Raw genomic sequence first — 72,089 nt, forward strand, 5'->3', positions numbered from 1 at the left:
GTTCTGCGGTCTAATTCTTTATGTGTGAAGGGGTCTAAGTGCGTTTTTGGGGTCCAGAAAATTTCCTTTTTGGGGTATATTTTTTCTCCCTCTTCCATTGAGATGGATCCCGTCAAGGTGCAAGCTATTTGTGACTGGACTCAGCCCTCCTCTCTTAGGGGTCTTCAGAGATTTTTGGGCTTTGCCAACTTTTACCGCCGATTTATTGCTGGTTTTTCGGATGTCGTTAAACCACTGACTGATTTGACCAGACATGGCGCTGATGTTGCTAATTGGTCCCCTCATGCTGTAGAGGCCTTTCAGGAGCTTAAGCACCGTTTTGCCTCTGCCCCTGTGTTACGTCAGCCTGATGTGAATCTGCCTTTTCAGGTTGAGGTTGACGCTTCGGAGATCGGAGCTGGGGCAGTGTTGTCGCAGAAAGGTTCCGACTGCTCCGTCATTAGGCCTTGTGCTTTCTTTTCTCGCAAATTTTCGCCCGCAGAGCGGAATTATGATGTTGGGAATAGGGAGCTTTTGGCCATGAAGTGGGCGTTTGAGGAGTGGCGCCATTGGCTAGAGGGGGCTAAGCATCAGGTGGTGGTATTGACTGACCACAAAAATTTGATTTATCTTGAGACTGCCAGGCGCCTGAATCCTAGACAGGCGCGCTGGTCTTTATTTTTTTCTCGCTTTAATTTTGTGGTGTCATACCTACCGGGTTCTAAGAATGTTAAGGCAGATGCCCTTTCTAGGAGTTTTGACCCGGACTCTCCTGGTAATGCTGAACCCACAGGTATCCTTAGGGAGGGAGTAATTTTGTCGGCCGTTTCTCCTGATCTGCGGCGGTCCTTGCAAGAGTTTCAGGCGGATAGACCGGATCGTTGTCCGCCTGATAGACTGTTTGTTCCGGATGATTGGACCAGTAGAGTCATCTCTGAGGTACATTCTTCTGCATTGGCAGGTCATCCCGGAATTTTTGGTACCAGGGATTTGGTGGCAAGATCCTTCTGGTGGCCTTCCCTGTCGCGAGATGTGCGAGTCTTTGTGCAGTCATGTGACATTTGTGCTCGGGCCAAGTCTTGTAGTTCTCGGGCTAGCGGACTGCTGTTGCCCTTGCCTATTCCTAAGAGGCCTTGGACACACATCTCGATGGATTTTATTTCAGATCTGCCTGTTTCCCAGAAGATGTCTGTCATCTGGGTGGTCTGTGACCGTTTCTCTAAAATGGTCCATTTGGTTCCTCTGCCCAAGTTGCCTTCTTCTTCTGAGTTGGTTCCTCTGTTTTTTCAGAATGTTGTCCGATTGCACGGTATTCCTGAGAATATTGTTTCTGACAGAGGTACCCAATTTGTGTCTAGATTTTGGCGGGCATTCTGTGCTAGGATGGGCATAGATTTGTCTTTTTCATCTGCTTTTCACCCTCAGACTAATGGCCAGACCGAGCGGACTAATCAGACCCTGGAGACATATCTGAGGTGTTTTGTCTCTGCTGACCAGGATGATTGGGTTGCTTTTTTGCCATTGGCAGAGTTCGCCCTCAATAATCGGGCCAGCTCTTCCACCTTGGTGTCCCCGTTTTTCTGTAATTCGGGGTTTCACCCTCGATTTTCCTCCGGTCAGGTGGAATCCTCGGATTGTCCTGGAGTGGATGCGGTGGTGGAGAGATTGCATCACATCTGGGGGCAGGTTATGGACAATTTGAAGTTGTCCCAGGAGAAGACTCAGCGTTTTGCCAACCGTCATCGTCGTGTTGGTTCTCGGCTTTGTGTTGGAGATTTGGTGTGGTTGTCTTCTCGTTTTGTCCCTATGAGGGTCTCTTCTCCTAAGTTTAAACCTCGGTTCATCGGCCCTTATAGAATATTGGAGATTCTTAATCCTGTTTCTTTCCGTTTGGACCTCCCTGCGTCCTTTTCCATTCATAACGTTTTTCATCGGTCGTTATTGCGCAGGTATGAGGTACCTGTTGTACCTTCAGTTGAGCCTCCTGCTCCGGTGTTGGTTGAGGGTGAGTTGGAGTACGTTGTGGAGAAAATTTTGGACTCTCGTGTTTCCAGACGGAGACTCCAGTATCTGGTCAACTGGAAGGGTTACGGCCAGGAGGATAATTCTTGGGTCAATGCATCTGATGTTCATGCTTCTGATCTTGTTCGTGCCTTCCATAGGGCTCATCCTGGTCGCCCTGGTGGATCTGGTGAGGGTTCGGTGCCCCCTCCTTGAGGGGGGGGTACTGTTGTGAATTTGGATTCTGGGCTCCCCCGGTGGCCGCTTGTGGAATTGGACTTGTCATCCTCTTTCCTGTTTCACCTGGTTCCATCAGTAGTGGGTGTCGCTATTTAAGCTCATTTCTCTGGTGGTTTCTTGCCGGTCAACAATGTTATCTGATGCCTCTCAGTGCTTGTTCCTGCTTCTGACAACTACTAGATAAGTTGGACTTTTGTCCATGTTTCGTTTTGCCTATTTGTTCCAGTTCACAGCTGAAGTTTTGTTACTGTGTCTGGAAAGCTCTCGTTGATCAGGGATTGCTACTCTGGCGTTATGAGTTAATGCCAGAGTTTAAGGTAATCTCTGGATGGTGTTTTGTTAGTGTTTTTCTGCTGACCATGAAAGTATACTATCTGTCTTCTGCTATCTAGTAAGCGGACCTCAAATTTGCTAAGACTATTTTCCTGCTGCGTTTGTTGTTTCATCTGAACTCACTGTCATTATATGTGGGGGGCTACTGTCTTCTTTGGAATATTTCTCTAGAGGTGAGCCAGGTCTTATATTTCCCTCTGCTAGCTATTTAGGTCTTAGGCCAGAGCTGGGCATCTAGCAATAAATAGGAAATGCTACCTGGCTATTTCTAGTTGCGCGGCAGGCTTAGTTCATGGTCAGTATAGTTCCATCTTCCGAGAGCTTGTCCCTCTATAGGCTTGCTATGATCTCTGCCTGCAGAGATCATGACAGTGTACCTAATAAAGTGGCCGGTGAGTGTATATATATATATATCACTGGAAATAGCTACCGATTGGTGGGGGTCTGGGTCCCGAGTCCCCACTTGTTGCATAAATCATCGCTCTCATTTGTACAGTTCTTGCAAGCAGTGCTCACACAGAGTGATGTAAAGGCCCAATAGCATGGGCTCAATATTAAGTCTGTAATCATCCATCATTCTCTAAAATAGAGTGCAAACCCATACAATTTCTATTGAGCACGTACACCGCTCTTTGTGCCCACAGCATGCAAGAGCCGTACACTTTAGAGTGGTATTCTGTGTGACTGGAGGGAGTCTCAGGACCTGGATCCCCCACCCATAGGCAGTAGGGATGAGCAAACATGCTCGATGATGCTCTGATATCACTTGAGTATCTGGGTGCAGTGATATGTTTGGCACTTAACTAGCATTGGCTGGTGCTTGGATATGAAGCTACACTTGATATTTCATTGGATAAGTGACTTTTCTACCTTACCAACCCACCAATGTCTGTGTACTTTGGATTCTTTTCCTTTTACTATTGTCTTGTATAGGTGACCGTACAAACCATACTCTTGTTGGACAGTACTAGGTTCCTCCCTACTGGGCACTCTGTAACTATTTATTTTGTGCTGTTTTATTTTTCTATTTTGGTTTTATATAATAAAAATCTTTTTTTTTTATCTTTAGCGAATATAAAACACGTAGAATAGGACTGCCCCATTATGAGAATGCCTTGACGGGGCAGGGTGGCTCACAGAATTGATCAATTGTTTGCTAAATGTCTCATTTTGAAATACAGTTAGAATATCAATATGTGCACTTCATGTATTGCATTCTGACCATAAGCAGCGCTGGCTTCTCCCCTTTTTAATGTTAAATTCTGATGGTTTAACATTTTCAAAAACTGCTTGGCCTGCTGAAGTTGACCACATTTTTTGGTTCATTAAAATTTTTTTAGTTTCGATTAATACAAGAAATTTGTTTTCCAGAGACCTAGCAATTAGAAAATGCATAATGCATGTGATTAAGCATCGGGAAGTGCTGATGATGGTGCACGCAGATGTCAAGAACATGGAGCAAGTGTGACTAAGCCTGTTTCTGGAGCACAAAAAACACACTCATCCATAATACATAGCTTTCTATCTTACTTTACAAGGAGGTACAGGACACAGCTTCTGAAGCCACACCAGTTCAAACAGGTAGTCAGTTGGATAGCAGATAATTAGCGTTGAGCGAAACGGATCGGTCATTTTCATAAATCGCCGACTTTTAGGCAAAGTCGGGTTTCATGAAACCCGAACCGATCCTAGTGTGGGATCGGCCATGTGGTCAGCGATCAGAGCGCCAAAGTCGCGTTTCGTATGACGCTGTTACCGCCGTTTTTCATCCAATGAAGGAGGACGCAGAGTGTGGGCAGCGTGATGACATAGGTCTCTGTCCCCACCATCTTAGACAAGGGCATGGCAGTGATTGGCTTGCTGTCTGCGGCATCACAGGGGGTATAAAGGGGCGTGCACGCCGACCGCCATCTTACTTCTGCCGATCTGAGCATAGGGAGAGGTTGCTGCAGTTAGTCAGAAGCAGGGACAGAGTTAGGGAGGAAATATAAACCCCCAAACCGCTTGTGCTGGAGCGATTTTCACTGTCCCACACCACCTTTTTGTGCAGGGACAGTGGAGGTCGTATTTTAGTGCAGCAGCTGCATAGCTGTGTGCATGGTGCTGTGCAAACCAACTGCTTTTTTCAAAGAAAAAATCCTATTGCTGCTTTCTGCACAGTTACCTGTCTTGTTTATTTGTCTACCAATTTTTTTGTTCAGCAGTCCTTTTTATTGCTGCCATACTTGTCCTGAGATCATTGTAGGAAGCTTGTTATTGCAGTAATTTATTTATTTTTTTTATAATAATTACAGCCACTTTCTGCCACGTTCATAGTGTTGTGTTATACCACTGGGCCAGAGTTGTGGTTCAGTGTCTCCCCCCAAAAGTGAGATAGTAATTCTCACACAGTTTACATTCTGCTGTACTGCTAGTGTGTCGTATATCAGGCAGCCACTTTCTGCCACGTTCATAGTGTTGTGTTATACCACTGGGACAGAGTTGTGGTTCAGTGTCTCCCCCCAAAAGTGAGATAGTATTTCTCACACAGTTTATATTCTGCTGTACTGCTAGTGTGTCATATATCAGGCAGCCACTTTCTGCCACGTTCATAGTGTTGTGTTATACCACTGGGCCAGAGTTGTGGTTCAGTGTCTCCCCCAAAAGTGAGATAGTAATTCTCACACAGTTTATACAGGTCCTTCTCAAAAAATTAGCATATAGTGTTAAATTTCATTATTTACCATAATGTAATGATTACAATTAAACTTTCATATACTATAGATTCATTATCCACCAACTGAAATTTGTCAGGTCTTTTATTGTTTTAATACTGATGATTTTGGCATACAACTCCTGATAACCCAAAAAACCTGTCTCAATAAATTAGCATATTTCACCCGACCAATCAAATAAAAGTGTTTTTTAATACCAAACAAAAAAACCATCAAATAATAATGCTCAGTTATGCACTCAATACTTGGTTGGGAATCCTTTGGCAGAAATGACTGCTTCAATGCGGCGTGGCATGGAGGCAATCAGCCTGTGACACTGCTGAGATGTTATGGAGGCCCAGGATGCTTCAATAGCGGCCTTAAGCTCATCCAGAGTGTTGGGTCTTGCGTCTCTCAACTTTCTCTTCACAATATCCCACAGATTCTCTATGGGGTTCAGGTCAGGAGAGTTGGCAGGCCAATTGAGCACAGTAATACCATGGTCAGTAAACCATTTACCAGTGGTTTTGGCACTGTGAGCAGGTGCCAGGTCGTGCTGAAAAATGAAATCTTCATCTCCATAAAGCATTTCAGCCGATGGAAGCATGAAGTGCTCCAAAATCTCCTGATAGCTAGCTGCATTGACCCTGCCCTTGATGAAACACAGTGGACCAACACCAGCAGCTGACATGGCACCCCACACCATCACTGACTGTGGGTACTTGACACTGGACTTCAGGCATTTTGGCATTTCCTTCTCCCCAGTCTTCCTCCAGACTCTGGCACCTTGATTTCCGAATGACATGCAAAATTTGCTTTCATCAGAAAAAAGTACTTGGGACCACTTAGCAACAGTCCAGTGCTGCTTCTCTGTAGCCCAGGTCAGGCGCTTCTGCCGCTGTTTATGGTTCAAAAGTGGCTTTACCTGGGGAATGCGGCACCTGTAGCCCATTTCCTGCACACGCCTGTGCACGGTGGCTCTGGATGTTTCCACACCAGACTCAGTCCACTGCTTCCTCAGGTTCCCCAAGGTCTGGAATCGGTCCTTCTCCACAATCTTCCTCAGGGTCCGGTCACCTCTTCTCGTTGTACAGCGTTTTCTGCCACATTGTTTCCTTCCAACAGACTTACCATTGAGGTGCCTTGATACAGCACTCTGGGAACAGCCTATTTGTTGAGAAATTTCTTTCTGGGTCTTACCCTCTTGCTTGAGGGTGTCAATGATGGCCTTCTTGACATCTGTTAGGTCGCTAGTCTTACCCATGATGGGGGTTTTGAGTAATGAACCAGGCAGGGAGTTTTTAAAAGCCTCAGGTATCTTTTGCATGTGTTTAGAGTTAATTAGTTGATTCAGAAGATTAGGGTAATAGGTCATTTAGAGAACCTTTTCTTGATATGCTAATTTATTGAGACAGGTTTTTTGGGTTATCAGGAGTTGTATGCCAAAATCATCAGTATTAAAACAATAAAAGACCTGACAAATTTCAGTTGGTGGATAATGAATCTATAATATATGAAAGTTTAATTGTAATCATTACATTATGGTAAATAATGAAATTTAACACTATATGCTAATTTTTTGAGAAGGACCTGTATTCTGCTGTACTGCTAGTGTGTCGTATATCAGGCAGCTACTTTCTGCCACGTTCATAGTGTTGTGTTATACCACTGGGACAGAGTTGTGGTGCGGGGGTTGCCAGCTAGCACTGATGGTGGTGGTGGTGCTGCATCTGGTGGTAGTGGCAAAAGCACAGTAGCACCTAAGGCTGGAGGTGTTGAGCCAGCCTCATCGTCTGGCTACACAAGGCCTCGAAGGCTCCCTTATCTGGGAGTAGGAAAACAGCTTTTAAAGCCGGAGCAGCAGGAAAAAGTTTTGTCTCTCCTTGCTGACTCAGCCTCTAGCTCTTTCGCCTCCTCTTCCCAAAGTTCAAAATCTAAGAGCAGCCAGTCGTCAGTGGATGCTTCCGGTCCGGAAAAAGACGTTTCCTTGTGTCCTTCTCCCAAACCAAAAATGAAGGATGCGTCAGGCGACACTACAGGTTACTCCATGGAGCTCTTTACCCATACCGTGCCAGGGTTAGAAAGGGAAATTGTACACTGCCCATTGCAAGAAAAATCGGACATGTAGTGCACTGATGCACAGCCACAGCTAGATTATGATGCTGTTCCATTGACTCAGATCACTACATTGACCTCGCAGTTTCCTGAGCCAGAATCTGACCCTGATGAGACTACGGTGCCCTGTCCCGAACGCTATAGCACCGGCTTACACGGTGACACTGAGGAAGGTGCACATGACATTGTGGAGGAGGAGGTGATAGATGACCCAGTTCTTGACCCAGATTGACAGCCATTGGGGGAAGAGGGTGCCGCTGGCACTAGCTCACAAGCGGAGGAGGGTTATCCTCAGCAACACCAATCTACATCGCAACAGCTGTCATCAGCCAGGCCCGTATCAGGCCCAAAACGTGTGACAAAAACAGTTTTAGGACAGCATGGCCAACCGCTGAAAGTTGCACAGCGTGCAATGCCTGAAAAGGAATTCCATAGTAGGAAGAGTGCAGTGTGGCATTTTTTTGACCAAGATCCCAATGATCAGTCTAAAGTGATCTGTAAGAAATGCTCAAAGACCTTTAGCAGAGGGAAGAATCTTCTAAATTTAAATACAATGTGCATGCGTAGACATTTAACCAGCATGCACTTGCAAGCCTGGACTAATTACCAAACGTCCTGTACCGTTGGTGCACCTGGTCAGAATGAAGGTAGTCAGCAACGCTACATTGCTTCCCTCACTGTAAGCCCACCGGTTCGGACACCACCAGCAGCAAATGTGGAGGGATCGTCGCAAGGCCAAAGCAGGCAGGGAATCAGAAGGTTATTGGTAGGAAGCACTGTGTGTAGGCCAACATCACCAATTGTCTCTCAATCCGCCATGTCCACCACCACCACCGCTAGTTCCACCATCTGCAGGTCTCCTGTCCAGCTCACCCTAGAAGAGACTCTCGTGAGGAAAAGAAAGTACTCATTCTCTCATCAGCGTACACAGGGTTTGAACGCCCACATTGCCAGATTAATCTCGTTAGAGATGATGCCCTACCGGTTGGTCGAAAGCAAAGCTTTCAAAGACCTGATGGCCTATGCAGTACCACGCTATGACCTACCCAGTCGCCACTTCTTTGCGAGAAAAGCCATCCCAGCCCTCCACCAGCATGTCAAAGACCGCAGTGTCCATGCACTGAGGCAGTCTGTCAGTGGAAAGGTGCACCTCACCACAGATGCATGGACCAGTAGACATGGCCAGGGACGTTATGTGTCCATCACGGTGCACTGGGTTAATGTGGTGGATGCAGGGTCCACAGGGGACAGCCATAGTGGGACAGTTCTGCCTAGCCCTCAGTCTAGGAAACAGTTGGCAGTAGGCGTTCGACACCCCTCCTCCTCCTCCTCCAGAAGCGACAGCTCGTCCACAGAGCGCAGTCGCCTGGCAACTCCATCCGCAGCTGCCAGTGTTGCACATGAGGTGTCCCTGTTGTGAATTGGGTTTCTAGGCTCCCCCGGTGGTCACTGGTGGTACTGAACTTGTGTGCTTCATCTCCTCTGTTCACCTGTTTCCATCAGGATGTGGGAGTTTTCTATTTAACCTTGCTCCTCAGTCATTTCTATGCCGGCCAACAATGTTACCAGAAGCCTTTCTGTTGCATGTTCCTGCTCCTAGACTACTATCAGCTAAGTTGGACTTGTAGTCCTAAGTTTGTTTTGCATTTTTGTTCCAGTTCTCTGTGTTTGAATATTTCTGAGGCTGGAAGCTCTTGTGAGCTGAAATTGCCACTCTAGTGTCATGAGTTGATATTAGAGTCTTAAAGTAATTTCAGGATGGTGTTTTGAAAAGGGTTTTCAGCTGACTGTGAAGTTCCCTTTTCTGTCTTCCTACTATCTAGTAAGCGGACCTCAATTTGCTAAACCTATCTTCATACTTCGTATGTCAATTTCCTCTAAAATCACCGACAATATATGTGGGGGCTACTGTCTGCCTTTTGGGGAAAATTTCTCTAGAGGTAAGCCAGGTCTGTATTTTCCTCTGCTAGGGTCAGGCAGTCCTCCGGCTGGCGCTGGGCGTCTAGGGATAAAACGTAGGCACGCTACCCGGCCACTGTTAGTTGTGCGGTAGGTTTAGCTCACAGTCAGCTCGAGTTCCCATCTTCCAAGAGCTAGTCCTTTTGTATGCTTTACTACGGTCTCTTGCCATTGAGAACCATGACATGTCCCATTATGGAACAGCTAGTGGTAAGCGTCAGCAGGCTGTGTTGGAAATGAAGTGTTTGGGCGACAACAGACACACCGCGGAAGTACTGGCCGAGTTCTTGAGGCAAGAAAGTGAGTCATGGCTGGGCAGTGTACATCTTGAGGCAGGCAAGTTAGTTTGTGATAACGGAAGGAATTTTATGGCTGCCATAGCCCTTTCAGAACTTAAACACATACCTTGCTTGGCTCACACTTTGAACCTGGTGGTGCAGTGCTTCCTGAAAAATTATCCGGAGTTACCAGCCCTGCTCCTGAAGGTGCGAAAACTTTGTTCGCACATCCGCCGGTCGCCCGTACACTCCAGCCGTATGCTGAACCATCAGCGATCGCTAAATCTTCCCCAGCACCACCTAATTATAGATGTTGCAACAAGGTGGAACTCCACACTGCACATGGTTCAAAGGCTGTGTGAACAGAGGCATGCTGTCATTTATTTGTGGGAGGATACGCATACACGGGCAGGCAGTTGGATGGCAGACATGGAGTTGTCTGGTGTGCAGTGGGTCAAAGCTACAAGACCTCTGTCAAGTCCTTCAGTGTTTTGAGGAATGCACATGGCTGGTAAGTGCAGACGACGCCATCATAAGCATGAGCATCCCACTTATGCATCTGCTGATGCAAAGTTTGATGCACATTAAGGAGCAGGCGTCTGCAGCCGAGGAGGAGGGAAGCCTTGATGACAGTCAGCCATTGTCTGGTCAGGGAACTGTCCAGGACGAGGTGGTGGATGAAGAGGATGAGGAGGAGGATGATGGGGATGAATATTTATGGGAGGAGGGAGCTTCTCAGGGGGAAATAGAAACTGGTGCCGTTGCAAGTTGTCTGGTACAGGTTTCTTGCAGGACACTTGTGATGTAGATTTGCAAGAAATTGCTCCTCAACCCAGCAGAAGCAGTGAATTGACACCTGGATCATTGGCCCACATGGCTTAGTATGCCTTGCGTATCCTAAAAAGGGACCCCCGCATTGTCAAAATGATGACCGATGACGATTACTGGTTGGCCTGCCTACTGGATCCACGCTACAAAGGGAAATTGCAAAATATCATGCCACATGAGAACCTAGAGAAAATATTGGCTACCAAACAAGCAACTCTTGTAGACCGTTTGGTTCAGGCATTCCCAGCACACAGCGGCGGTGATGGTTCTCACACGAGCCGTAGGGGGCAACATGGCAGAGGTGCTAGCGGTGCAGAAAACCGAAGTGGCGTTGGACAGAGGGGTTTTATGACAAGGTTGTGGAGTGATTTTTCAATGACCGCTGACACGATAGGGACAGCTGCATTGATTCAAAGTGACAGGAGACAGCATTTGACCAGTATGGTTACAAACTACTTTTCCTCCCTTATCGATGTTCTCCCTCACAGGTCATTCCCCTTTTATTACTGGTAGTGTTGAGCGATACCGTCCGATACTTGAAAGTATCGGTATCGGAAAGTATCGGCCGATACCGGCAAAGTATCGGATCCAATCCGATACCGATACCCGATACCAATACAAGTCAATGGGACTCATGTATCGGACGGTATTCCTGATGGTTCCCAGGGTCTGAAGGAGAGGAAACTCTCCTTCAGGCCCTGGGAACCATATTAATGTGTAAAAGAAAGAATTAAAATAAAAAATATTGCTATACTCACCTCTCCGACGCAGCCTGCACCTTACCGAGGGAAGCGGCAGCGTTCTTTGTTTAAAATTCGCGCTTTTCTTTCCTTTACTGAAGTCCCGGCTTGTGATTGGTCGCGTGCCGACCATGTGGCCGGGACGCAACCAATCACAGCAAGCCGTGACGTAATTTCAGGTCCTTCAGGATTTTAAAATTACGTTCCGGCGTTGTGATTGGTTGCGTCGCAGTCACATGGGCAACGCAACCAATCACAGCAAGCCGTGACGTAATTTCAGGTCCTTAAGGATTTTAAAATTACGTCCCGGCTTTGTGATTGGTTGCGTCGCAGTCACATGGGAGACGCAACCAATCACAAGCCGGGACGTCACGGGAGGCTGGACACGCGCCCATTTTAAAATGCGCGCGTGTCCAGCCTCCCGTGACGTCACGGCTTGTGATTGGTTGCGTCTCCCATGTGACTGCGACGCAACCAATCACAAAGCCGGGACGTAATTTTAAAATCCTTAAGGACCTGAAATTACGTCACGGCTTGCTGTGATTGGTTGCGTTGCCCATGTGACTGCGACGCAACCAATCACAACGCCGGAACGTAATTTTAAAATCCTGAAGGACCTGAAATTACGTCACGGCTTGCTGTGATTGGTTGCGTCCCGGCCACATGGTCGGCACGCGACCAATCACAAGCCGGGACTTCAGTAAAGGAAAGAAAAGCGCGAATTTTAAACAAAGAACGCTGCCGCTTCCCTCGGTAAGGTGCAGGCTGCGTCGGAGAGGTGAGTATAGCAATATTTTTTATTTTAATTCTTTCTTTTACACATTTTTACATTAATGTTGTTTCGATACCGATACCCGATACCACAAAAATATCGGATCTCGGTATCGGAATTCCGATACAGCAAGTATTGGCCGATACCCGATACTTGCAGTATCGGAATGCTCAACACTAATTACTGGGCATCTAAACTAGACACCTGGCCTGAATTGGCAGAATATGCATTACAGGAGCTCGCTTGCCCTGCTGCCAGTGTGCTATCCGAAAGAGTCTTCAGTGCTGCTGGTTCAATACTGACCGAAAAAAGGACACGTCTGGCTACCCAAAATGTTGATGATCTAACCTTCATTAAAATGAACCAATCATGGATTTCAAATTCTTTTGCCCCACCTTCCCCTGCTGGCACGTAGCTTTCCTTTAAAAAGGTCTTGCTTTTGGACTCCTCTTACTGACTGCTCCAATTCCTCCATTTGCTGCTGCTGAATCTCCACCATAGGCCATTTTTAACACCTCCCTAAATGGGCTGACTCCCCCCATGGGCCCGTGGTCACCACTTGGCGCAAGCACCCGTGCGAGTGCCATTTGCCTGGACAGGTGGGTGTGCCCACTTTTGGCCGACGGCACTGGCACAAGGTCCCTCATAGTACAATTAAGTGTCTCTGGCGGTGGGGGTGCACACCCAATGTCAGACACACCGTCGTAATATGAGGGGCCCTGGGCCAGTACCACCGCCCACGAGAGAGTGTTCCCCCCCAGCTCAAACAGTGCTCCACCGCTGTTTAGTCGGTGCTGTTAAATCCTTCAATGGCACTGCCAATACAAATTGCGAGATGATAGTAAATATATACAGGGACCATGCCCTCCATTTTGACCTGTGAATACTGTGCGCGAAGTACCAATATCTGGTACTCAGCAGAGGAACCCACCCCTGTACGTTGCTTTGCCACCTGTTTATTTACGAACATTTTTTTTGCAGACATGTAGCCCGCTTTACTATTTAGGCCAACGTACTGTGTCAGCCACTTATTCCAGTTGTCCTCCACCGAACAAAGCAGTGCCACCAGTTTACTCCTGTTACCAGTTTAGAACTGCATTGAGCCAACTTTTTTATTTTAGGCCTAGTAAGTCTGTCTGCGCCACTCCTAGCAATCGTCCTCCGCTGACCAAACCAATGCTGCCTGTGTACCCCTGTTACCCATTTTAAACTGCATTGAGCCAACTTTTTTATTTTAGGCCTAGTAAGTCTGTCTGTGCCACTCCTACTAATCGTCCTCCGCTGACCAAAACAATGCTGCCTGTGTACCCGTTACCCATTTTGAACTGCATTGAGCCTACTTTTTTATTTTAGGCCTAGTAAGTCTGTCTGCACCACTCCTAGCAATCGTCCTCCGCTGACCAAACCAGTGCTGCCTGTGTACCCCTGTTACCCATTTTAAACTGCATTGAGCCAACTTTTTTATTTTAGGCCTAGTAAGTCTGTCTGCGCCACTCCTAGCAATCGTTCTCCGCCTAACAAAACAATGCTGCCTGTGTACCCCTGTTACCCATTTTTAACTGCATTGCGCCTACTTTTTTATTTTAGGCCTACTAAGTCTGTCTGGGCCACTCCAGTCCTGACAATCGTCCTCCGCTTAACAACGCTCTGCCGCCTGTGTACCCCTGTAACCAATTTTAAACTGCATTGAGCCAACTTTTTTAATTTAGGCCTACTAACTGTGTCTGTCTGCGCCACTCAATACAGCTGTCCTTCACTGCACAAAGCAGAGCCTCAATTTGCAGCCGATATCACATATTAAAGTGCCCTTGGCCTACTAGTTTGGTTGGGCCTACCAACTGTGTCTGCCGCTCCTTGGTATTCTCCTGTGTTTTTCTCCTGAGCTTCAATCTTCAGGCTTTCGGCCTATAGGAATTTTAAAACTGCATTTGGCCTACTGGTTTGGTTGGGCCTACTAATGGTGTCTGCCGCTCCTTGCTGTTCTCCTCCACTGAACAAAGCAGTGCTGCCTGTTTACTCCTGTTACCAATTTTGAACTGCATTTAGCCTACTTTATTCTTTGGGCCTATATCTGTGTTTCCTCCTCATCCTGCCCATTGCCCAGCCACTGCTAGATGAGTCTGCCGGTACATTGACCCAGACCACTACATTCCCCTTGCATTCTACATAGCCAGTATCTGACCCTGCAGAAAGTCTGGTTCCCCTTCCCGCATACTATACCACCTTACACGGGGACAAAGAGGAAGGTGCAGATGAAAGTGCAGGTTCCTTCAACAGGTGGGGGGGCATACTCATTGGCGACGTCACTGGCACAGGGCCCCTCATAGTAGGCAAAAGTGTCTCTGCCGGTGGGAGGCGCCCCCGCCATCAATCACAATGCCGTACTGTGAGGGGCCCTGTGCCAGTGGCAATGCGAATGAATTTGCCCCCCCCTGCTTGCTCAGGATCACAGCACTTGCAAAGTTTAAATACTTACCTCTCCCTGCTCCACTGCCGTGACATAGTCCGTGTTTCCTGGGCCCACAAAAAACTTGAGCCAGCCCTACTCCCCCCACAACTGTTGCCAAATGACCCCCACATTTTCAATGGCTAACTATTATTATAAGGTAAATTAAGATTGACAAGCTTAAGTAACAAGAATTGATGTTTTTGGCATTAAAATGGGCTCTGTTGGTGTTTTCCTGTCCTCCACTCACTGCCGACTTTGATTCTCCATTGACTTGCATTGGGTTTCGTGTTTCGCTCGGATCCCCGACTTTTCCAAATAATCGGCTGATTTCACCCGACCCGACTTTTGACAAAGTCGGGTTTCGCGAAACCCGACTCGATCCTGAAAAAGTAAAAGTCGCTCAACCCTACAGATAATGCTTCCAGCATGCTTGCCAGCACCACGCTGTCTTCTGCGCAGTCCAGTCTCACCAGCCAACAGTCTGAATCACTGAATGCTAACCCTGATCCTCCTGCCTCCCAACATGTTGAGTTCCAAGATACTAATGATCCCACACTAGGTCAGTCCGAGTGTGATCAGGCACATGTCATCTAAGCACATGACTCAGTGGACCAAATGCCTGGGTCCATGATTGGTGCCAGTGGGTGACATCACTGCCTCTTCCCCTGTGCTAGGTGCTTCCCAATGCCCTGTCCATGACACTCCCACAGATTACTCCTACCATGCACCTGTATTTGCACATTCTGAGGACCAATCATCAGGCACTTCGAAAACATAGTTCCAGCACAGCATTCAGCTGTACCTACCCCAGGCCTTGGAATGAAAAAAAAGTTCCCAGCCAGCCACCCAAAAGCTCAAAACGTTAAACAGGTGCATTTCCAGGCTGCTTGCCATGGGCAAATTTTTTGTTGGTCTACCTGACCATGGTTTTGTTTTTACAGAGCCCCTGATTTTCCATTTGTTAATTACCGTTTGAACGCTGCTGACTGGCATTATCAATTCCTTGGATATCTTTTTGTATCCCTTTCCTGTTTCATACAGTTCAACTACATTTCCCCTAGATCCATTGACAATTCTTCTGCTTTCCACATTTCTCACAATCCAGAAACGTCAGTGGCTGGATGAAAGATACAAGAGTCTGTCTGGATCCCAGACATTCACTCAGCTTTTATGCACACACACTGATTACAAGCAAACAGGTCAGAGGTGAGGATGTTACCTTTAATAGCCATTCACACCAATTTTTGTCAACTTCTGTGCATGTTATTAGGCCAAAATCACCGGGGTATGTGAACTTTTGATCAGGGTCATTTGGATGTTTTGGGTTATCATTATGATTTAAAAAGAGAAAACACAGTAGTTTGACAATAAATGGCTTCAACCAACCACTAACCATGAGCGGAGAAAAAGTTTTGGTGTTATCATTAGTGTTGAGCGATACCATCCGATACTTGAAAGTATCGGTATCGGAAAGTATCGGCCGATACCGGCAAAGTATCGGATCCAATCCGATACCGATACCCGATACCAATACAAGTCAATGGGACTCAAGTATCGGACGGTATTCCTGATGGTTCCCAGGGTCTGAAGGAGAGGAAACTCTCCTTCAGGCCCTGGGAACCATATTAATGTGTAAAAGAAAGAATTAAAATAAAAAATATTGCTATACTCACCTGTCCGACGCAGCCGGGACCTCAGCGAGGGAACCGGCAGCGTTGTTTGTTTAAAATTTGCGCTTTTACTTGGTTACGTGAGGTCCCGGCTTGTGATTGGTCAGGGCGGCCATGTTGCCGGGACGCGGACCAATCACAGCAAGCCGTGACGAAATTACGTCACGGCTTGCTGTGATTGGTCCGCGTCCCGGCAACATGGCCGCCATTAACCAATCACAAGCCGTGACGTCACGGGAGGCTGGACATGCGCGTATTTTGAAAAGCGCGCGTGTCCAGCCTCCAGTGACGTCCCGGCTTATGATTGGTCACGGCGCCATGTTGCCGGGACGCGGACCAAACACAGCAAGCCGTGACGAAATTACGTCACGGCTTGCTGTGATTGGTCCGCGTCCCGGCAACATGGCCGCCATTAACCAATCACAAGCCGTGACGTCACGGGAGGCTGGACACGCGCGTATTTTAAAAAGCGCGCGTGTCCAGCCTCCAGTGACGTCCCGGCTTGTGATTGGTTAATGGCGGCCATGTTGCCGGGACGTCACTGGAGGCTGGACACGCGCGCTTTTCAAAATGCGCGCATGTCCAGCCTCCCGTGACGTCCCGGCTTGTGATTGGTTAATGGCGGCCATGTTGCCGGGACGTCACTGGAGGCTGGACACGCGCGCTTTTCAAAATACGCGCATGTCCAGCCTCCCGTGACGTCCCGGCTTGTGATTGGTTAATGGCGGCCATGTTGCCGGGACGTCACTGGAGGCTGGACACGCGCGCTTTTCAAAATACGCGCATGTCCAGCCTCCCGTGACGTCCCGGCTTGTGATTGGTTAATGGCGGCCATGTTGCCGGGACGTCACTGGAGGCTGGACACGCGCGCTTTTCAAAATACGCGCATGTCCAGCCTCCCGTGACGTCACGGCTTGTGATTGGTTAATGGCGGCCATGTTGCCGGGACGCGGACCAATCACAGCAAGCCGTGACGTAATTTCGTCACGGCTTGCTGTGATTGGTCCGCGTCCCGGCAACATGGCCGCCCTGACCAATCACAAGCCGGGACTTCACGTAACCAAGTAAAAGCGCGAAATTTAAACAAACAACGCTGCCGGTTCCCTCGCTGAGGTCCCGGCTGCGTCGGACAGGTGAGTATAGCGATATTTTTTATTTTAATTCTCTTTTTTACACATTATTACATTAATGTTGTTGCGATACCCGATACCCGATACCACAAAAGTATCGGATCTCGGTATCGGAAATTCCGATACAGCAAGTATCGGCCGATACCCGATACTTGCAGTATCGGAATGCTCAACACTAGTTATCATTCATATTCTCTAAAAAAGGCCAAGAAAGCAAAAATTCTGCCAGGGTATGTAAACTTTTAAGCACAACTGTTTATGGGTGAGAGTATTGACAGGTATAAATTTGCTATTAGTATTAGTGAGAACGGAGAGACAAATTTGCTGATATCCCATGGTTCTTACAATTTTTGTAGGATCAGAGAGGAAAGAAACATAATAAAGGAAACATTTCTAATATACTTATAGGAATTTTGGCGATATGATGTTCATGAATGAGTATCCTTGTTTGTTTTGATGGGAAATCATCTATTACATATGACACCTGCTTAAACTATGTTTCACTTACTGTATGGTATTACAGACTAGTGTTAGTAAAAGTTTATTTAAACATCTCTTTCAATCCATAGATCTATAGTATATATATACTAACAGTATACAACAAGTGACTTCCATTTTCCTACCCTGAATTTTGCATATATTATGCCAGGCAGATTTTCAAGCACAAATGTAAGTGAATATTATGTTGAGAAGCAACAAATGTAACTCGGTTGTTCCACATGGTTCTGCAATACCTGACCATTTATCAGAAGCTTTTGTAACTGTTTCAAAAATATTGCTAATGGTGTTACTTTGGCTCGTTGACGGTTTCCTTGTTTACAATCAATTCCATTTTATATCTACAGGTGATTGCTGAATTGGACAATTTTGTTTTTCTAGCAGGTGTTTTACTATGACAATGACAGTTTTGCAGCAAGCAATAAGGAGCATTCCCATCCAAAATGTAAATGTATGTTTCATGTAGCGATAAATCTAATTCTAGTGCAATTGACAATTGTTGCTCCTTATGTTTCATACAGTTATATTGACATGGTTCTACTTTGTCATGAGGCCAAATTCCAAATTTTGAAAAAATAAAGCCATTTTAACAGTTTCTTTTTTATTTTATTATTTACGTTATTTCTTGTTTTACCCAAAACCTTTAATTATTTGTAATCTTTTAAGTAAGCCAACTTTGGCCTTTATCTCTAAGTCCAAAATAACTAGGACGAGAACTCAGTGGGTCAAAAGAATCAAGGAAATCATAAACATGGTGTTAGGTGTCGAGTTCCTGCCACTGCACAGGGGGAATTTTAAACCATGTCCGCTGCGGTCTCCCATTCTCCATACGCAGTGGAACCTGCTCAGCAGAGATGTCGGTCCCTGTGCCTGGCTCAGACAGATACTGCACATTTGGTTACTGCTGCTCTTCCAGGTTCAGCCATTATAGCCAATACTGTTCGGCGGCAAGCAGTCGCTCCTGGGACTAAGTCCTGCTTTTCTCCTTCTGAGCATGCCCAAGGGAAGACCTCTCATTGGAGGTTGGGGGTCACACGCTCAGGTCCTGTAGCAGCTCCTATTGGTCCACTATGAAGATCCTGGAGAACTACAACTATAAAAGGTTTGCATGGCCGCATGGCCATGCACTAGTATCATTTGTGTTTGGCTGTTGCCAGTGGATACTCTAACACTCAGTTCATATGTGGTATAAGTCTGTTTAGGTTTGGGGCTGTACACTCAAGGAGGCAGCTAGCGTCAGTGGGGGCAATTAGCCTTGGCTTAGCATCTGGTTCCTTCATGTGTGCAGTTAGCACAGAAGAGTTCCAGAGCAAGCACAACCCTACTTAGGGTATTATTCCATGTGTACAGCGCTACTCTGTGAGGCAACAGAGCTCGCTTTCATTTCACACAGGGTGAAGTTAAACCCACGTGTGAGCTCAGAGTCCATCTGCCATTACTTTGCAGTAGGTATCTCTGCACGGTGGACCCCGGGCTGCGAACGCACCTCGTATCAATCTCTCTATTACTTAGTGCACTCCGCTAGCCCTAACAGTATACTAGTGCCAGGGTCTTGCTAGTAATGATGGACGAACAGCAACTGCTGCAGTACATCCAGCAGCAGAAGGGCAGGTTGGTGGCTCTCGAGCACACAACCTCAGCTGTGGATGTTACCACCATAGCTGTTCAGGCTGCTAGCGTGGCTGCAGCATGTTTGTCCACTTCCACCCTAGTTCTGACCCTATCTCGCGTCCCGCTGCCAGATTAATACTCTGGTGATAGTAAATCTTGTAGGAGTTTCGTGAGCCAGTGCGCAATACACCTCAAGCTCCTGGCTGCACGTTTTCCCACAGAGCGGGCAAAAGTGGGATTCATTATATATCTCCTGTCAGACAGGGCATTGAAGTGGGCTACGTTGCTGTGGGAGCATGGCGATCATGTGGTGCAGAGTGCTCTGCTGTTCTTGAGCACTCTGAGACAGGTCTTTTTGGGACCTCGAGTCACCCATGATACGGCACTCCAACTGTTGGCATTGACTTAGGGCTCGTCCATGGTCAGCCATTTTGCCATCCGCTTCCGGACATTAGCATCTGAGCTAGAGTTGTCGGATAAAGCCCTCATCCCTGTATTTTGGAGGGGGCGGCTGGCTGACCTTTGGCCACTAGTGAGATTCCCGCCACACTGGGGGCGCTAATAACTGTATCCACTCACATTGACCTCCGTTTTAACGAGTGGAGGTTAGAGCGAGCCCAGTGTAGACAGAGGTTTCGGCTGGCTCCCACCTTCACCAAACCTTTGGAATCTCCAGTCCAAGCACCTGAGTCACATGAGGCCATGGAGGTGTCATAAGCGGGATGTAAGTCCCGGACAGCTTGTGCACTCATGGTCTGTCATGTCTGCCGGCAGTCAGGACATCTTGCCACCAGATGTCCCCAGCGGTCGGCAAAACGTCAGCGTCTAGTGGTAGCAGGTGAAGGTACACTAGACATGGCGACGTTTGCCTCCAAACTGTCCTTTAAGGGGACAATTACCATAGGCTCATCCACTCATTCGGTAGAGCTTTGCGTGGATTCCGGGGCGGAGGGCAATTTTATGTCATCTGCCTTTGCTCAATGACACGTAATACCCCTGGTAATGCTCGCCAACCCAGTGACTGTATGAGTGGTGAATGGGTCGACACTGCCCTCACAGATAACACACCAGACCATCCCATTTACTCTATCTATGTCGCCATCTCATCAGGAGATTATATCTCTGCTCGCCATTCCTGAGGGAATTGATGAGGTCCTGTAAGGGATACCTTGGCTACGGTACCACTCCCCTCATATTGAGTGGTCCACAGGCAGAATTTTGGGATAAAGTGAATCTTGTGGGGGTAGATGTAAGAGGGAATGCGTTCAGGTTGCTACTACTGAGGTACCCGCAGATCTTTCCTTTCTCCCCAAGCAATATTGGCCCTATGAGGATGTGTTCTCCAAAAGGGCTGCGGAGACCCTTCCGCCTCACCGCTCCTATGACTGTCCTATTGACCTCTTGCCTGGTGCTGAGCCTCATTGGGATCGAGTATACCCTTTGTCTCTCCCAGAGACGGAGGCAATGTCTCAGTACATCCAGGAGAATCTGGCAAGAGGTTTCATTAGAAAGTCAGTGTCACCTGCAGGGGCTGGGTTCTTCTTCGTGCAGAAGAAGAATGGAGAATTACGTCCATGCATAGATTATAGGGGTGTCAACTCCATCACCGTTACGAACAAGTACCCATTGCCCCTGATATCTGAGCTTTATGATAGGCTTCGGGGAGCAAGGGTGTTTACTAAACTAGATCTGCGGGGTGCTTACAACCTGATTCGCCTCCGTGAGGGGGACGAATGGAAGACGGCTGGTGATGCCCTTTGGGCTCTGTAATGCCCCAACTGTTTTCCAAGACTTTGTGAAAGATATCTTCCAAGATATGCTCTCCACCTCAGTTGTAGTCTACCTGGATGATATTCTTATATACTCTCCAGATATAGACTCCCACTGGAGAGATGTTTGCAAAGTCTTCGACCTCCTACGGGCAAATTCCCTCTATGCCAAGTTGGAGAAGTGTGTGTTTGAGCAGGAGAATTTGCCTTTCCTGGGCTATATCATCTTGGCCCAAGGAATGGCTATGGATCCCGCCAAGCTACAGGCTGTGATGGACTGGCAGGAACCCCATTCTCTCAAAGCGGTGGAGCGCTTTATGGGGTTCATCAACTATTACCGCCTGTTCATTCCCCACTTCTTAACTTTGGTAGCTTCTCTGGTTGCCCTCACCAAGAAGGAAGCTAATCCCAAATTGTGGTCGGAGGAGGTCTCCAAGGCCTTCCTCTCTATCAAGTCACACTTCACTGGCGCTCCTATTTTACATCGCCCCGATGTTGATAAACCATTTATCATGGAGGTGGTTGCCTCTTCCGTCGGTGCTGGAGCAGTCCTCTTCCAGAATGATGCTCAAGGTCGTAAGCATCCTGCTTCTTCTTCTCCAAGACCTTCACACCGGCAGAGAGGAATTATTCCATCGGGGATAGGGAGTTGCTAGCCATGAAGTTGGCCTTTTTGGAGTGCAGACACCTCCTAGAGGGGGCTCATTTTCCCTTCCAAGTTTTCATTGACCACAAAAATGTGGTGCATTTGCAAACCGCCCAGCGGCTAAACTCTCGCCAGGCCAGATGGTCCCTGTTCTTCTCCCGGTTCCATTTTACCCTCCATTTTCTCTCTGGGGAGAAGAACACTTGTGCCTATGCTCTGTTCTGCTCCTTAGTGTCATCAGAGGAGGAGGAGCCTCAGCTTATTGTCGTTTCAGAGAGCCTGAGAACTGTGGCTCCGGTTTCCCTAGAGTATGTGCCCCCAGGCAAGCCTTTCATTCCATCTAATTTGCAACCAGAGGTTTTCTCTTGGGCTCACTCGTCCAGGGTGGGTGGACATTTTGGAACCAAGAGGACATCTGAGCTTTTGGTGAGGACGTACTGGTGGAAGCATATGGCCTGTGACGTCGGGGACTATATTCGAGCATGTGTCTCCTGCACCAAGAATCGGTCTCCTCGGCAACGGCCTGCTGGGCTACTTTACCCCCTTCCGGTGGCAGACAGGCCCTCGGAGATGGTCGGGATGGACTTCTTGGTAGGCTTACCGAAGTCTCGCAGCTGCACAGTTATCTGGGTAGTCACTGACCATTTTTCTAAAATGGTGCACTTGGCTCCGCTTCCACGGTTACCTTCTGCACGGGCCTTAGCGGCATTGTTCATTAGACATGTTTTCCGTCTACATGGCATACCTGACAAAATTGTCAGTGACCGAGGTCCTCAGTTTCCATCTCAGTTCTGGAGAGAGCTCTGTCTTTTACTCAGCATTGAGCTGAATCTCTCTTCTGCATACCATCCCGAGACTAATGGGTTGGTAGAGAGGGCCAACCAGACTCTGGCCAACCAGACATACTTGTGACATTTTTTCTCTGCCAGGCAGGATGACTGTGCATCTTTGTTACCTTGGGCAGAATTTGCTTTGAACAATGCCGTAGCCTACTCTAACGGCAGACTCCATTTCTCCTTAATTATGGCCAGCATCTGCGTGTCCCTGTGCCCAGGCCCGTGTCATCCACCGATTCTAGGGTGGCAGACTGGGTGGTGGAGGGATGTGACATTTGGGACTGCACACAGGATGCCATCCAGGCCTCCAAGGAGAGAATGAGGGTTTCTGCTGATGCACACTGGTGCCCCGCTCCAACCTTTGCTCCTGGCGACTTAGTGTGGCTCTCTGCCCGTAACATCAGGCTGTGAGTTGAGTCCACTAAGTTTGCGCCTCGCTACATAGGCTCTTTCATGGTTCTGGAACAGGTCAACCCTGTGGTCTACTGTTCGGCTGTTCCTCCGCGCCTAGGTATCACCGACACTTTTCATGTATCCCTCTTAAAGCCCGTCTACATGTCCCGGTTTTCTGAGTCACCTGCCGGGACATCGGGTTCATCCATGGATGAGTACGAGTTGAATTCTATCTTCTGGTGCAATGTGGTACGTGGCAAAAAATACTATTTGGTGGACTGGAAGGGCTATGGCCCAGAGGATAGTACCTGGGAGCCTGTGGAGCACATTCGGGCTCCGCTGCTCATTGCAACCTCTGAGCATAGCGAGGCCCAAGGAGGGGTGCCCTAGGGGGGGTAATGTTAGGCATCGAGTTCCTGCCACTGCACAGGGGGAATCTCGAGCCATGTCCACTGTGGTCTCCCATTCTTCTCCAGCCACAGTGGAGCCTGCTCAGCGGAGACGTCGGTCCCAGCGCCTGGCCAGTACAGATACTGCATGTTTGGTTACTGCTGCCCTTCCAGGTTCAGCCATTATAACTAATGCTGTTCGGCGGTGAGCAGGCGCTCCTGGGACTAAGTCCTGCTTTTCCCCTCCTGAGCATGCCCAGGGGAAGACCTCTCATTGGAGATCGGGGGTCACATGCTCAGGTCCTGTAGCAGCTCCTATTGGTCCACTAGGAAGGTCCTGAACTGCTACAGCTATAAAAGGTTTGCATGGCTGCACGACCATGCGCTAGTATCATTTGTTTTTGGTAGTTGCCAGTGGATACTCTGCCACACTGTACTGTATATAAGTGGTGTGAGTCTGTTAAGCCTTGGGGCTGTACACTCAGCCTTGGCTTAGCATCTGGTTCCTTCATGTGTGCGGTTAGCACAGAAGAGTTCCAGATCAAGCACAACTTTTAGTTAGGGTTTTAGTCCCTGTGTACAGTGAGACTCTGTGAGGCAACAGAGCTCGATTTCATTTCACACGGGGTGAAGTTTAACCCACGTGTGAGCTCAGCGTCCATCCGCCATTACTTGCAGCAGGTATCTCTGCACGGTGGACCCCGGGCTGCGAACGCACCTCGTATCTATCACCCTATTATTTGGTGCGTTCCGCTAGCCCTAACACACGGGGTGAAGTTTAACCGAAGTGTGAGCTCAGTGTCCATCCGCCATTACTTTGCAGCAGGTATCTCTGCATGGTGGACCCCGGGCTATGAACGCACCTCATATCAATCTCTCTATTACTTGATGCATTCCGCTAGCCCTAACACATGGCATGTCAAACCATTGAAGACCTCAAGTGAAAATTAATTGTGCCAAATATAGGATAGCTCAAAAAATATACTGTCAAAAGGGTGTAGTTAATGTGTACTTAGATATTCTCCAGTTCTCCTGGTGTTAAAACCTAAAAGAAACAAAAAGTAATATACCAGTTCTCAAGAAATATTACAAAGTATGTTAAAAGACAAAAAAGTAATTTTGGTGCATAATTATTATTATTATTTTGGTAAATATTACTTGCACCTTGAAGGGACAGCGATGGGCACCAGATTCGCTCCCACTTATGACAATTAACTTATGGCCAATTGGGAGGAAACCATCATTGCTCCCTGGTTATGAGTGGGCCTGGTGCACAGCCATAGATATATTATATTTCATTTGGGATTGCTCCAATGTGGAACTGCATAAATTCATTCATTCAATACATATTAATTAATTTATTTAGCAATTTATTCCTCATATTAGTTAGGAATCAGTCTACTTTTTAGATGTTTTAATATCTATTTCTAATTAATCTGTAGTACATTTCAAATACCTACAGCTTGCAATTCTTTTATTCTAAGTTCTAGTACATGTGGGAGTTGCTTGGTTGCTAGGGAATCCCCACTTGTACTTATGCTGGCTAACAGATGTAAATCATTCAGCTGCGGCAATAAAAAATACATTTCCGAGCACTAAAAAATACTCGGAGAACACCTGAGCGTGCTCGGGAAATCTCGAGTAACGAGTATATTCGCTCATCACTAGTTAATTGTAAAACCACTCATTTTCCCAAGAAGACCACATCGGGGAGATCCATGGTCAATTAGTTTGTATGGAATATTAAAGATCTAACATGACTTAACGAGTGGAGGAAGATATGTAAATTTGTCACACTAATTTTCAATGTTTAGTATGCTGACATGGAACTCTTCCTTGTTTTGGAAGATTGGGAATGGTGGGTGGTTCTCCCTCATTTTTTTGTCAGGTAGTCTTCCTGAAGACCTGAGCGACTCAGAGGGGTGCTTCCTCACTGTTCATCTTCCTCCTTTTAGTTTTATGATATTGCTGCTTGTTTTTTTTTTTAATTGTTTTTTTATTTTTTAGTGTGTATCTTGTTTTGATTAAAAAATGTAACATTTTTGTAATAATTTTAAGTCATAGTTTCAATGAAAACATAACAAATAGTATGTAACTATTAATCCATAGATAGGCTTAGAGTAATTTCAGTCTAGTCAACATCTTGTATCTATCTGTGGAACCACAAAATGTATTAAAGGATTTCCAAGAAGTTTGTCATAGTCATGAGTCATAAATGCGTATAGCTGTATATTTGCTGACTTTAAGTATTTTATTTCTATTGTTGCATTTTATGATTCAAATCTTATCTATTGAATGGATCTACCTAATTGACCATGGACATGCATGCACAGGCAATCAATAACCCCTGCACCACCACTTGTGTTTAGAGGCTTAGCTTTTTCATTGAAGCTCACTCCTGTACAGTCTTGCCAACGCCAGTATGATTGATCATCATTAAGTGACCTGTGTACAGAAGTTCAGTTGTCCTCTTGAAACTGTCCTTTGTAGAGTTTCGCCAACTCTACTATGTTTGATCTCCACCCAGTTTGCAAACAGATCATCTGATGTGCCATCAACGGAAGTTACAACACTAACAAAATGAGGTGGATATACAAGTGTTGTTAAAATCCAAGTGAGATCATTTTGCTTTTTACATCAAGGAATTGTTGGCATCACTGGATAGTCATAGCCAAGCCAGTGGCATAATGAATGACTTGTCAGCATCATTTGTTTTATGATTTTACCATCAAATTATGTGACTCTACAAACCTTTTACCTCTATTAGTCATGAGTAGTGTTGAGCATTCCGATACCGCAAGTATCGGGTATCGGCCGATACTTGCGGTATCGGAATTCCGATACCGGGATTCCGATACTTGCCGCGTATCGGATACCGGAATCGGAAGTTCACAGATTCAAACTGCACAAATTCATCCAATGAGAATGATTCCAAGTGTGGGCACATCCTGTTCAGCATGGAGGGCATGAAACTACTGGCATGGCTGTGATTGGCTGCTGAAATGATGTCATGATGCAGTTTAAAAGTCGCTGGCGCCATTTTGCGCTCACTCTGCTGTGAATTCAGTTAGTGACAGGACGCTGTTTGCTGACTGAGGGCCAGTTTAGAGATAGCGATTTGCTTCTTTGTGCTTTCCAAAGGCTAATTTAGCAACCGCTGTGTTCACCTACTATTCACCTTGCTTTTGCCTTGTAGCGCTGTTTTCACAGCGATCTGCAAGGTCTGTGTGTGTGTGTGTGTGTGTGTGTGAGTGCAGCCCACTCTCTAGTCTGAGTGCAGCCACATAGGCCATCCATAGCTGGTTGTATTCAGTTCAGGGAGGGTGGTTCATTGCCTCATACTGTTCTTTTTTTTTTTTTTTCCAAGTAGTGTAGTCTGCTGCTAATTTTTTAAAAAAAATCCTATTAGTGTCTTTCCACCCGTCTCCAGCTAATTTGTGGAAAAACACTACATAGGATAACGTAGAGGAGGGTTTTTGGGCCTTGCAGTGCCATTTACGGCTGTCTGCACGGTCTCCGTGTGACTGCAGCTCGCCCTGTAGTCTGTGAGCAGCCATAGCCTGGTTGTCTCCAGCTCAGGGTTCTTCACTGCGTCATACCGCAAAATCAATTTTCATTTTGTTTTAAGTAGTGCAGGCTGCTGCACATTTTTTCAAAAAATTCCTATTAGTGTCTTTCCACCCGTCTCCAGCTAATTTGTGGAAAAACACTACATAGGATAACGTAGAGGAGGGTTTTTGGGCCTTGCAGCGCCGTTTACGGCTGTCTGCATGGTCTCCGTGTGACTGCAGCTCGCCCTGTAGTCTGTGAGCAGCCATAGCCTGGTTGTCTCCAGCTCAGGGTTCTTCACTGCGTCATAACGCAAAATCAATTTTCATTTTGTTTTAAGTAGTGCAGGCTGCTGCACATTTTTTCAAAAAATTCCTATTAGTGTCTTTCCACCCGTCTCCAGCTAACTTGTGGAAAAACACTACATAGGATAACGTAGAGGAGGGTTTTTGGGCCTTGCAGCGCCGTTTACGGCTGTCTGCACGGTCTCCGTGTGACTGCAGCTTTATCTGTTGTCAGTTCAGCCCCCAAAAAATAAATAAATAATAAAGTTCACCAAACACACCAGTGACACCACTTTACATTTGTGTAGGCCACATTAGCTCATATTAAAGTCTAGTCCACACTTTAGAAAATTAGTGTTTCTTATACCTGTTAGGAGGAGTTGTTCAGGAATAAGCACACAAATCCGTTAGTACTTTTCTGCTTATCTTTATCAGTCAACCAAGATGAAGAAGGCAGTGAGTAAGGCACGTGGGCGTGGGCGTGGGCGCGGAGCAGGGAGGGGACGTGGGGATTCTGTGCCTGCTGCGGGCACCGGTGACTCATCAGCACCCACTTTCACCAGGGAACAGTCATTCATGCGCAGCTTTGTCGCAGAGCGCCGTACACCGCTGCTGTGTGAAGAACAAATTGAAGCCGTTGTCGGATGGATGGCAGCTAATGCATCAACTTCAATTAGTGCCACATCCTCTCAGACACAGAGCACTGGAGAGCAGCCATCTGTCTCTTCACCACCTGCCAAATTGCCCAGGCAGACAGAGAGCCCAGGACAGGAGCCGTCTCTACTTCTGTTCTCTGAATCTCTTGGCTTGGAAACAGGGGGCCAGCCAAGCAGCATTGGAGAAATGGAAGAAGAGGCAGGGTGCAGTGATGCCCAACAGCTTTTTCTCTCTTCCTCTGAAGAGGCGGGTGGGCCAGTGGCTCCATTCACCACATCGCAGGCCGCATCAGCTGATGATGACACTCAGGTGCCACTTACTGGTGCGTGCTCTGCTGCTGAGACTACCCAGGAGGAGCAGTTGGGGGCAGAGGGTAGTGTAGATGATGAGGTCATTGACCCATCTTGTCGTGAGGGACAGGAAGGTGGTGGGAGCAGCTCTGAGGAAGAGATTCCCCATACGGCCCAAAGAGGGAGAGGGAGGGGGAAGACTGCGGATCCTGCAGCCTCCGCTTTGGCACCCGTTAGGAGCATGTCTCTTCCAAAAGCCAAAAAGGGCGCTCCCAAGACTTGCAGTGCCTGGTCCTTTTTTGACACAGTTGCAGATGACATTTGCTATGTCAAATGCAAGGTGTGTCATCACAAAGTCAAAAGAGGGAAAAATGTCAGCAACCTCAATACCTCCAACATGTGGAAACATGTGCGCACCAGGCACCCGGCGGAGTTAGAAAAACACACTGAAGAGCTAGGCCAACCAACAGCGGCAGCTACCACCTCTTCAGCTCGTGTTGCCTCTTCCTCCAGCTCACACGCAGCTGGTTCGGCTTCCTCCCAGGATCGCCGTGGAAGAACCTCTGGCCCTGTTGTCCAGAGACCCGCTGTAATTCCACCCGCAGCACCACTTTCCCAGTCATCCACACACTCCCAGCCCAGTCTACAGCCATCGGTAGTACAGGCATGGGAGAAAAGGCGGCCTTTCTCGTCAAACCACCCACGAGCACAGGCTCTGACTGCAGGCATTGCCAAACTTCTGTCACTGGAAATGCTGTCATTCAGGCTGGTGGAGACTGACAGCTTCCGTGACTTGATGTCATTGGCAGTCCCACAGTACAATGTGCCCAGCCGCTTTTACTTCAGCAGGCAAGCCGTCCCTGCCCTGCACAAGCATGTGGAGGGACACATAAAACACGCGCTACTGAACGCCGTCAGTAGCAAGGTCCACCTCACCACCGATGCGTGGACCAGTCAACATGGACAGGGGCGATACCTTTCCCTCACTGCCCATTGGGTTAATGTCGTTGAGCCGGGTACAGACCGTGCGAGTGGCGCAGGACGTGTCCTGCTCTCTCCAAGGATTGCAGGAATCCATTCTGTACGCATTGACTCCTCCTCTTACACCAGTTCCTCAGAATCATCGCTGCAGGAGCCGTCACAGTCCACCTCCACATGGACCCGTGATGAACGTTTACCTGTTACGACCGACATGAGCACAGCCGTGGCCAAACGTCAACAGGCCGTCTTGAAATTAATTTATTTGGGGAATCGAAGCCACACAGCGCAGGAGCTCTGGAATGCCATCAAGCAGGAGAGCGATGTGTGGTTTGTGCCAGCGAATCTCCAGCCAGGCATGGTAGTGTGTGATAATGGCCGAAATCTGGTGGCAGCTCTGGGCCTCGGCAACCTCACTCACATCCCATGTCTGGCACATGTGCTCAATTTGGTCGTGCAGAGTTTTTTGAGGGACTATCCGGATCTTGATGCACTGCTGCACAAGGTCCGCCTAGAGTGTGCTCACTTGCGGCGTTCCAGCACGGCAAAAGCGCGCATTGCGGCTCTGCAGCGCCGACACCGCCTGCCGGAACATCGCATCATATGTGACCTACCTACCAGGTGGAATTCCACGTTACATATGTTGGAGCGGTTGTGTGAGCAGCAGCAAGCTGTAATGGAGTACCAGCTGCTTCAGGCGCAAAGAAGTCGCAGTCAGCGCCGTACAGACTTCACAACCACAGAGTGGGCCACTATGAATGACGTCTGCCAGGTTTTGCGTCCCTTTGATTATTCCACGCGGATGGCGAGTGCAGATGATGCACTAGTCAGCATGACTGTCCCCCTTATCTGCCTGCTTGAAAAATCACTGCAAGCGCTAAGGGATGATGTTGTGGAAGAGGTGGAGGATGAGGATTCAGCATTTCCATCATCTTCTGGACAGTCAGCGCCACGTGGTTCCTCACAAACGCGTAGGCAGGGGACAGTTTGTGAGGAGGATGAGGAGGAGTCAATGGAGGAGGAAGACATCCGTCCAGAGGAGGGAGTTACACAATTGTCCAGTACTCAGTGTGTACAGCGAGGGTGGGGTGATGACGAGCGGGCAGAGATCACGCCTCCAGCAGGGGACAGCGTTTCTTGGGCAGTTGGCAGTCTGCAGCACATGGTGGATTACATGCTGCAGTGCCTGAGAAACGACCGCCGCATCGCCCACATTCTCAACATGTCTGATTATTGGGTGTTCACCCTCCTCGATCCTTGCTACCGGGACAACGTAGAAAGCCTCATCACACCGTTGAACCGGGAGCGAAAAATGCGGGAGTACCAAGACACACTGGTGAATTCCATCATCTTCTCCATTCCAACTGAGAGAAGTGCTGCTAGTGCATTCCAAAGCAGCTCAGTGCGTCCAGGCAGTGGTGGAGGCTCTGCACAAAGAGGGAGCAGAAGCAGTGCCTCTGCCCAAGGCAAGACCAGTATGGCCCAACTGTGGCACAGTTTTCTGTGCCCGCCACAAAAGTCTACACCATCACAGACGGCTCCAGTCAGCAGGAGGCAACGGTTCCGTCAGATGGTGACAGACTACATGTCTTGCCCTCTTGCTGTACTCCCAGATGGCTCTTCACCTTTCAAGTTTTGGGTCTCAAAGCTGGATACATGGCCAGAGCTAAGCCAGTATGCATTGGAGGTGCTGTCTTGCCCTGCAGCCAGTGTATTATCGGAACGTGTCTTTAGTGCTGCAGGTGGTGTACTAACTGACCGTCGCATGCGACTATCCTCCGATAACGTTGACCGGCTTACTTTCCTGAAAATGAACAAGGCCTGGATCTCGCAGGAATTTGCCACTCCTCTTCCTGATTAAATAATTAGGTCACTGTCTACGTTATCCAGGTCTCCTGTTGTGTTCATCTTTCTACCACCTGAACTTTAATTCCTGGGCTCCAACACCGCCAGTTGAGGCTCAGAAGTGCCGTCTGCACAGTCAAAACATACGACCCAGTGTTATTGGGTTTCAGTAACGTCAGCTGATCCCCAGCTGTGTAGCCGGCAATGTGTCCTGCGACCGCCACGCTGACACAACAACTGAAATGTAAGGGAATCTGTCCCCCACCCCAAGGCGTTTGTTACTGAAAGAGCCACCTTGTGCAGCAGTAATGCTGCACAAGGAAAAGGTAGCTATTTTTGTTTAGCTCCTTGCACACGCAGAACTTAACACTTATAAAATGTGTCCACTGATACCGTAAAACCGTCCCGGAGGTGGGACTTTCCTTCGTAATATGACGCAGCACAGCCGTCATTCCTACCCCCTTGGCGCCGTGCCCCGGCTCCTCAGCGCTGTTTGATTCCGTCCCGGAGCCTGCGCTGTTATGTTATCCCGTGGCCAGGCACACTTAGCGCTGCCCGTCTTCTGACATCATTTGGTGTCAGGATGGCTGCGCCTGTGCGGCCGCGCTGGCCGAGAGCCCGCCTCGTAGTGTCTTCTGATTTAATCCCACTGGGGGCCTGAGATCCATGGACATGCGCAGTGCATATCTGAACCTCCACCTCTCACTCATCTCCCTACGGCTTCTTCAGACTGTGCGGTGTCAGCTGGTCCCTAATAGCATGCCACGGCCGTGACACCGCACAGTCTTAAGAAGCCGTAGGGAGGGGAGTGAGAGGCGAGGATATGCACTGCGCATGGCCATGGATCCCAGGCCCGCGGTGGGATTACATTAAACGACACTGCGAGGCGGGCTCTCGGCCAGCGCATCCGCACAGGCGCAGCCAGCCTGACACCAAATGATGTCAGAAGACGGGCAGCGCTAAGTGTGCCTGGCCAAGGGATAACATAACAGCGCAGGCTCCGGGACGGAATCAAACAACGCTGAGGAGCCGTGGCACGGCGCCGGGGGGGTAAGAATGACGGCTGTGCTGCGTCATATTACGAAGGAAAGTCCCACCTCCGGGACGGTCTCACGGTTTCAGGGGACACATTTTATAAGTGTTTAGTTCTGTATTTGCAAGGAGCATCATGAAAAGAGCCACCTTTTCCTTTTGCATCTTTTGTGCTGCACAAGCTGGCTCTTTCAGCTACAAACGCCTTGGGGGGGGTTAAAGGTTCCCTTTCGACTTTCTCCAATCAGGCTTCGGCCTACATTGTGTTCCTCTGCTTTTCCACCTGTCCCTGGGCTCCAACACCGTTAGTTGCCGTCCAGAAGTGCTGTCCGCACAGTCCCAACAGTCGCTCCTCTGTTATTGGGGTTCAGTAACGTCAGCTGTTCCCCTGCTGTGTGTGTGGCAATCCCTCCTACCTCCTCCTACCTCCTCCACCTCCTCCTCCTCCACCTGTCCCTGGGCTCCAACACCGCTAGTTGCCGTCAAGAAGTGCTGTCCGCACAGTCCCAACAGTCCCTCCTCTGTTATTGGGGTTCAGTAACGTCAGCTGTTCCCCTGCTGTGTGTGTGGCAATCCCTCCTACCTCCTCCACCTCCTCCTCCTCCACCTGTCCCTGGGCTCCAACACCGCTAGTTGCTGTCCAGAAGTGCTGTCAGCACAGTCCCAACAGTCGCTCCTCTGTTATTGGGGTTCAGTAACGTCAGCTGTTCCCCAGCTGTGTGTGTGGCAATCCCTCCTATCTCCTCCACCTCCACCTCCCCCTCCTGTCCCTGGGCTCCAACACCGCTAGTTGTTGCCTGGTAGTGCTGTACGCACAGTCAACAGTCCCTCCTCTGTTATTGGGGTTCAGTAACGTCAGCTGTTCCCCAGCTGTGTGTGTGGCTATCCCTCCTATCTCCTCCACCTCTTCCTCCTCCTCCTGTCCCTGGGCTCCAACACCGCTAGTTGTTGCCTGGTAGTGCTGTACGCACAGTCAACAGTCCCTCCTCTGTTATTGGGGTTCAGTAACGTCAGCTGTTCCCCAGCTGTGTGTGTGGCAATCCCTCCTATCTCCTCCACCTCCTCCTCCTCCTCCTGTCCCTGGGCTCCAACACCGCTAGTTGTTGCCTGGTAGTGCTGTACGCACAGTCAACAGTCCCTCCTCTGTTATTGGGGTTCAGTAACGTCAGCTGTTCCCCAGCTGTGTGTGTGGCAATCCCTCCTACCTCCTCCACCTCCTCCTCCTCCACCTGTCCCTGGGCTCCAACACCGCTAGTTGCTGTCCAGAAGTGCTGTCAGCACAGTCCCAACAGTCGCTCCTCTGTTATTGGGGTTCAGTAACGTCAGCTGTTCCCCAGCTGTGTGTGTGGCAATCCCTCCTATCTCCTCCACCTCCACCTCCCCCTCCTGTCCCTGGGCTCCAACACCGCTAGTTGTTGCCTGGTAGTGCTGTACGCACAGTCAACAGTCCCTCCTCTGTTATTGGGGTTCAGTAACGTCAGCTGTTCCCCAGCTGTGTGTGTGGCAATCCCTCCTATCTCCTCCACCTCTTCCTCCTCCTCCTGTCCCTGGGCTCCAACACCGCTAGTTGTTGCCTGGTAGTGCTGTACGCACAGTCAACAGTCCCTCCTCTGTTATTGGGGTTCAGTAACGTCAGCTGTTCCCCAGCTGTGTGTGTGGCAATCCCTCCTATCTCCTCCACCTCCTCCTCCTCCTCCTGTCCCTGGGCTCCAACACCGCTAGTTGTTGCCTGGTAGTGCTGTACGCACAGTCAACAGTCCCTCCTCTGTTATTGGGGTTCAGTAACGTCAGCTGTTCCCCAGCTGTGTGTGTGGCAATCCCTCCTATCTCCTCCACCTCCTCCTCCTCCACCTGTTTCTGGGCTCCAACACCGCTAGTTGTTTCCTGGTAGTGCTGTACGCACAGTTAACAGTCCCTCCTCTGTTATTGGGGTTCAGTAACGTCAGCTGTTCCCCTGCTGTGTGTGAGGCAATCCCTCCTACCTCCTCCACCTCCTCCTCCTCCACCTGTCCCTGGGCTCCAACACCGCTAGTTGTTGCCTGGTAGTGCTGTACGCACAGTCAACAGTCCCTCCACTGTTATTGGGGTTCAGTATTGTCAGCTGTTCCCCAGCTGTGTGTGTGGCAATCCCTCCTATCTCCTCCACCTCCTCCTCCTCCTCCTGTCCCTGGGCTCCAACACCGCTAGATGTTGCCTGGTAGTGCTTTACGCACAGTCAACAGTCCCTCCTCTGTTATTGGGGTTCAGTAACGTCAGCTGTTCCCCAGCTGTGTGTGTGGCAATCCCTCCTATCTCCTCCACCTCCTCCTCCTCCACCTGTCCCTGGGCTCCAACACCGCTAGTTGTTGCCTGGTAGTGCTGTACGCACAGTCAACAGTCCCTCCTCTGTTATTGGGGTTCAGTAACGTCAGCTGTTCCCCAGCTGTGTGTGTGGCAATCCCTCCTATCTCCTCCACCTCCTCCTCCTCCACCTGTCCCTGGGCTCCAACACCGCTAGTTGTTGCCTGGTAGTGCTGTACGCACAGTCAACAGTCCCTCCTCTGTTATTGGGGTTCAGTAACGTCAGCTGTTCCCCTGCTGTGTGTGTGGCAATCCCTCCTACCTCCACCAACTCTTCCTCCTCCACCTGTCCCTGGGCTCCAACACCGCTAGTTGTTGCCTGGTAGTGCTGTACGCACAGTCAACAGTCCCTCCTCTGTTATTGGGGTTCAGTATTGTCAGCTGTTCCCCAGCTGTGTGTGTGGCAATCCCTCCTATCTCCTCCTCCTCCTCCTGTCCCTGGGCTCCAACACCGCTAGTTGTTGCCTGGTAGTGCTGTACGCACAGTCAACAGTCCCTCCTCTGTTATTGGGGTTCAGTAACGTCAGCTGTTCCCCAGCTGTGTGTGTGGCAATCCCTCCTATCTCCTCCACCTCCTCCTCCTCCTCCTGTCCCTGGGCTCCAACACCGCTAGTTGTTGCCTGGTAGTGCTGTACGCACAGTCAACAGTCCCTCCTCTGTTATTGGGGTTCAGTAACGTCAGCTGTTCCCCAGCTGTGTGTGTGGCAATCCCTCCTATCTCCTCCACCTCCTCCTCCTCCACCTGTCCCTGGGCTCCAACACCGCTAGTTGTTGCCTGGTAGTGCTGTACGCACAGTCAACAGTCCCTCCTCTGTTATTGGGGTTCAGTAACGTCAGCTGTTCCCCAGCTGTGTGTGTGGCAATCCCTCCTATCTCCTCCACCTCCTCCTCCTCCACCTGTCCCTGGGCTCCAACACCGCTAGTTGTTGCCTGGTAGTGCTGTACGCACAGTCAACAGTCCCTCCTCTGTTATTGGGGTTCAGTAACGTCAGCTGTTCCCCATCTGTGTGTGTGGCAATCCCTCCTATCTCCTCCACCTCCTCCTCCTCCTCCTGTCCCTGGGCTCCAACACCGCTAGTTGCCGTCCAGAAGTGCTGTCCGCACAGTCCCAACAGTCCCTCCTCTGTTAATGGGGTTCAGTAACGTCAGCTGTTCCCCAGCTGTGTGTGTGGCAATCCCTCCTATCTCCTCCACCTCCACCTCCCCCTCCTGTCCCTGGGCTCCAACACCGCTAGTTGCCGTCCAGAAGTGCTGTCCGCACAGTCCCAACAGTCCCTCCTCTGTTATTGGGGTTCAGTAACGTCAGCTGTTCCCCAGCTGTGTGTGTGGCAATCCCTCCTATCTCCTCCACCTCCACCTCCCCCTCCTTTCCCTGGGCTCCAACACCGCTAGTTGCCGTCCAGAAGTGCTGTCCGCACAGTCCCAACAGTCCCTCCTCTGTTATTGGGGTTCAGTAACGTCAGCTGTTCCCCAGCTGTGTGTGTGGCAATCCCTCCTATCTCCTCCACCTCCTCCTGTCCCTGGGCTCCAACACCGCTAGTTGTTGTCCAGAAGTGCTGTCCGCACAGAGCCAAACACCTCGCCAATGTGTTAGTGGGGTTCAGCACCGCCAGCTGTTCCCCTGCTGTGTATACGGCAACGTGTACTGCGACCGCCACGCAGGCACAACAAGTTAAATTTAAGGGAAACTGTCCCCCCCCCCAGGCGTTTGTTACTGAAGGAGCCACCTTGTGCAGCAGTAATGATGCAAAGGGAAAAAGTGCCTCTTTTCGTGGTGCTCCTTGCACATGCTGAACCTAACACTTATGAAGAGTGTCCCCTCCTACCATGATACCGTCCGGTTGGTGGAACTGTCCTTTGTGATGTGACGCAGCACAGCCGTCATTCTTACCCCCTTGGCGCCATGCGCCGCCTCCTCAGCGTTGTTTGAATCAGTCCCGGAGCCTGCGCTGTTAGGTTAGCCCTTGGCCATGCACACATTTTGCGCTGCCCGTCTTCTGACATCATTTGGTGTCAGGCTGGCTGCGCCTGTGCGGCCGCGCTGGCCGAGAGCCCACCTCATACTGTCTTCTGATTTAATCCCACTGGGGGCCTGAGATCCATGGACATGCGCAGTGCATATCTGAACCTCCACCTCTCACTCATCTCCCTACGGCTTCTTCAGACTGTGCGGTGTCAGCTGGTCCCTAATAGCATGCCATGGCCGTGACACCGCACAGTCTGAAGAAGCCGTAGGGAGGGGAGTGAGAGGTGAGGATATGCACTGCGCATGGCCACGGATCCCAGGCCCCCGGTGGGATTAAATCAGAAGACAGTACGAGGCGGGCTCTCGGCCAGCGCGGCCGCACAGGCGCAGCCAGCCTGACACCAAATGATGTCAGAAGACGGGCAGCGCAAAATGTGTGCATGGCCAAGGGCTAACCTAACAGCGCAGGCTCCGGGACTGATTCAAACAACGCTGAGGAGGCGGCGCACGGCGCCAAGGGGGTAAGAATGACGGCTGTGCTGCGTCACATCACAAAGGACAGTTCCACCAACCGGACGGTATCACGGTAGGAGGGGACACTTTTCATAAGTGTTAGGTACAGCATGTGCAAGGACCATAATTAAAAGAGCTAAGTTTACCTTTTCCAGCATTAGTGCTGTACACGATGGCTCTTTCAGCTACAAACGCTTGGGGGGGGGGTTAAAGTTTCCCTTTCAACTTGCTCCAGTGCAGGCTTCGGCCTACACTGTAATCCCTCTCCTCCTCCTGCTGACCCTGGGCTCTAACACCGCCAGTTGGGGCCCAGATGTGCTGGCTGCACAGAGCCAAACACCAGCCAATGTGTCAGTGGGGTTCAGCACCGCCAGCTGTTCCCCTGCTGTGTAGCCGGCAACACAGTGTCCTGCAAAAGCCTCGCAGGCACAAGAACTGAAATTGAAGGAAACCTGTCCCCCCTCCCCCAGGCGTTTCTACAATTTACAGCCACCTTGTACGACAGTAATGCTGCATGTGTGCAAGGTGGCTCAGAAACTTATTCTCCTTGCCCAGGTTGAACTGAACACGTCTAAAATGAGTCCTCTGCGACCATTAAAACGTCCCTCAGGTGTGATTTTCCTTTGTATTGACACGCAACAAGCTCCTTGGTAGCGCTGCCCGTCTTCTGGCATCATTGTTTGGCTGCCTGCGCCTCTGCGGCCGCCTTGCCCCACACAACGCCCCTCGGTGTCTTATTTATTTTGACTGCGAGGGTGTGATTGATGGGCTTGAGCAGTGCATATGTTCGCCTGTCACTCGTATCCTTCCGCCTTCTTCAGAGTGTGCGGCTTCATGGCCGTGGCATGCGATAAGGGATCAGCTGACGCCGCATAGTCTGAAGCGGGTGTAAGAACCCAAGCGAGAGGCGAACATATGTACTGCGCCAGGCCATGAATCCCAGCCCCGCAGTGTTTTAACAATGTTAAGACACTGCGGGGCTTAGATTCATGGTCATCGCAAACCGCAACGGCCGACATTACATGATGTCAGAGGATGGCCAGCGCTAACAGCGCAAGGCCAAGGGATAACACAAAAGCGCAGACTCCTGTGCAACAAATAACGATGCTCAGGAGGCCGCGCAAAGCACCAAGGTGGCATTTTTGCTAGCTGTACTGCGTCTCTTTACGAAGGGAACTCACGCCTCAAAATCAGTTTGACTGTGTAAGGGCCCAAATGTTATACGTGTTCCTATCAGCGTGTGCAAGGAGCAAAATTAAAAGAGCAACCTTTGACTTGTGCAGCACTACTGCTGCATAAGCTGTGGCTCTTCCACTTTGTAACACCTGAGGGGGGGTTAAAGGTTACCTTTGAAATTGGTTCAATTAGGCTTCGGCCTACACTCTGCTCCCCCTGCAGAGCCCGGGCTCCAACACCGCCAGTTGGGGCCCGGTACTGCTAGCTGCACAGAGAAAAACACCAGCCAATGTGTCAGTGGGGTTCAGCACCGCCAGCTGTTCCCCTGCTGTGCAGCCGGCAACGTGTCCTGCAACTGCCACGCAGACACAACAGACCCAAAGCTGCCGCCAGTGCAGGCTTCGGCCTACACTCTGCTCCATCTCCTCCTCCTGCTGACCCTGGGCTCTAACACCGCCAGTTGGGGCCCGGTACTGCTAGCTGCACAGAGAAAAACACCAGCCAATGTGTCAGTGGGGTTCAGCACCGCCAGCTGTTCCCCTGCTGTGTAGCCGGCATCGTGTCCTGCAAAAGCCACGCAGACACAAGAACTGAAATTGAAGGGAACCTGTCCCCCCTCCCCCAGGCGTTTGTACGTTTTACAGCCACCTTGTACAGCGGTAATGCTGCATGTGTGCAAGGTGGCTCATAAATGTATTCTCCTCGCACATGTGGAACTGAAAACACGTCTAAAATGTGTCCTCTGTGTGACCATTTAACCGTCCCGGTGGTGTGACTTTCCTTTGTAATGACACGCTGCAACCCCCTTGGTAGCGCTGCCCGTCTTCTGGCATCATTGTTTGGCTGCCTGCGCCTCTGCGGCCGCCCTGACCCACACAACGCCCCTCGGTGTCTTATTTATTGGGACTGCGAGGGTGTGATTGATGGGCATGAGCAGTGCATCAGTTCGCCTGTCCCTCATCTCCTTCCGCCTTCTTCAGACTGTGCGGCTTCATGGCCGTGGCATGCGATAAGGGATCAGCTGACGCCGCACAGTCTGAAGCGGGTGTAAGGACCCGAGTGTGAGAGGCGAACATATGTGCTGCGCCAGGCCATGAATCCCAGCCCCGCAGTGTTTTAACAATGTTAAGACACTGCGGGGCTGGGATTCACGGTCATCGCGAACCGCACCGGCCGACATTAAATGATGTCAGAAGATGGGCAGCGCTAACAGCGCTAGGCCAGGGGATAACACGACAGCGCAGACTCCTGTACAGCAAATAACAACGCTCAGGAGGCTGCACCCAGCACCAAGGTGGGATTCTTGACATCTGTGCTGCGTCTCATTACGAAGGGAACTCGCGCCTCCAACACAGTTTGACTGTATAAAGGGCTAAATGTTATACGTGTTTCATTCAGCGTGTGCAAGGAGAAAAATTAAAAGAGCAACCTTTGACTTGTGCAGCACTACTGCTGCATAAGCTGTGGCTCTTCTACTTTGTAACACCTGAGGGGGGGTTAAAGGTTACTTTTGAAATTGGTTCAATTAGGCTTCGGCCTACACTCTGCTCCCCCTGCAGAGCCCGGGCTCCAACACCGCCAGTTGGGGCCCGGTACTGCTAGCTGCACAGAGAAAAACACCAGCCAATGTGTCAGTGGGGTTCAGCACCGCCAGCTGTTCCCCTGCTGTGCAGCCGACAACGTGTCCTGCAACTGCCACGCAGACACAACAGACCCAAAGCTGCCGCCAGTGCAGGCTTCGGCCTACACTCTGCTCCATCTCCTCCTCCTGCTGACCCTTTTCTCCAACACTGCTAGTTGGGGCTCTAGGAAGACAAGCTTGAATAGGTCCCCATCCTGGTTCCAGCACTGTCAGCTGGTTCCGGGCAGAGCCTTTGGCTTAGGTGCCTCCCTCTGGGTATCCGAGTTCCACCAACGTCAGGTGGTCCTTGGTAGTGCTTTCAGGCACGGGTACCTCCTGCTTAGTAACCGGGTTCAAGTAACGTCAGCTGGTCCTCGGTCGTTCCATTGGCTCTTGGACCTTCGGCTACCCATCCGGGTTCCAGTACCGTCAGCTGGTTCTCGGCAGTGTCTTTTGCTCTTGTACCTTCTGCTCCCCATCCTGGTTCCAGTACCGTCAGCTGGTTCCGGGCAGAGCCTTTGGCTTAGGTGCCTCCCTCTGGGTATCCGAGTTCCACCAACGTCAGGTGGTCCTTGGTAGTGCTTTCAGGCACGGGTACCTCCTGCTTAGTAACCGGGTTCCAGTAACGTCAGCTGGTCCTCGGTAGTTCCATTGGCTCTTGGACCTTCGGCTACCCATCCGGGTTCCAGCACCGTCAGCTGGTTCTCGGCAGTGTCTTTTGCTCTTGTACCTTCTGCTCCCCATCCTGGTTCCAGTACCGTCAGCTGGTTCCGGGCAGAGCCTTTGGCTTAGGTGCCTCCCTCTGGGTATCCGAGTTCCACCAACGTCAGGTGGTCCTTGGTAGTGCTTTCAGGCACGGGTACCTCCTGCTTAGTAACCGGGTTCCAGTAACGTCAGCTGGTCCTCGGTAGTTCCATTGGCTCTTGGACCTTCGGGTAGCCATCCGAGTTCCAGTTCCATCAGCTGTTTCTCGGCATTTTCTCAGCCTTCTTGTACCTTCTGCTACATTTCCAAGTTCAAGAGACTAAACACGATGACCCGGAAGACCACCCCTAAGATGACGACGACACCAGAGATGACAACCACCCTGATGACGACGACCCTGGAGACGATGACCCTGAAGACCACCCCGATGACGACGACCCCGGAGACGACGACCCCGGAGACGACGACCCTGGAGACGACGACGACATGGGAGACCGAGAAGCAGAAGAACAAGAGGCTGCAGAACAAAGAGCAGAAGAACATTAAGCATAAGACTAAATATCAGAGCAAAAGATATTATCTAAATTATAAGCAGAAGAAGACTAAGCAGTGTATGGGGGTGAGTCCGTTCCTCCTCGTGGTGCCCCTGGATAAAGCCTGATGCTGCAGGCCAAACTGAACGCGGACAAATGTAACTGTTTTGTGACAGGCAGAACGGAAGGTGTAATCTTCAAACTTTTATAGATAACAACTACGGGAATGCCTGTCACAAATAAGAATATGATGAAGAAGTTGAATATGAAAAAGATAATAGTTAAATAAAAAGAATATGAACAATGTAAAAAAAAAAAAAAAAAAAATAGGTAGAAGAAGAAGAAGATGAATAAGGTGAAGATAGTTGATGTCAAAGAAGCTGATGATGAGGATAATGAAGAAGAAAGTGTGGGAGAAGTAAAAAAGAAGGTGAAGGACGTGGAAGTAGTGAAACATCAATATCTGAAAAAAAATAAATAAATAACATAGTCAAAATCTTTCTAACACCGAACGTCATAAAAAAAAACAAAAAAACCTGCTATTCTATTTGTTTGGGCTAAACCTCTGTGCCTTTAATGTCTCCGCCACGTCCCCCAATACATCCTACATTATTCTTAGTTGTTTTCCTTCATGTAGAATGAACCTTCAAGTTTATAAAGGGTTTATTTTAATTCCGATATTTTCGTCCCATTGACTTTCATTGGGATCGGGTATCGGTATCGGATTAGATCCGATACTTTGACGGTATCGGCCGATACTTTCTGATACCGATACTTTCCGATATCGGAAAGTATCGCTCAACACTAGTCATGAGTTGACACAGACAGAAAAAAGTCCCTTTGCTAGGACAATATATGGGCCCTTTGGAGTCCAATAGTTCACCATAATTCACTCATAAGTAGTGTTGAGCATTCCGATGCTGCAAGTATCGGGTATCGGCCGATACTTGCTGTATCGGAATTCCGATACCGGGATTCCGATACTCTTGTGGTATCGGGTATCGGGTATCGCAACAACATTAATGTTAAAATGTGTAAAAGAGAGAATTAAAATAAAAAATATCGCTATACTCACCTGTCCGACGCAGCCGGGACTTCAGCGAGGGAACCGGCAGCGTTGTTTGTTTAAAATTCGCGCTATTACTTGGTTACGTGAATTCCCGGCTTGTGATTGGTCAGGTCGGCCACGTTGCCGGGACGCGGACCAATCACAGCAAGCCGTGACGAAATTACGTCACGGCTTGCTGTGATTGGTCCGCGTCCCGGCAATATGGCCGCCCTGACCAATCACAAGCCGTGACGTCACGGGAGGCTGGACACGCGCCCATTTTAAAATGAGCGCGTCCAGCCTCCCGGCTTGTGATTGGTTGACCGCGGCGCAACCAATCACAAGCCGTGACGTCACGGGAGGCTGGACACGCGCCCATTTTAAAATGAGCGCGTCCAGCCTCCCGGCTTGTGATTGGTTGACCGCGGCGCAACCAATCACAAGCCGTGACGTCACGGGAGGCTGGACACGCGCCCATTTTAAAATGAGCGCGTCCAGCCTCCCGGCTTGTGATTGGTTGACCGCGGCGCAACCAATCACAAGCCGTGACGTCACGGGAGGCTGGACACGCGCCCATTTTAAAATGAGCGCGTGTCCAGCCTCCCGTGACGTCACGGCTTGTGATTGGTCAGGGCGGCCATATTGCCGGGACGCGGACCAATCACAGCAAGCCGTGACGTAATTTCGTCACGGCTTGCTGTGATTGGTCCGCGTCCCGGCAACATGGCCGACCTGACCAATCACAAGCCGGGAATTCACGTAACCAAGTAATAGCGCGAATTTTAAACAAACAACGCTGCCGGTTCCCTCGCTGAAGTCCCGGCTGCGTCGGACAGGTGAGTATAGCGATATTTTTTATTTTAATTCTTTCTTTTACACATTTATATGGTTCCCAGGGCCTGAAGGAGAGTTTCCTCTCCTTCAGACCCTGGGAACCATCAGGAATACCGTCCGATACATGAGTCCCATTGACTTGTATTGGTATCGGGTATCGGTATCGGATTGGATCCGATATTTTGCCGGTATCGGCCGATACTTTCCGATACCGATACTTTCAAGTATCGGACGGTATCGCTCAACACTACTCATAAGCCTTTATTATAGTGCTTTGGAACAAAGCACTATACTGTTATTCCATCGTGGATAACTTCTTCTTATTCTTATTATAGTGCTTTGGAACAAAGCACTATACTGTTATTCCATCGTGGATAACTTCTTCTTATTCTTATTATAGTGCTTTGGAACAAAGCACTATACTGTTATTCCACCGTGGTAAACTTCTTATTCTTATTATTATTATTCAGTCCGCACGTAATGCGGCCCGAACCGCTAAACTCACAGACTCCAGTGAGGTGTCATTTCGAAGCCAGCGTTCCTGAGAGGTGTGCTAAGTATTTTTCGTGTCGATCGGATTTGTAGTTTTGGCGCAATTTGCGTTTGAAAAAAGTGTCTCAATGCATTTCAATAGGGAAATTTTCCAATACGTTTATAATGGGCCTGATTTCTGAGGCAATTTCTAAAAATAACTGCCAACTGGCTGATTACCTCATTGATATGCGCAGTGAGACCCAGTTACTATGCCAACGCCTATAAACTCTACCAGCCCACCAGGTCACAAGTTTTGTCAGATAATATCAGCTCTTAAAGTGACAGTACAGCACAATTACAAAGCACTATCTGTAGTCTTATCATTATTGCCCCGCTCACCAAATCGGACCCAGCCCACCAAATCGGACGAGAGTGCCCCCGCTTGCCAAATCGGACCCAGAGTGCCCCCGCCCGCCAAATCGGACCCAGAGTGGCGCCGCCCGCCAAATCGGACACAGAGTTGCGCCGCCCGCCAAATCGGACCCAGAGAGGCGCCGCCCGCCAAATCGGACCCAGAGTGGCGCCGCCCGCAAAATCGGACCCAGAGTGGCGCCGCCCGCCAAATCGGACCCAGAGTGACCCGGGCCGCCAAATCGGACCCAGAGTGACCCGGGCCGCCAAATCGGACCCAGAGTGACCCGGGCCGCCAAATCGGACCCAGAGTGGCGCCGCCCGCCAAATCGGACCCAGAGTGGCGCCGCCCACCAAATCGGACCCAGAGTGGCGCCGCCCGCCAAATCAGACCCAGAGTGGCGCCGCCCGCCAAGTCGGACCCAGAGTGGCGCCGCCCGCCAAATCGGACCCAGAGTGGCGCCGCCCACCAAATCGGACCCAGAGTGACCCGGGCTGCCAAATCGGACCCAGAGTGGCGCCGCCCGCCAAATCGGACCCAGAGTGGCGCCGCCCGCCAAATCGGACCCAGAGTGGCGCCGCCCGCCAAATCGGACCCAGAGTGGCGCCGCCCGCCAAATCGGACCCAGAGTGACCCGGCCCGCCAAATCGGACCCAGAGTGACCCGGCCCGCCAAATCGGACCCAGAGTGACCCGGCCCGCCAAATCGGACCCAGAGTGACCCGGCCCGCCAAATCGGACCCAGAGTGACCCGGCCCGCCAAATCGGACCCAGAGTGACCCGGCCCCCCAAATCGGACCCAGAGTGGCGCCGCCCGCCAAGTCGGACCCAGAGTGGCGCCGCGCGCCAAGTCGGACCCAGAGTGGCGCCGCCCGCCAAGTCGGACCCAGAGTGGCGCCGCCCGTCAAATCGGACCCAGAGTGGTGCCGCCCGTCAAATCGGACCCAGAGTGACCCGGGCCACCAAATCGGACCCAGAGTGACCCGGGCCACCAAATCGGACCCAGAGTGACCCGGGCCACCAAATCGGACCCAGAGTGACCCGGGCCATCAAATCGGACCCAGAGTGACCCGGGCCACCAAATCGGACACAGAGTGACCCGGGCCACCAAATCGGACACAGAGTGACCCGGGCCACCAAATCGGACCCAGAGTGACCCGGGCCACCAAATCGGACCCAGAGTGACCCGGGCCACCAAATCGGACCCAGAGTGACCCGGGCCACCAAATCGGACCCAGAGTGACCCGGGCCACCAAATCGGACCCAGAGTGACCCGGGCCACCAAATCGGACCCAGAGTGACCCGGGCCACCAAATCGGACCCAGAGTGACCCGGGCCACCAAATCGGACCCAGAGTGACCCGGGCCACCAAATCGGCCCCAGAGTGACCCGGGCCACCAAATCGGGCCCAGAGTGACCCGGGCCACCAAATCGGGCCAGAGTGACCCGGGTTGACCAAATCGGGCCCAGAGTGACCCGGGCCACCAAATCGGGCCCAGAGTGACCCGGGCCACCAAATGGGACCAAGAGTGACCCGGGCCACCAAATGGGACCCAGAGTGACCTGGGCCACCAAATGGGACCCAGAGTGACCCGGGCCACCAAATGGGACCCAGAGTGACCCGGCCCACCAAATGGGACCCAGAGTGACCCGGCCCACTAAATGGGACCCTGAGTGACCCGGCCCACCAAATCGGACCCAGAGTGACCCGGCCCACCAAATCGGACCCAGAGTGACCCGGCCCACCAAATCGGACCCAGAGTGACCCGGCCCACCAAATCGGACCCAGAGTGACCCGGCCCACCAAGCCTCAACCCTGAGGGGCTACAACTGCCAAACCAGCGCCTGAGGGGCACCCAAGTGTGAAAGTCTTGCAGGGGCAGCCCGGGCACCATTCCAAAGCACTATCTGTAGTTCCTTCAGGAAATACCCATCTAGTTCTTATTATTATTCAGTCCGCACGTAATGCGGCCCGAACCGCTTCACTCACAGACTCCAGTGAGGTGTCATTTCGAAGCCAGCATCCCGAAGAGGTGTGCTAAGTATTTTTCGTGTCGATCGGATTTGTAGTTTTGGCGCAATTTGCGTTTGAAAATGTTTTTTCCCCTCATTGTAATGCATTTCAATAGGGAAATTTTCCCATAGGTTATAATGGCCGGGTTTCTGAGGCAATTTGAAATGTACCTGCCACTTGCCACCTGGCTGATTAGCTCATTGATATGCGCAGTCAGGCCCAGTTACTATGCCAACGCCTGCGAACTGAACATGACCACACCAGCACAGTTTTGCCAGATAATATCAGCTCTTAAAGTGATAGCACAGCACAATTTCAAAGCACTATCTGTAGTCTTATTATTATTACAGTACACAGCGCAGAGCCCTGCAGTATACAGCGCAGAGCCCCGCAGTATACAGCGCAGAGCCGCGCAGTATACAGCGCAGAGCCACGCAGTATACAGCACGGAGCCGCGCAGCATACACCTTCGAGCCGCGCAGCATACAGCGCGGAGCCGCGCAGCATACAGCGCAGAGCTGCGCATTATACAGCGCAGAGCCATGCAGCATACAGCGCGGAGCCGCGCAGCATGCAGCGCAGAGCCGCGCAGCATAAAGCGCAGAGCCGCGCAGTATACAGCGCAGAGCCCCGCAGTATACAGCGCAGAGCCGCGCATTATACAGCGCAGAGCCACGCAGCATACAGCACGGAGCCGCGCAGTATACAGCGCAGAGCCGCGCAGTATACAGCGCAGAGCCGCGCATTATACAGCGCGGAGCCACGCAGCATACAGCGCGGAGCCGCGCAGCATACAGCGCGGAGCCGCGCAGTATACAGCGCAGAGCCCCGCAGTATACAGCGCAGAGCCGCGCAGTATACAGCGCAGAGCCGCGCATTATACAGCACAGAGCCACGCAGCATACAGCGCGGAGCCGTGCAGCATACAGCGCAGAGCCCCGCAGCATACAGCGCAGAGCCCCACAGTATACAGCGCAGAGCCGCGCAGCATACAGTGCAGAGCCGCGCAGTATACAGCGCAGAGCCGCGCATTATACAGCGCAGAGCCGAGCAGCATACAGCGCAGAGCCGCGCAGCATACAGCGCAGAGCCCCGCAGTATACAGCGCAGAGCCCCGCAGCATACAGCGCAGAGCCCCGCAGTATACAGCGCAGAGCCCCGCAGTATACAGCGCAGAGCCCCGCAGTATACAGCGCCCACCAAATCGGCCCCTGAGGGGCCCCACCCACCAAATCGGACCCAGAGTGGCTACAACTACCAAACCAGCGCCTGAGGGGCACCCAAGTGTGAAAGTCTTGCTGGGGCAACCCGGGCACCATTCCAAAGCACTATCTGTAGTTCCTTCAGGAAATACCCATCTATTTCTCTCTGTTATCAGCCATTCCACGTACTGCTGTCAGTCTATTTCTCTCTGTTATCAGCCATTCCCCTGTCCTGCTGTCAGTCTATTCTCTCTGTTATCAGCCATTCCCCGTCCTGCTGTCAGTCTATTCTCTCTGTTATCAGCCATTCCCCTGTCCTGCTGTCAGTCTATTCTCTCTGTTATCAGCCATTCCCCGTCCTGCTGTCAGTCTATTTCTCTCTGTTATCAGCCATTCCCTGTACTGCTGTCAGCCTATTTCTCTCTGTTATCAGCCATTCCCCTGTCCTGCTGTCAGTCTATTCTCTCTGTTATCAGCCATTCCCCGTCCTGCTGTCAGTCTATTCTCTCTGTTATCAGCCATTCCCCTGTCATGCTGTCAGTCTATTCTCTCTGTTATCAGCCATTCCCCGTCCTGCTGTCAGTCTATTTCTCTCTGTTATCAGCCATTCCCCGTGCTGCTGTCAGTCTATTTTTCTCTGTTATCAGCCATTCCCCTGTCCTGCTGTCAGTCTATTCTTTCTGTTATCAGCCATTCCCCGTCCTGCTGTCAGTCTATTTCTCTCTGTTATCAGCAATTCCCCAGTCCTGCTGTCAGTCTATTCTCTCTGTTATCAGCCATTCCCTTGTCCTGCTGTCAGTCTATTCTCTGTTATCAGCCATTCCCTTATCCTGCTGTCAGTCAGAGTGACCGACCCACCAAATCGGACCCAGAGTGACCCGGCCCACCTAATCGGACCCAGAGTGACCCGGCCCACCTAATCGGACCCAGAGTGACCCGGCCCACCTAATCGGACCCAGAGTGACCCGGCCCACCAAATCGGACCCAGAGTGACCCGGCCCACCAAATCGGACCCAGAGTGACCCGGGCCACCAAATCGGACCCAGAGTGACCCGGGCCACCAAATCGGACCCAGAGTGACCCGGCCCACCAAATCGGACCCAGAGTGACCCGGGCCACCAAATCGGACCCAGAGTGACCCGGCCCACCAAATCGGACCCAGAGTGACCCGGCCCACCAAATCGGACCCAGAGTGACCCGGCCCACCAAATCGGACCCAGAGTGACCCGGCCCACCAAATCGGACCCAGAGTGACTCGGCCCACCAAATCGGACCCAGAGTGACCCGGGCCACCAAATCGGACCCAGAGTGACCCGGCCCACCAAATCGGACCCAGAGTGACCCGGGCCACCAAATCGGACCCAGAGTGACCCGGGCCACCAAATTGGACCCAGAGTGACCCGGCCCACCAAATCGGACCCAGAGTGACCCGGGCCACCAAATCGGACCCAGAGTGACCCGGGCCACCAAATCGGACCCAGAGTGACCCGGGCCACCAAATCGGACCCAGAGTGACCCGGGCCACCAAATCGGACCCAGAGTGACCCGGGCCACCAAATCGGACCCAGAGTGACCCGGGCCACCAAATCGGACCCAGAGTGACCCGGGCCACCAAATCGGACCCAAAGTGACCGGGGCCACCAAATCGGACCCAGAGTGACCCGGGCCACCAAATCGGGCCCAGAGTGACCCGGGCCACCAAATCGGGCCCAGAGTGACCCGGGCCACCAAATCGGGCCCAGAGTGACCCGGCCCACCAAATCGGACCCAGAGTGACCCGGCCCACCAAATCGGACCCAGAGTGACCCGGGCCACCAAATCGGACCCAGAGTGACCCGGGCCACCAAATCGGACCCAGAGTGACCCGGGCCACCAAATCGGACCCAGAGTGACCCGGGCCACCAAATCGGGCCCAAAGTGACCGGGGCCACCAAATCGGACCCAGAGTGACCCGGGCCACCAAATCGGGCCCAGAGTGACCCGGGCCACCAAATCGGACCCAGAGTGACCCGGGCCACCAAATCGGACCCAGAGTGACCCGGGCCACCAAATCGGACCCAGAGTGACCCGGGCCACCAAATCGGACCCAAAGTGACCGGGGCCACCAAATCGGACCCAGAGTGACCCGGGCCACCAAATCGGGCCCAGAGTGACCCGGGCCACCAAATCGGGCCCAGAGTGACCCGGGCCACCAAATCGGGCCCAGAGTGACCCGGCCCACCAAATCGGACCCAGAGTGACCCGGCCCACCAAATCGGACCCAGAGTGACCCGGGCCACCAAATCGGACCCAGAGTGACCCGGGCCACCAAATCGGACCCAGAGTGACCCGGGCCACCAAATCGGACCCAGAGTGACCCGGGCCACCAAATCGGGCCCAGAGTGACCCGGGCCACCAAATCGGGCCCAGAGTGACCCGGGCCACCAAATCGGGCCCAGAGTGACCCGGGTCACTAAATCGGACCCAGAGTGACCCGGCCCACCAAATCGGACCCAGAGTGACCCGGCCCACCAAATCAGACCCAGAGTGACCCGGCCCACCAAATCGGACCCAGAGTGACCCGGGCCACCAAATCGGACCCAGAGTGACCCGGCCCACCAAATCGGACCCAGAGTGACCCGGCCCACCAAATCGGACCCAGAGTGACCCGGCCCACCAAATCGGACCCAGAGTGACCCGGCCCACCAAATCGGACCCAGAGTGACCCGGCCCACCAAATCGGACCCAGAGTGACCCGGGCCACCAAATCGGACCCAGAGTGACCCGGGCCACCAAATCGGACCCAGAGTGACCCGGGCCACCAAATCGGGCCCAGAGTGACCCGGGCCACCAAATCGGACCCAGAGTGACCCGGCCCACCAAATCGGACCCAGAGTGACCCGGCCCACCAAATCGGACCCAGAGTGACCCGGCCCACCAAATCGGACCCAGAGTGACCCGGGCCACCAAATCGGACCCAGAGTGACCCGGGCCACCAAATCGGACCCAGAGTGACCCGGGCCACCAAATCGGGCCCAGAGTGACCCGGGCCACCAAATCGGGCCCAGAGTGACCCGGGCCACCAAATCGGACCCAGAGTAACCCGGCCCACCAAATCGGACCCAGAGTGACCCGGCCCACCAAATCGGACCCAGAGTGACCCGGCCCACCAAATCGGACCCAGAGTGACCCGGGCCACCAAATCGGACCCAGAGTGACCCGGGCCACCAAATCGGACCCAGAGTGACCCGGGCCACCAAATCGGACCCAGAGTGACCCGGGCCACCAAATCGGACCCAGAGTGACCCGGGCCACCAAATCGGACCCAGAGTGACCCGGGCCACCAAATCGGCCCCAGAGTGACCCGGGCCACCAAATCGGGCCCAGAGTGACCCGGGCCACCAAATCGGGCCAGAGTGACCCGGGTTGACCAAATCGGGCCCAGAGTGACCCGGGCCACCAAATCGGGCCCAGAGTGACCCGGGCCACCAAATGGGACCAAGAGTGACCCGGGCCACCAAATGGGACCCAGAGTGACCTGGGCCACCAAATGGGACCCAGAGTGACCCGGGCCACCAAATGGGACCCAGAGTGACCCGGCCCACCAAATGGGACCCAGAGTGACCCGGCCCACTAAATGGGACCCAGAGTGATCCGGCCCACCAAATCGGACCCAGAGTGACCCGGCCCACCAAATCGGACCCAGAGTGACCCGGCCCACCAAATCGGACCCAGAGTGACCCGGCCCACCAAATCGGACCCAGAGTGACCCGGCCCACCAAGCCTCAACCCTGAGGGGCTACAACTGCCAAACCAGCGCCTGAGGGGCACCCAAGTGTGAAAGTCTTGCAGGGGCAGCCCGGGCACCATTCCAAAGCACTATCTGTAGTTCCTTCAGGAAATACCCATCTAGTTCTTATTATTATTCAGTCCGCACGTAATGCGGCCCGAACCGCTTCACTCACAGACTCCAGTGAGGTGTCATTTCGAAGCCAGCATCCCGAAGAGGTGTGCTAAGTATTTTTCGTGTCGTTCGGATTTGTAGTTTTGGCGCAATTTGCGTTTGAAAATGTTTTTTCCCCTCATTGTAATGCATTTCAATAGGGAAATTTTCCCATAGGTTATAATGGCCGGGTTTCTGAGGCAATTTGAAATGTACCTGCCACTTGCCACCTGGCTGATTAGCTCATTGATATGCGCAGTCAGGCCCAGTTACTATGCCAACGCCTGCGAACTGAACATGACCACACCAGCACAGTTTTGCCAGATAATATCAGCTCTTAAAGTGATAGCACAGCACAATTTCAAAGCACTATCTGTAGTCTTATTATTATTACAGTACACAGCGCAGAGCCCTGCAGTATACAGCGCAGAGCCCCGCAGTATACAGCGCAGAGCCGCGCAGTATACAGCGCAGAGCCACGCAGTATACAGCACGGAGCCGCGCAGCATACACCTTCGAGCCGCGCAGCATACAGCGCGGAGCCGCGCAGCATACAGCGCAGAGCTGCGCATTATACAGCGCAGAGCCATGCAGCATACAGCGCGGAGCCGCGCAGCATGCAGCGCAGAGCCGCGCAGCATACAGCGCAGAGCCGCGCAGTATACAGCGCAGAGCCCCGCAGTATACAGCGCAGAGCCGCGCATTATACAGCGCAGAGCCACGCAGCATACAGCACGGAGCCGCGCAGTATACAGCGCAGAGCCGCGCAGTATACAGCGCAGAGCCGCGCATTATACAGCGCGGAGCCACGCAGCATACAGCGCGGAGCCGCGCAGCATACAGCGCGGAGCCGCGCAGTACACAGCGCAGAGCCCCGCAGAATACAGCGCAGAGCCGCGCAGTATACAGCGCAGAGCCGCGCATTATACAGCACAGAGCCACGCAGCATACAGCGCGGAGCCGTGCAGCATACAGCGCAGAGCCCCGCAGCATACAGCGCAGAGCCCCACAGTATACAGCGCAGAGCCGCGCAGCATACAGTGCAGAGCCGCGCAGTATACAGCGCAGAGCCGCGCATTATACAGCGCAGAGCCGAGCAGCATACAGCGCAGAGCCGCGCAGCATACAGCGCAGAGCCCCGCAGTATACAGCGCAGAGCCCCGCAGCATACAGCGCAGAGCCCCGCAGTATACAGCGCAGAGCCCCGCAGTATACAGCGCAGAGCCCCGCAGTATACAGCGCCCACCAAATCGGCCCCTGAGGGGCCCCACCCACCAAATCGGACCCAGAGTGGCTACAACTACCAAACCAGCGCCTGAGGGGCACCCAAGTGTGAAAGTCTTGCTGGGGCAACCCGGGCACCATTCCAAAGCACTATCTGTAGTTCCTTCAGGAAATACCCATCTATTTCTCTCTGTTATCAGCCATTCCACGTACTGCTGTCAGTCTATTTCTCTCTGTTATCAGCCATTCCCCTGTCCTGCTGTCAGTCTATTCTCTCTGTTATCAGCCATTCCCCGTCCTGCTGTCAGTCTATTCTCTCTGTTATCAGCCATTCCCCTGTCCTGCTGTCAGTCTATTCTCTCTGTTATCAGCCATTCCCCGTCCTGCTGTCAGTCTATTTCTCTCTGTTATCAGCCATTCCCTGTACTGCTGTCAGCCTATTTCTCTCTGTTATCAGCCATTCCCCTGTCCTGCTGTCAGTCTATTCTCTCTGTTATCAGCCATTCCCCGTCCTGCTGTCAGTCTATTCTCTCTGTTATCAGCCATTCCCCTGTCATGCTGTCAGTCTATTCTCTCTGTTATCAGCCATTCCCCGTCCTGCTGTCAGTCTATTTCTCTCTGTTATCAGCCATTCCCCGTGCTGCTGTCAGTCTATTTTTCTCTGTTATCAGCCATTCCCCTGTCCTGCTGTCAGTCTATTCTTTCTGTTATCAGCCATTCCCCGTCCTGCTGTCAGTCTATTTCTCTCTGTTATCAGCAATTCCCCAGTCCTGCTGTCAGTCTATTCTCTCTGTTATCAGCCATTCCCTTGTCCTGCTGTCAGTCTATTCTCTGTTATCAGCCATTCCCTTATCCTGCTGTCAGTCAGAGTGACCGACCCACCAAATCGGACCCAGAGTGACCCGGCCCACCTAATCGGACCCAGAGTGACCCGGCCCACCTAATCGGACCCAGAGTGACCCGGCCCACCTAATCGGACCCAGAGTGACCCGGCCCACCAAATCGGACCCAGAGTGACCCGGCCCACCAAATCGGACCCAGAGTGACCCGGGCCACCAAATCGGACCCAGAGTGACCCGGGCCACCAAATCGGACCCAGAGTGACCCGGCCCACCAAATCGGACCCAGAGTGACCCGGGCCACCAAATCGGACCCAGAGTGACCCGGCCCACCAAATCGGACCCAGAGTGACCCGGCCCACCAAATCGGACCCAGAGTGACCCGGCCCACCAAATCGGACCCAGAGTGACCCGGCCCACCAAATCGGACCCAGAGTGACTCGGCCCACCAAATCGGACCCAGAGTGACCCGGGCCACCAAATCGGACCCAGAGTGACCCGGCCCACCAAATCGGACCCAGAGTGACCCGGGCCACCAAATCGGACCCAGAGTGACCCGGGCCACCAAATTGGACCCAGAGTGACCCGGCCCACCAAATCGGACCCAGAGTGACCCGGGCCACCAAATCGGACCCAGAGTGACCCGGGCCACCAAATCGGACCCAGAGTGACCCGGGCCACCAAATCGGACCCAGAGTGACCCGGGCCACCAAATCGGACCCAGAGTGACCCGGGCCACCAAATCGGACCCAGAGTGACCCGGGCCACCAAATCGGACCCAGAGTGACCCGGGCCACCAAATCGGACCCAAAGTGACCGGGGCCACCAAATCGGACCCAGAGTGACCCGGGCCACCAAATCGGGCCCAGAGTGACCCGGGCCACCAAATCGGGCCCAGAGTGACCCGGGCCACCAAATCGGGCCCAGAGTGACCCGGCCCACCAAATCGGACCCAGAGTGACCCGGCCCACCAAATCGGACCCAGAGTGACCCGGGCCACCAAATCGGACCCAGAGTGACCCGGGCCACCAAATCGGACCCAGAGTGACCCGGGCCACCAAATCGGACCCAGAGTGACCCGGGCCACCAAATCGGGCCCAAAGTGACCGGGGCCACCAAATCGGACCCAGAGTGACCCGGGCCACCAAATCGGGCCCAGAGTGACCCGGGCCACCAAATCGGACCCAGAGTGACCCGGGCCACCAAATCGGACCCAGAGTGACCCGGGCCACCAAATCGGACCCAGAGTGACCCGGGCCACCAAATCGGACCCAAAGTGACCGGGGCCACCAAATCGGACCCAGAGTGACCCGGGCCACCAAATCGGGCCCAGAGTGACCCGGGCCACCAAATCGGGCCCAGAGTGACCCGGGCCACCAAATCGGGCCCAGAGTGACCCGGCCCACCAAATCGGACCCAGAGTGACCCGGCCCACCAAATCGGACCCAGAGTGACCCGGGCCACCAAATCGGACCCAGAGTGACCCGGGCCACCAAATCGGACCCAGAGTGACCCGGGCCACCAAATCGGACCCAGAGTGACCCGGGCCACCAAATCGGGCCCAGAGTGACCCGGGCCACCAAATCGGGCCCAGAGTGACCCGGGCCACCAAATCGGGCCCAGAGTGACCCGGGTCACCAAATCGGACCCAGAGTGACCCGGCCCACCAAATCGGACCCAGAGTGACCCGGCCCACCAAATCGGACCCAGAGTGACCCGGCCCACCAAATCGGACCCAGAGTGACCCGGGCCACCAAATCGGACCCAGAGTGACCCGGCCCACCAAATCGGACCCAGAGTGACCCGGCCCACCAAATCGGACCCAGAGTGACCCGGCCCACCAAATCGGACCCAGAGTGACCCGGCCCACCAAATCGGACCCAGAGTGACCCGGCCCACCAAATCGGACCCAGAGTGACCCGGGCCACCAAATCGGACCCAGAGTGACCCGGGCCACCAAATCGGACCCAGAGTGACCCGGGCCACCAAATCGGGCCCAGAGTGACCCGGGCCACCAAATCGGGCCCAGAGTGACCCGGCCCACCAAATCGGACCCAGAGTGACCCGGCCCACCAAATCGGACCCAGAGTGACCCGGCCCACCAAATCGGACCCAGAGTGACCCGGCCCACCAAATCGGACCCAGAGTGACCCGGGCCACCAAATCGGACCCAGAGTGACCCGGGCCACCAAATCGGACCCAGAGTGACCCGGGCCACCAAATCGGGCCCAGAGTGACCCGGGCCACCAAATCGGGCCCAGAGTGACCCGGGCCACCAAATCGGACCCAGAGTAACCCGGCCCACCAAATCGGACCCAGAGTGACCCGGCCCACCAAATCGGACCCAGAGTGACCCGGCCCACCAAATCGGACCCAGAGTGACCCGGGCCACCAAATCGGACCCAGAGTGACCCGGGCCACCAAATCGGACCCAGAGTGACCCGGGCCACCAAATCGGACCCAGAGTGACCCGGGCCACCAAATCGGACCCAGAGTGACCCGGGCCACCAAATCGGACCCAGAGTGACCCGGGCCACCAAATCGGACCCAGAGTGACCCGGGCCACCAAATCGGACCCAGAGTGACCCGGGCCACCAAATCGGACCCAGAGTGACCCGGGCCGCCAAATCGGACCCAGAGTGGCGCCGCCAGCCAAATCGGACCCAGAGTGGCGCCGCCCACCAAATCGGACCCAGAGTGGCGCCGCCCGCCAAATCGGACCCAGAGTGGCGCCGCCCACCAAATCGGACCCAGAGTGGCGCCGCCCGCCAAATCGGACCCAGAGTGGTGTCGCCCGCCAAATCGGACCCAGAGTGGCGCCGCCCGCCAAATCGGTCCCAGAGTGATTCCGCCCACCAAATTGGTCCCAGAGCAACCCCGCCCACCAAATCGGACCCAGAGTGGCCTCACCCCTTTAGGGGCTACAACTACCAAGCCAGCGCCTGAGGGGCACCCAAGTGTGAAAGTCTTGCAGGGGCAGCCCGGGCACCATTCCAAAGCACTATCTGTAGTTCCTTCAGGAAATACCCATCTAGTTATTATTATTATTCAGTCCGCACGTAATGCGGCCCGAACCGCTTCACTCACAGACTCCAGTGAGGTGTCATTTCGAAGCCAGCGTCCCCAAGAGGTGTGCTAAGTATTTTTCGTGTCGATCGGATTTGTAGTTTTGGCGCAATTTGCGTTTGAAAATGTTTTTTCCCCTCATTGTAATGCATTTCAATAGGGAAATTTTCCCATAGGTTATAATGGCCGGGTTTCTGAGGCAATTTGAAATGTACCTGCCACCTGGCTGATTAGCTCATTGATATGCGCAGTCAGGCCCAGTTACTATGCCAACGCCTGCGAACTGAACATGACCACACCAGCACAGTTTTGCCAGATAATATCAGCTCTTAAAGTGATAGCACAGCACAATTTCAAAGCACTATCTGTAGTCTTATTATAATTATTGCCCCGCTCACCAAATCAGACCCAGCCCGCCAAATCGGACCCAGAGTGGCGCCGCCCGCCAAATCGGACCCAGAGTGGCGCCGCCTGCCAAATCGGACCCAGAGTGGCGCCGCCCGCCAAATCGGACCCAGAGTGGCACCGCCCGCCAAATCGGACCCAGAGTGGCGCCGCCCGCCAAATCGGACCCAGAGTGGCGCCGCCTGCCATATCGGACCCAGAGAGGCGCCGCCCACCAAATCGGACCCAGAGTGGCGCCGCCCACCAAATCGGACCCAGAGTGGCGCCGCCCGCCAAATCGGACCCAGAGTGGCGCCGCCCGCCAACTCGGACCCAGAGTGGCGCCGCCCGCCAAATCGGACCCAGAGTGGCGCCGCCCGCCAAATCGGACCCAGAGTGGCCTCAACCCTGAGGGGCTACAACTACCAAACCAGCGCCTGAGGGGCACCCAAGTGTGAAAGTCTTGCAGGGGCAGCCCGGGCACCATTCCAAAGCACCATCTGTAGTTCCTTCAGGAAATACCCATCTATTTCTCTCTGTTATCAACCATTCCCCTGTCCTGCTGTCAGTCTATTCTCCCTGTTATCAGCCATTCCCCGTCCTGCTGTCAGTCTATTCTCTCTGTTATCAGCCATTCCCCCATCCTGCTGTCAGTCTTTTTCTCTGTTATCAGCCATTCCCCTGTCCTGCTGTCAGTCTATTTCTCTCTATCAGCCATTCCCCGTCCTGCTGTCAGTCTATTTCTCTCTGTTATCAGCCATTCCCCTGTCCTGCTGTCAGTCTATTCTCTCTGTTATCAGCCATTCCCTTGTCCTGCTGTCAGTCTATTCTCTCTGTTATCAGCCATTCCCTTATCCTGCTGTCAGTCAGAGTGACCCGGGCCACCAAATCGGACCCAGAGTGACCCGGGCCACCAAATCGGACCCAGAGTGACCCGGGCCACCAAATCGGACCCAGAGAGACCCGGGCCACCAAATCGGACCCATAGTGACCCGGCCCACCAAATCGGACCCAGAGTGACCCGGGCCACCAAATCGGACCCAGAATTACCCGGGCCACCAAATCGGACTCAGAGTGACCCGGGCCACCAAATCGGACCCAGAGTGACCCAGCCCACCAAATCGGACCCAGAGTGACCCGGCCCACCAAATCGGACCCAGAGTGACCCGGGCCACCAAATCGGACCCAGAGTGACCCGGGCCACCAAATCGGACCCAGAGTGACCCGGCCCACCAAATCGGACCCAGAGAGACCCGGGCCACCAAATCGGACCCATAGTGACCCGGGCCACTAAATCGGACCCAGAGTGACCCGGCCCACCAAATCGGACCCAGAGTGACCCGGCCCACCAAATGGGACCCAGAGTGACCCGGCCCACCAAATCGGACCCAGAGTGACCCGGCCCACCAAATCGGACCCAGAGTGACCCGGCCCACCAAATCGGACCCAGAGTGACCCGGCCCACCAAATCGGACCCAGAGTGACCCGGCCCACCAAATCGGACCCAGAGTGACCCGGCCCACCAAGCCTCAACCCTGAGGGGCTACAACTACCAAACCAGCGCCTGAGGGGCACCCAAGTGTGAAAGTCTTGCAGGGGCAGCCCGGGCACCATTCCAAAGCACTATCTGTAGTTCCTTCAGGAAATACCCATCTAGTTCTTATTATTATTCAGTCCGCACGTAATGCGGCCCGAACCGCTTCACTCACAGACTCCAGTGAGGTGTCATTTCGAAGCCAGCGTCCCCAAGAGGTCTGCTAAGTATTTTTCGTGTCGATCGGATTTGTAGTTTTGGCGCAATTTGCGTTTGAAAATGTTTTTTCCCCTCATTGTAATGCATTTCAATAGGGAAATTTTCCCATAGGTTATAATGGCCGGGTTTCTGAGGCAATTTGAAATGTACCTGCCACTTGCCACCTGGCTGATTAGCTCATTGATATGCGCAGTCAGGCCCAGTTACTATGCCAACGCCTGCGAACTGTACATGACAACACCAGCACAGTTTTGCCAGATAATATCAGCTCTTAAAGTGACAGCACAGCACAATTTCAAAGCACTATCTGTAGTCTTATTATTATTATTACAGTACACAGCGCAGAGCCGCGCATTATACAGCGCAGAGCCACGCAGCATACAGCGCGGAGCCGCGCAGCATACAGCGCAGAGCCGCGCAGTATACAGCACGGAGCCCCACAGTATACAGCGCAGAGCCCCGCAGTATACAGCGCAGAGCCCCGCAGTATACAGCGCAGAGCCGCGCAGTATACAGCACGGAGCCGCGCAGCATACACCGCGGAGCCGCGCAACATACAGCGCGGAGCCGCGCAGCATACACCGCGGAGCCGCGCAGCATACAGCGCAGAGCCGTGCAGTATACAGCGCAGAGCCCCACAGTATACAGCGCAGAGCCACGCAGCATACAGCGCGGAGCCGCGCAGCATACAGCGCACAGCCGCGCAGTATACAGCGCAGAGCCCCGCAGTATACAGCGCAGAGCCGCGCAGTATACAGTGCAGAGCCGCGCATTATACAGCGCAGAGCCACGCAGCATACAGCGCGGAGCCGTGCAGCATACAGCGCAGAGCTCCGCAGCATACAGTGCAGAGCCCCGCAGTATACAGTGCAGAGCCGCGCAGCATAAAGCGCAGAGCCACGCAGTATACAGCGCAGAGCCGCGCATTATACAGCGCAGAGCCGCGCAGCATACAGCGCAGAGCCGCGCAGTATACAGCGCAGAGCCCCGCAGTATACAGCGCAGAGCCGCGCAGTATACAGTGCAGAGCCGCGCATTATACAGCGCAGAGCCACGCAGCATACAGCGCGGAGCCGTGCAGCATACAGCGCAGAGCTCCGCAGCATACAGCGCAGAGCCCCGCAGTATACAGTGCAGAGCCGCGCAGCATAAAGCGCAGAGCCACGCAGTATACAGCGCAGAGCCGCGCATTATACAGCGCAGAGCCGAGCAGCATACAGCGCAGAGCCGCGCAGCATACAGCGCAGAGCCCCGCAGTATACAGCGCCCACCAAATCAGCCCCTGAGGGGCCCCACCCACCAAATCGGACCCAGAGTGGCTACAACTACCAAACCAGCGCCTGAGGGGCACCCAAGTGTGAAAGTCTTGCTGGGGCAACCCGGGCACCATTCCAAAGCACTATCTGTAGTTCCTTCAGGAAATACCCATCTATTTCTCTCTGTTATCAGCCATTCCACGTACTGCTGTCAGTCTATTTCTCTCTGTTATCAGCCATTCCCCTGTCCTGCTGTCAGTCTATTCTCTCTGTTATCAGCCATTCCCCGTCCTGCTGTCAGTCTATTCTCTCTGTTATCAGCCATTCCCCTGTCCTGCTGTCAGTCTATTCTCTCTGTTATCAGCCATTCCCCGTCCTGCTGTCAGTCTATTTCTCTCTGTTATCAGCCATTCCCTGTACTGCTGTCAGCCTATTTCTCTCTTTTATCAGCCATTCCCCTGTCCTGCTGTCAGTCTATTCTCTCTGTTATCAGCCATTCCCCGTTCTGCTGTCAGTCTATTCTCTCTGTTATCAGCCATTCCCCTGTCCTGCTGTCAGTCTATTCTCTCTGTTATCAGCCATTCCCCATCCTGCTGTCAGTCTATTTCTCTCTGTTATCACCCATTCCCCGTACTGCTGTCAGTCTAATTTTCTCTGTTATCAGCCATTCCCCTGTCCTGCTGTCAGTCTATTCTTTCTGTTATCAGCCATTCCCCGTCCTGCTGTCAGTCTATTTCTCTCTGTTATCAGCAATTCCCCTGTCCTGCTGTCAGTCTATTCTCTCTGTTATCAGCCATTCCCTTGTCCTGCTGTCAGTCTATTCTCTGTTATCAGCCATTCCCTTATCCTGCTGTCAGTCAGAGTGACCCGGCCCACCAAATCGGACCCAGAGTGACCCGGCCCAGCAAATCGGACCCAGAGTGACCCGGCCCACCAAATCGGACCCAGAGTGACCCGGCCCACCAAATCGGACCCAGAGTGACCCGGGCCACCAAATCGGACCCAGAGTGACCCGGGCCACCAAATCGGACCCAGAGTGACCCGGCCCACCAAATCGGACCCAGAGTGACCCGGGCCACCAAATCGGACCCAGAGTGACCCGGGCCACCAAATCGGACCCAGAGTGACCCGGGCCACCAAATCGGACCCAGAGTGACCCGGGCCACCAAATCGGACCCAGAGTGACCCGGGCCACCAAATCGGGCCCAGAGTGACCCAGGCCACCAAATCGGACCCAGAGTGACCCGGGCCACCAAATCGGGCCCAGAGTGACCCGGGCCACCAAATCGGACCCAGAGTGACCCGGCCCACCAAATCGGACCCAGAGTGACCCGGCCCACCAAATCGGACCCAGAGTGACCCGGGCCACCAAATCGGACCCAGAGTGACCCGGGCCACTAAATCGGACCCAGAGTGACCCGGGCCACCAAATCGGACCCAGAGTGACCCGGGCCACCAAATCGGACCCAGAGTGACCCGGGCCACCAAATCGGACCCAGAGTGACCCGGGCCACCAAATCGGACCCAGAGTGACCCGGGCCACCAAATCGGACCCAGAGTGACCCGGCCCACCAAATCGGACCCAGAGTGACCCGGCCCACCAAATCGGACCCAGAGTGACCCGGCCCACCAAATCGGACCCAGAGTGACCCGGCCCACCAAATCGGACCCAGAGTGACCCGGCCCACCAAATCGGACCCAGAGTGACCCGGCCTACCAAATCGGACCCAGAGTGACCCGGCCTACCAAATCGGACCCAGAGTGACCCGGGCCACCAAATCGGACCCAGAGTGACCCGGCCCACCAAATCGGACCCAGAGTTACCCGGCCCACCAAATCGGACCCAGAGTGACCCGGCCCACCAAATCGGACCCAGAGTGACCCGGCCCACCAAATCGGACCCAGAGTGGCCTCAACCCTGAGGGGCTACAACTACCAAACCAGCGCCTGAGGGGCACCCAAATGTGAAAGTCTTGCAGGGGCAGCCCAGGCACCATTCCAAAGCACTATCTGTAGTTCCTTCAGGAAATACCCATCTAGTTTCTCATGCACTTTGACGTTTTTTGTCCTTGATGTTTTGCGAATCCCTTATAGTTGTTGTTGTTATGTTATATTTTGTAAAGTTTCTTGAGTGCTAGTATATTGCTTTTTGTTTATTTTTGAAAGCAGAATGTGGACAAACATTTCTTATAGTTACCAGGAGCACAACTCGTATTGATGCCACTATCATTTCTAACATTGTAATGACTTGGTGACACAGACAAGACTATGCCTGGAGTAAGCCATATTTCTGGATGGAATATGCTACAATGAATTACGTGATACATGACACTCTTCATTATTCCGGCTTGACTATCCAAGGGTTGCCTTGTGACCATGGAAAGGTATTGAAGAGAACTGGACTTTCATGAGAACCCAATGCCCTTTTATACTTAGAGTAAGGAATACAGAAAATTTACTACGGGTCATGTGGATATGCAACATTGAAGAATCAAAGTCAAGTATTTTGGGTAAGATAAGTATTCTTTCTTTTATGATTTTCCCAACCAAAGGTCCATCCAAACACATGCTGTTTAGGTGGCATATAATTTGTATGGGTCTTTAGTATGGACCTTTTGGTTCTTGTTGTGGTATTGCTTGTAGAACATTTCTATGGTATAGCATGTAATGAAGAACTTAATTATTACCTTGTGGTTTCACATGGAATCCTTGACCACAAAGACTCGATGTGTTACCATGAAAAATCAAAAGATCATGGAAGTTGAGTATAGACTAGAGATGAGCGAGTGCGCTTGTTACACGAGTTTTCCGAGCATGCTCGGGTGTTTTCCCAGTATCTTAGGTGTGCTCGAACAGTATGTTTGAGTCCCCGCAGCTGCATGATTTGCGGCTGCCAGACAGCCTGAATACATGTGGGGATTCCCTAACAAACAGGCAATCCCTGCATGTGTTCAGGTTGTCTAACAGCCGCAAATCATGCAGCTGTGGTGACACAAACGCCCAAGATACTCGGAGAACACCCAAGCATGCTCAGAAAACTCGAGTAACGAGAACACTCGCTTATCGCTAGTATAGACCCAACGTAGGTTATGGACAGCAAATTACTATACAAATCTTAAATATGACCCCTGTTATGGTTCTCAATGGCAAGAGAACATAGCCCAGCAAACATCAGAACTAGCTCTTGGAAGGATGGAAACTAAACTGACCATGAACTAAACCTGTCGCACAACTAACAGTAGCCGGGTAGCGTAGCCTGCGTTTTATCCCTAGACGCCCAGCGCCGGCCGGAGGACTAAATAATCCTGGCAGAGGAAAATATAGTCCTGGCTCACCTCTAGAGAAATTTCCCCGAAAGGCAGACAGAGGCCCCCACAAATATTGGCGGTGATTTTAGATGAAATGACAAACGTAGTATGAAAATAGGTTTAGCAAAATTGAGGTCCGCTTACTAGATAGCAGGAAGACAGAAAGGGCACTTTCATGGTCAGCTGAAAACCCTATCAAAATACCATCCTGAAATTACTTTAAGACTCTAGTATTAACTCATAACATCAGAGTGGCAATTTCAGATCACAAGAGCTTTCCAGACACAAAAACGAAACTACAGCTGTGAACTGGAACTAAATGCAAAAACAAACAAGGACTAAAGTCCAACTTAGCTGGGAGTTGTCTAGCAGCAGGAACATGCACAGAAAGGCTTCTGATTACAATGTTGACCGGCATGGAAGTGACAGAGGAGCAAGGCTAAATAGCGACTCCCACATCCTGATGGAAACAGGTGAACAGAGAGGATGATGCACACCAGTTCAATTCCACCAGTGGCCACCGGGGGAGCCCAAAATCCAATTTCACAACAGTACCCCCCCCCTCAAGGAGGGGGCACCGAACCCTCACCAGAACCACCAGGGCGATCAGGATGAGCCCTATGAAAGGCACGGACCAAATCGGAGGCATGAACATCAGAGGCAGTCACCCAAGAATTATCCTCCTGACCGTATCCCTTCCATTTGACCAGATACTGGAGTTTCCGTCTGGAAACACGGGAGTCCAAGATTTTTTCCACAACGTACTCCAACTCGCCCTCAACCAACACCGGAGCAGGAGGCTCAACGGAAGGCACAACCGGTACCTCATACCTGCGCAATAATGACCGATGAAAAACATTATGAATAGAAAAAGATGCAGGGAGGTCCAAACGGAAGGACACAGGGTTAAGAATCTCCAATATCTTGTACGGGCCGATGAACCGAGGCTTAAACTTGGGAGAAGAAACCCTCATAGGGACAAAACGAGAAGACAACCACACCAAGTCCCCAACACAAAGCCGAGGACCAACCCGATGCCGGCGGTTGGCAAAAAACTGAGTCTTCTCCTGGGACAACTTCAAATTGTCCACTACCTGCCCCCAAATCTGATGCAACCTCTCCACCACAGCATCCACTCCAGGAAAATCCGAAGATTCCACCTGACCAGAAGAAAATCGAGGATGAAACCCCGAATTACAGAAAAAGGGAGACACCAAGGTGGCAGAGCTGGCCCGATTATTGAGGGCAAACTCCGCTAAAGGCAAAAAAGCAACCCAATCATCCTGATCTGCAGACACAAAACACCTCAAATATGTCTCCAAGGTCTGATTCGTCCGCTCGGTCTGGCCATTAGTCTGAGGATGGAAAGCAGATGAGAAAGACAAATCTATGCCCATCCTAGCACAGAATGCTCGCCAAAATCTAGACACGAATTGGGTACCTCTGTCAGAAACGATATTCTCCGGAATACCATGCAAACGGACCACATTTTGAAAAAACAGAGGAACCAACTCGGAAGAAGAAGGCAACTTAGGCAGGGGAACCAAATGGACCATCTTAGAGAAACGATCACACACCACCCAGATGACAGACATCTTCTGAGAAACAGGAAGATCTGAAATAAAATCCATCGAGATGTGCGTCCAGGGCCTCTTCGGGATAGGCAAGGGCAACAACAATCCACTAGCCCGAGAACAACAAGGCTTGGCCCGAGCACAAACGTCACAAGACTGCACAAAGCCTCGCACATCTCGAGACAGGGAAGGCCACCAGAAGGACCTTGCCACCAAATCCCTGGTACCAAAGATTCCAGGATGACCTGCCAACGCAGAAGAATGAACCTCAGAAATGACTTTACTGGTCCAATCATCAGGAACAAACAGTCTACCAGGTGGGCAACGATCAGGTCTATCCGCCTGAAACTCCTGCAAGGCCCGCCGCAGGTCTGGAGAAACGGCAGACAATATCACTCCATCCTTAAGGATACCTGTAGGTTCAGAATTACCAGGGGAGTCAGGCTCAAAACTCCAAGAAAGGGCATCCGCCTTAACATTCTTAGAACCCGGCAGGTAGGACACCACAAAATCAAACCGAGAGAAAAACAACAACCAGCGCGCCTGTCTAGGATTCAGGCGTCTGGCGGACTCAAGATAAATTAGATTTTTGTGGTCAGTCAATACCACCACCTGATGTCTAGCCCCCTCAAGCCAATGACGCCACTCCTCAAAAGCCCACTTCATGGCCAAAAGCTCCCGATTCCCAACATCATAATTCCGCTCGGCGGGCGAAAATTTACGCGAGAAAAAAGCACAAGGTCTCATCACGGAGCAATCGGAACTTCTCTGCGACAAAACCGCCCCAGCTCCGATTTCAGAAGCGTCGACCTCAACCTGAAAAGGAAGAGCAACATCAGGCTGACGCAACACAGGGGCGGAAGAAAAGCGGCGCTTAAGCTCCCGAAAGGCCTCCACAGCAGCAGGGGACCAATCAGCAACATCAGCACCCTTCTTAGTCAAATCAGTCAATGGTTTAACAACATCAGAAAAACCAGCAATAAATCGACGATAAAAGTTAGCAAAGCCCAAAAATTTCTGAAGACTCTTAAGAGAAGAGGGTTGCGTCCAATCACAAATAGCCTGAACCTTGACAGGATCCATCTCGATGGAAGAGGGGGAAAAAATATATCCCAAAAAGGAAATCTTCTGAACCCCAAAAACGCACTTAGAACCCTTCACACACAAGAAATTAGACCGCAAAACCTGAAAAACCCTCCTGACCTGCTGGACATGAGAGTCCCAGTCATCCGAAAAAATCAAAATATCATCCAGATACACAATCATAAATGTATCCAAATAATCACGGAAAATGTCATGCATAAAGGACTGAAAGACTGAAGGGGCATTTGAAAGACCAAAAGGCATCACCAAATACTCAAAGTGGCCCTCGGGCGTATTAAATGTGGTTTTCCACTCATCCCCCTGCTTAATTCGCACCAAATTATACGCCCCACGGAGATCTATCTTAGAGAACCACTTGGCCCCCTTTATGCGAGCAAACAAATCAGTCAGCAGTGGCAACGGATATTGATATTTAACCGTGATTTTATTCAAAAGCCGATAATCAATGCACGGCCTCAAAGAGCCATCTTTCTTAGCCACAAAGAAAAAACCGGCTCCTAAGGGAGATGACGAAGGACGAATATGTCCCTTTTCCAAGGACTCCTTTATATATTCTCGCATAGCAGCATGTTCTGGCACAGACAGATTAAATAAACGACCCTTAGGGTATTTACTACCCGGAATCAAATCTATGGCACAATCGCACTCCCGGTGCGGAGGTAATGAACCAAGCTTAGGTTCTTCAAAAACGTCACGATATTCAGTCAAGAATTCAGGAATCTCAGAGGGAATAGATGATGAAATGGAAACCACAGGTACGTCCCCATGCGTCCCCTTACATCCCCAGCTTAACACAGACATAGCTTTCCAGTCAAGGACTGGGTTATGAGATTGCAGCCATGGCAATCCAAGCACCAACACATCATGTAGGTTATACAGCACAAGAAAGCGAATAATCTCCTGGTGATCCGGATTAATCCGCATAGTTACTTGTGTCCAGTATTGTGGTTTATTGCTAGCCAATGGGGTGGAGTCAATCCCCTTCAGGGGTATAGGAGTTTCAAGAGGCTCCAAATCATACCCACAGCGTTTGGCAAAGGACCAATCCATAAGACTCAAAGCGGCGCCAGAGTCGACATAGGCATCCGCGGTAATAGATGATAAAGAACAAATCAGGGTCACAGATAGAATAAACTTAGACTGTAAAGTGCCAATTGAAACAGACTTATCAAGCTTCTTAGTACGCTTAGAGCATGCTGATATAACATGAGTTGAATCACCGCAATAGAAGCACAACCCATTTTTTCGTCTAAAATTCTGCCGTTCACTTCTGGACAGAATTCTATCACATTGCATATTCTCTGGCGTCTTCTCAGTAGACACCGCCAAATGGTGCACAGGTTTGCGCTCCCGCAGACGCCTATCGATCTGGATAGCCATTGTCATGGACTCATTCAGACCCGCAGGCACAGGGAACCCCACCATAACATCCTTAATGGCATCAGAGAGACCCTCTCTGAAATTCGCCGCCAGGGCGCACTCATTCCACTGAGTAAGCACAGCCCATTTACGGAATTTCTGGCAGTATATTTCAGCTTCGTCTTGCCCCTGAGATAGGGACATCAAGGCCTTTTCCGCCTGAAGTTCTAACTGAGGTTCCTCATAAAGCAACCCCAAGGCCAGAAAAAACGCATCCACATTGAGCAACGCAGGATCCCCTGGAGCCAATGCAAAAGCCCAATCCTGAGGGTCGCCCCGGAGCAAGGAAATCACAATCCTGACCTGCTGAGCAGGATCTCCAGCAGAGCGAGATTTCAGGGACAAAAACAACTTGCAATTATTTTTGAAATTTTGAAAGCAAGATCTATTCCCCGAGAAAAATTCAGGCAAAGGAATTCTAGGTTCAGATATAGGAACATGAACAACAAAATCTTGTAAATTTTGAACTTTCGTGGTGAGATTATTCAAACCTGCAGCTAAACTCTGAATATCCATTTTAAACAGGTGAACACAGAGCCATTCCAGGATTAGAAGGAGAGAGAGAGAGAAAGGCTGCAATATAGGCAGACTTGCAAGAGATTCAATTACAAGCACACTCAGAACTGAAGGGAAAAAAAAAAAAAAAAAATCTTCAGCAGACTTCTCTTTTCTCTACTTTCTCTGTCAATTAATTTAACCCTTTTTGAGGCCGGTCAAACTGTTATGGTTCTCAATGGCAAGAGAACATAGCCCAGCAAACATCAGAACTAGCTCTTGGAAGGATGGAAACTAAACTGACCATGAACTAAACCTGTCGCACAACTAACAGTAGCCGGGTAGCGTAGCCTGCGTTTTATCCCTAGACGCCCAGCGCCGGCCGGAGGACTAACTAATCCTGGCAGAGGAAAATATAGTCCTGGCTCACCTCTAGAGAAATTTCCCCGAAAGGCAGACAGAGGCCCCCACAAATATTGGCGGTGATTTTAGATGAAATGACAAACGTAGTATGAAAATAGGTTTAGCAAAATTGAGGTCCGCTTACTAGATAGCAGGAAGACAGAAAGGGCACTTTCATGGTCAGCTGAAAACCCTAGCAAAATACCATCCTGAAATTACTTTAAGACTCTAGTATTAACTCATAACATCAGAGTGGCAATTTCAGATCACAAGAGCTTTCCAGACACAGAAACGAAACTACAGCTGTGAACTGGAACTAAATGCAAAAACAAACAAGGACTAAAGTCCAACTTAGCTGGGAGTTGTCTAGCAGCAGGAACATGCACAGAAAGGCTTCTGATTACAATGTTGACCGGCATGGAAGTGACAGAGGAGCAAGGCTAAATAGCGACTCCCACATCCTGATGGAAACAGGTGAACAGAGAGGATGATGCACACCAGTTCAATTCCACCAGTGGCCACCGGGGGAGCCCAAAATCCAATTTCACAACAGACCCCTTTCTCAAACTAATGATCTCAAATCTTATACTGTATTATTAAGAGTTTGATGTATTTTATTCACATTTGAAGTCTAATAATAAATATGCAAAGTGTCGAAAGCAATTTTAATCAGTGGTAAAGTGATCAGAGAATTCAACACTATGGCATATTGGAATGTGCATGTTATCAGCCATTCAATAAGACTATCTCTGCATTATCATTCTGTGGAACGTTTTGTAATGTCTGTCCCCCAGTTTTTATTTTACACATATTACTCAAGTTGGAAGAAAAGTACAAATAAATGCACAACAGTTGCATTTTTGAGCAGCTGTTGAACCCTTTTCACATTTTCTCTTCCAGCAATAATGACACTTACCAGAAAAAGATCCTAAGGAGAACTAATTGCCATTGGCTATATTTCTCATTTCCACAGCTTCATCTTCTCTCAATTTCAAGGTATTCAATCTGTTGTGGCAGAAACAATTTGGATAAACAAGCAAAAAGTAGATTACGTCGTCAGTTCTTTGTTTGCTTTTTAATATACTGTAAAAGCTGCTGAGCTGGAGGTTTGCAGAGGACCCTTATGATGAAGGTTCTTATCTTACAAAATTAAGTGTATTAGCATAGAATGAGCCGATGCATTTTATAGTCAACGCACTGACAGCCTAATTAACATCTGTTATGGTGAAATGTAAATAAGTGATGCTTTTTATGCATAATGTTTTCGCGTTCAGTTGAGTTAGAATGAACATTGAGAAAAAAATGCCCAATCTTAAAAGGATATGTACACAGCAGCATTCATTTTTTACATTTACTTGCTTCGTAAATGCAAAATAATGCATTCATGCAAAATAAACCACTTTTAAATAGTTTTCATTAAAAATTTCCTACCATTTCGCTACTCATCAAATTTTAACACAAATCTGTCAGAGCTCTGCTTCTCCCTGATGATTCCCTCAGCTCTACTTGTCCCTTCTCTCAGCCTTTAAGATAGCAGCAGGGAGTGGAAGGAGGTTGTAAATGGATGAAATATCAAAGTGTGTAGAGGGGAGAAGGCATCTATGTTCTCTGGGAGGGCAGAGAAAATGGACTATAGAGAGGGAGGAAAGCACATGAAGCAGAAATTGCTTCAGGAGTTAAGCTCTGCAGATAATAATGGTGCAAATTTCTCCTTCAACCAACTAGATATATACTACAGAACTTCCCTGTGGGCGTTTACTTTTTCTCCTCAGATGCTGGCCAATCAGCACAGTGTTACAATATCCGTGACTCACAGCTGGAATCTACTGAATGGAGGAGCACATGCAGAAAACAGCAAGCAACCGTATAAGCTCTAGGAAGTAGCAAAAGGAGTTGTAGGAAATAATCTTTAGAGGAGTGTCATGATCAGTTCCGGAGTTTTATCCTGTCTGCCCTTTTTCCGGGTGGATCATGTCAAGGGTTGACTTTGCTCTGCCTCATTCTGGGTTCAGGTTTGCTATTTAGCTCCGATGCATCCTGCTGGTGATGTCAGCTATAGTTCTGCCTTCGGCGTGTGTACCTGACTCTGGTAGATCTTGATTTGTCCTGCTGTGATCCCTGACTTGCCCTGTGTCTGTTGACTCCATCTGTCTGCCGTTTCCCTGTTAGTTGGTTTGATTCCCTTTTTTTTTTCCTTGGCTTGTATTCGGGCTCGCTTCTGCCTTCTTTCTTTGTCTTTTCTGCTTTCTACCATTGCTGAACCCCCTGGTTTGTTCCTGACCACGTGTACTGCTGCAACCTCTGGTACTTATGCTTCTGACTGTTTTTGACTCGGCTTGTTTGATCACTCTCTCGCCACTTGGTGGCGCCTGTGCTGCTGCTCTGTGGTGCTACTCTGTGTGTGCAGCCTCACTTCCCTCACAAGCTCACCGTGGTTGAGGTTGCGCTACAATGCACTGCAGCAGCATGACAAGGAGTGGGAACAATCTGGGTAAGACAGTTCTCAGAGGCTGGAGACTGGTACTAGACTAGCAGCTAGACACAAGCATAGAGTGAGTGATCCATCTGGCTTTAAGTAGGCTCAAACAGGAAACAAGATGGCTTCCACAGGTTCAGAATCAGCCATCTTAATACAGGACAAATGCAGAACACAACAGCTGCCTTCAGTGGTAGGGAGTGGAAATGCAGTATAAATATCAAGGGGAGAAATAGCAGCCACTAGTGGTCAATCCACAGAAGCACAACATAATTCTGACACACAGTGGCGCAAACAGAGAGGTTCTGCGGCATACATCCAATTGGTTGAATGGAAAAATTTACACAATTTTTTTTATCAGGAAGCATAACTTTGTAATAGAGGGGGTCTAAAAGTAAGATAAAATTATTCCAAAATCAATGATTCAGCGATAATTAGAGGAGGCAATGAGTTTGGAATAAAAATCCAGTGAAAAGTCTTCTTTAATGCTGCTTCGCAATTATTTCAAGCAAAGAAGATTGTTACCTTTCGGCAAATTTTGTAAAAATTCTAATTTCCCACCAGACAAATTTTACACAAAGACATAAATAACGCCCAACAGGGAAAGATAATAATTTTTTCATATCTAGTTATTTTGGATATTTAAAGCCAACATCTACAATTTATATTCATCTTCTATGAGACCCAGGAACTAAAGGAAGACTGGTAGTTCTTTTGCAGGTGGATATTTGTAGCAGTGACTTTCCGATATCCAGCGCTAAAAATGGTGTACTCTGTTGTGCAGACGACCAGCTTCATGACACTGCTATCCATCCTCTGGTTGCTGTCGATGCATAATTTAGAAAGAAAGGAACAATATACATTTTGGATGGCACACCAAGCTTATACTGTACATCATGATTCATTACTACTTCTTATCTACGAACTTCATACTGCATGCTATTTATACTGCTATCTGTATTTATAGAAAAAGTTTGGCTGTCAATACAGAATTACTTGCCACGAAAGAAATCTTTTCAGAAAGAGGTCCTGGGCAATCTTTGATTTTTTTTTTTTTTTAAGCTTCACAATCAATTCTGTCTGTGACCATTTGAGTTTGTCCAGAATAAATCCCATTAGTTCCAAGAAAACAATACATGCGCTATAAAGGCTGAAACTTTCAGTAAAAGTCAATGCTATGTTGAGATCTCTTAAGGTTTTACAGTCACCGTCTTAATAAAAAAAAGTTTTTTTTTAGATTGTAGAATATGTAAAAATACATAAGTAAGTATAAAAAAACCCATAAAATATATCTCAGCATTCTAAAATAGAAAATATAATAACATAAGATGAGAGTTGGACTAAAATAGTGTTAAGATGGCCTTTTAGGGGTATTCCAATTTTGGCTAATAAATCTGGCAATAACAGAGGGCAGCAGGGCCAGGGGAAGGAAGAAGATCATGGGATAACTGGGACAGGTTTGTAACACATGAATTGACAGAAAAATGGCTGGCACATCCAAACTAGTGTGAATAGGTGCATACCAGGAGCAGCTACCTCCATACATAAATATACAAAAAAGGTTGCACTCTATCGTGCCAAAGCATGTCTAATATGAAATACATGAAATATGAATAGCAAAATTGCTTTTGAACATTAGGAAAATATTTAAGAGACGCTTTGCACAGAATTTGATATAATCAAATAGTGTGAGCCCATCAACCATCGTCAAGGTGGTCTCATAAAACTGATGGGTCCCTGACCTCCCTGTCCAAATGTGAACACTTACCGAAGGCCAATGTCTGTATGCTTGGGTGAATATGGACTCCTCTCTCAGCAAAGCCTACATATGGGTTGGTTGGCCGGAACCAAGTGTGATTAGATGTAATTAAAAACCAGATGGTGAAGGGAGGAGTGGTCAGTCAGTAAGCTAACATAGAAATGACAGAAAAAAGACTGGCACATCCAAACTAGTGTGAATAGGTGCATACCAGGAGCAGCTACCTCCATATATAATATACAAAAAAAAGGTTTGCACTCTATCGTGCCAAAACACGTCAAATATGAAATACATGAAATATAAATAG

This window comes from Ranitomeya variabilis, chromosome 2, assembly GCF_051348905.1.
Source record: "Ranitomeya variabilis isolate aRanVar5 chromosome 2, aRanVar5.hap1, whole genome shotgun sequence".
NCBI classification, from domain to species: domain Eukaryota; kingdom Metazoa; phylum Chordata; class Amphibia; order Anura; family Dendrobatidae; genus Ranitomeya; species Ranitomeya variabilis.